The sequence below is a fragment of the Seriola lalandi genome, unplaced genomic scaffold (assembly GCF_002814215.2).
Source record: "Seriola lalandi dorsalis isolate HSWRI2012SDOR001 ecotype SW California unplaced genomic scaffold, Sedor1 jcf7180002054976, whole genome shotgun sequence".
NCBI lineage: Eukaryota > Metazoa > Chordata > Actinopteri > Carangiformes > Carangidae > Seriola > Seriola lalandi.
In genome coordinates, this window is record NW_019525526.1 from 5,160 (window position 1) to 76,770 (window position 71,611).

At 41.2% G+C, this 71,611-nt stretch overlaps 3 protein-coding genes across 6 annotated transcripts; 2 read left to right on the plus strand and 1 right to left on the minus strand.

Moving 5' to 3' along the window:
• The first annotated feature begins 647 nt into the window (after positions 1-647).
• On the plus strand, positions 648-13,650 carry jade1 (jade family PHD finger 1). The gene is made up of 11 exons (XM_023396368.2): positions 648-776; positions 2,974-3,056; positions 4,436-4,503; positions 5,625-5,782; positions 6,346-6,530; positions 7,262-7,473; positions 7,919-8,086; positions 8,867-8,983; positions 9,516-10,118; positions 11,169-11,286; positions 11,703-13,650. Exons 2-11 carry the CDS (start codon positions 3,008-3,010, stop codon positions 12,788-12,790), a joined length of 2,766 nt encoding a protein of 921 aa, XP_023252136.1. The 5' UTR covers positions 648-776; positions 2,974-3,007; the 3' UTR covers positions 12,791-13,650.
• Positions 13,651-14,926: 1,276 nt separating this feature from the next.
• On the minus strand, positions 14,927-30,890 carry nsd2 (nuclear receptor binding SET domain protein 2). The gene is made up of 21 exons (XM_087171095.1): positions 30,269-30,890; positions 29,720-29,888; positions 29,338-29,504; positions 28,724-28,957; positions 27,062-27,281; positions 25,981-26,090; positions 25,623-25,728; positions 25,359-25,474; positions 25,026-25,115; positions 24,649-24,775; positions 24,335-24,535; positions 23,072-23,251; positions 21,990-22,146; positions 21,704-21,906; positions 21,378-21,481; positions 20,995-21,264; positions 20,475-20,591; positions 19,804-19,945; positions 19,572-19,678; positions 19,131-19,329; positions 14,927-18,977 (listed from the first exon to the last, which is right to left on the minus strand). Exons 1-21 carry the CDS (start codon positions 30,884-30,886, stop codon positions 18,661-18,663), a joined length of 3,954 nt encoding a protein of 1,317 aa, XP_087027221.1. The 5' UTR covers positions 30,887-30,890; the 3' UTR covers positions 14,927-18,660.
• A 4,029-nt stretch (positions 30,891-34,919) lies between these two features.
• letm1 (leucine zipper-EF-hand containing transmembrane protein 1) lies at positions 34,920-57,992 on the plus strand. 4 transcript variants are annotated; one of them, XM_023396381.2, is made up of 15 exons: positions 34,920-35,260; positions 40,108-40,165; positions 40,546-41,035; positions 44,819-44,962; positions 45,828-45,965; positions 46,342-46,545; positions 46,750-46,869; positions 47,102-47,233; positions 47,379-47,537; positions 47,791-47,910; positions 49,305-49,439; positions 49,626-49,819; positions 50,685-50,717; positions 51,354-51,510; positions 52,201-57,992. In XM_023396381.2, the coding sequence occupies exons 1-15, from the start codon at positions 35,176-35,178 to the stop codon at positions 52,351-52,353; spliced, it is 2,322 nt and encodes a 773-aa protein (XP_023252149.1). In that variant the 5' UTR covers positions 34,920-35,175; the 3' UTR covers positions 52,354-57,992. The 4 variants fall into 4 exon arrangements, with proteins under 4 accessions (XP_023252149.1, XP_023252150.1, XP_023252151.1 ...); XM_023396382.2 differs by having other exon boundaries at positions 51,372-51,510; XM_023396383.2 differs by lacking the exon at positions 50,685-50,717.
• The last annotated feature ends 13,619 nt before the right edge of the window (positions 57,993-71,611 follow it).

The window sequence follows — 71,611 nt, forward strand, 5'->3', positions numbered from 1 at the left end:
TTAAAAAATAATGGAAAATCACTTTTTTAAATTATACAATCAAAATTTAATTTAAGACAAACAGGGTAAAAACTGCTGTAATTTGAACTTCTCTTGTGAGATGTTTAAGAATATGAAAATTAGATGACTGTCTCTTTGAGAATCTGTGAATGACAATCTCTTTGAACTAAATAAATAATTTCGAAAATATTAATATCATGAATAAAATTGAGTTTCTTAAAACAGGCAGATTTTTTTGGTCTAGTAAACTCTTATTGGAGGAGGAAAGTTAATCTATTCTGTATTTTTTAAATTTCTTAACTGACTTGTATTTTTTTTTTTCCATAATCGTAGCTGTAGTGTTATATTGGCGGTCTGTCCCTTTAACAGATGAAGCTTTTACTTGCCAAAAAAGGAGTGAGTGTCAGTCAATGGGACTGCTACGTCATGCCCACTTAGGAAAGAATTATGTTCACGTTATTATGTTTGTTGACACTTAAAACTAGCAACTGGGCAACGGCTGGTTATATTGCGACGCTGGAAACATAATGATGATGCATTTTTTCCAGTATTAGTCCCCGGATCTGTTGGATCATTGGCTCCGGGGGCCGGTTCAGGGGTTTCTGCTGCCCTCCAGCGGCCTACATGCGCAGCTGCAGTCCGGGCTGGGTAACCTCCTCCCCGGCCGCCGCCGCTCCGTGTTTGTGTATGTGGAATGCGGGTCAAGCGGAACTCACGGCAAAAACTGCGCTTCACATCAAACTCAAACACCGGCTTGCATCGGCCTGACGTGCTCTGTATGTACTGTCCACTTTATTTTCAACTCTACACGGTTTTAATTCATGTGCATATGTGCCAGAGTGTTCTTAACGGGCTATTTGAGCGAGTTTAGGTCTGTAGTATGGTCGCACTAGCAGCCCGCTAGGAAAACGCGACATCGTCATTTAAAATGGCGCCAAAGATTAACCTCATCCAGTGGATCGCTGGTAAACCTGCCACACTGTGTCCCGCTGGCTAGCAAATGCATCATTAACGTATTAATCAACACCTTCCATTTGTGTGTTCACGTTGATTTCAGGTAGTTTGTTTGAATCAATAATTGACCCTTAACCTTTGGCAGATCGCTGGTTGTGACTGGGATTTAATGAGCGGCACCGCAGGAGAAACCCCTATGTTAGCGGCATTGGATAATGCTAAATACAACTACGGTAATTTACGTGTAGCTTAGCCTCCAGCTAACTAGCTTACCGACGCTAGTAACCACCAACGTCATCTAAATGTAACGTGCAGGCTGTTACTGCTGCTGTTGAGAAAAACACAATATTAACCGGTTTCTTGGGGGGCAGTTTTCTAGAATGACCTATTTTTAATCTAACGTGGCGGAGTATTTTGAAAAAAAATCGTATCATAAACATTTCCACTTGAGGCGCCGGGTGTGGGCCCGCATGTTGCATAACGGTAGGGGGAGATTAGCAATCTGGCTAACGTTAGCCAGCTAGAGTCTGCAGTCGGGTAAAACAAATACAACGCTAGGTTGTGTTGTTGCTTTGAAGCAAATTATGATCAAATCGTAAACATACTATCTCGCCTTGTGTGTGTCACCGTGACGCTGGGGTAACGCCAATTAAAGAGGGTTTGGTTTAGTCAGCTGTTAGCTAAAGTTAGCCGCTAGTTAGCCTGCTTTCTGCTGTCTGTTGGTTGGAAGAAGGGGCGTCACACAAACCGTGGCTAGCCCGCTGTTAGCCTAGCCAGCTAAACCAGGGTTAGCATCTTCCCCCTTGTGCACGCTGGCAGCAGCAGACCCTGAGATATTTCCACCTGTCGGGAGTATAGAGTCCATGCTGTTGTGTTTTTTGCACGGCGCACACGAAGCTCATAGCGCTGCAAGGCGTTGTTTCCTGTCTGTGTTGCATGTGGTAACTTCTTGTTGTCATCGTTGGGACTGTGACTGTGGTGTGTGTGTGTCTGCACATCCCCGCAGGGCTGGTATGCTGTCAGATCAGGAGGAAACAGGTGGAATAGTGACAAGCGTTATAGTTCTGTCTTACTGTGGTGCTTTGCCTCGCGCTGCGTTGTTTCTAAGAACTGATATTTTAGTAATACATTTACAATTAGGGTGAGTTCACTTTCCTAGCATTCCTAAATGATCCTGGTTGTTCGAGTAGAAACTTGTCATTCAAGTTGTCATTTTTAATCATGTTAGTTGAGGATCACATCACATTGGTATCTTAAATAAACATATTAATTATTTTCAGCAGTGGTAATGTTTCGTACATTAACATGCTTTTATTTGTGGTGTAATTGTGCATCATTTCTGTGTGTTTTCTAAAGTTGGGGTTGTAGTAACTTGCTCATTGATTATGCCAGGATTTGATTCAATTCAACCTATCAACATATGGCACTAATGGTTATTATCATTGTCAATTTATCTAATGATTATTTTATTGATATTTTCTGTTTCTAGCTTCTCAGTTGTGAGGATTTGATGCTTTTCTTTGTCACACCTGACTGATTTAGAATTGTTGGGTGAAAAAAAAAAACATTTGAAGATGTCACCTAGCACTGTGGGACGCCATTTTTTACTATTTTCTATTTCATAGACAAAACGATCCATCAGTTCATTGAAAAAATAATCCTCAGATTGTTAGATAATGAAAATAATAATTAGATTAAACATTCAGTCTATGAAACATCACAAAACTGTGAAAAATGAGTACATGGTTATGTCATTAAATATCTTTTTTTTTTCTGATTAACAGTCCTTAATCCAAAAAATATTACATTTCTATCATGTAAAACAAGGAAAAGCAGCAAAGTCTCACATTTGAGGACCTGGAACCATAAAATGATTGATTGATTATTAAAATTATTGCTTCAATTGATTAATTAACTAATCTTTGAAAGTTATTTGCGCCAGTTTTGAGTCTGAATTCTTATCAGTTTCTCAAGTGTTGGAGTTTTACTTTATCTTAACCCCCTGCCTTGTCTGTGAAGTGTCCCCACGCCGGAGCTCCGCAGACAGACAACGATGAAGAGAAGCAGGCACCCCAGCAGCAGTGATGACTCCGACAATGGAAGTAAGCAAAATATTGTCTCTGCTGACTCATTCACACCAGGCCCAAATATAGACCTGAATTAGGTCAGTACAACCCTGCCACTTTCCTCAAATTCACAAGTGAAAGTGCAGTAATGTAAAGTCAGCAGGATCAGAGGAAACGCTAACTTTAATTCTTACATAACTCATTTTGGCTTATATTTAATCATTACATACAAGTTAAGTTTGATTTGTAGTTGTTGTCATCTGTTTCTTGCCATTACTAAATAACAATTTCATTTTCAAATAACATTTTCTTTGTCAGAGGAGTTGTTTTGTCCTGAAAATGTACCTTCCATCTTGTTAATGTCAGTGTCAGTAAATCTACACTTCATGTTCAGGAAGGAAACAAAGAGAAAGAAAAAGAAAGAAGGGCGGCAGATGGATAAAGAATAAGGAAAAGGAAAAGAAGCTCCACAGTCTGAGAGACAGGAGACAGAGTAGGGACAGGAGGCGCATTTGGACCTTAAAAGACATCCCGGCAGGTCAGGCAGACAGGCTGAACTCAGTGCCGTTTGTTTCATCGTCCATAAATTCTCGGATGGGTTAGCTTTTTATCACATAATACAAAATGCTTGGGTAAGTTGCTAATCACAGAAAAAGCACACAAGTGTGTAGATGCTTCCCTGTGATTGTTTGGATTTTTCTTATCCAATTTATCTGATGTGCCATCTGGTATCAAAACAAACCCAAAGCTCTTATGGGAGATTGCTTTTAGCCAGCTCTCATTCAGGGGTTTGTGAGGTGAACAGTTCAGTGCTGCGTTTTATGATAAAGAATTAGAAAGACTGATATAACTCTGTCTGCTGATGAAGACTGTGTGTCTGACGGCTCTGAGAAAAACTAGAAAGTGGACGTGAAGTTAAGAATGTTTTATCAAGCTGTTTGAAATGAGATTCAGATATATTTCTGACAAGTTCGGGAAACGTTTTAAAAATTTGCCCTGCATACATGAACCATATGTACACAGATTGATTCTATAATATGTAAAACGCATAAAAGTAAAAAAATACAGTGTTTTTAGATTTGACGTAAAAATTCTTCAGGCTTTCAAGGTGCCACACTTAGTGCAGATGAAGGCTTGGATTAGTTTTCTCCTGGTCTCAGTGCGGCAAAGTGTCTGTAATATATAATAAGACAAAAGTCAAACTAGTAACAACTAATGAAATGAAACTGAAAACTGAAAAAAATCTGTTGCACCATTTTGACTATACAAACTAACCAAGTTTCCCCAATGGGGGAAATCCATACAGTTCTTGAGGATGTGAGGTTGTTCAATGTTCATTAGAGCAGCAGCTGCAGAAACAGACGAAGAAGACATGCTGAGACCTTTGCTCACTCTCTGTGGTGTTTCTCCTCCAGGTAACTCTACCTGCTGGTCCCAGCATTCATCGCAGCCGAGGAGGGGCACCGGACAGAAACCCTCCGAGGTACGTCCCTCCATCCAACTCAACCATGATGCTGTAGGATGATTAGATAAACACATAAACACGTGTGTAGTTCATGTCATCAACAGTCTTCCTATATTCTGTATATCTTGTTATAATTTGATTATAGTTTTATATCTTATTTTAAAAAATATGAAAACAATAGTTATATTAATCAAAAAAGGGACTTTGATAAACTTTTTAAATAATTTAAGGAACATTTTGAGGTCTGACATTAAACCATGTCAAAATATCTTTGAAATAAAATTTTATATGATGCGTTAACCTATGTATTTTGGCACGAGACAGCGAGTCCTTGAGAGTGGAAACGTCTCTCTTGTTATCTGCTGCACAGTCTGTGGACTTGGTCCCTGCAGGCCACTGTACACTCCCTTTGACCGAGGGCCAGTCAAATTAAAGCAAAACAATGACTCCGGCCCGAGCAGGATCCTGATTGGCCGGTTCCCATTCAGCTGGCTGCACTCGGCCCGGTAGTTTTTTTTTAACCTGTGTAAACACTGATAAACGATATCGCTGTGCAAAAAAGGCAAATGTTATTTTCATTTGTCATTATCAATTTATCCAGCAGTTATTTTATTCATTAGTTGATTAATCATTCAGCCAGTGAAGCAAAACAATTTTCTTCAATTGTGATGTTATGAAATGTTTTTTTTTAACAGTCTAGTAGATAAAAATATTTAAATACTAAAAGGTTAAAAAGTTAAAGCAGCTAATTCTCACATGTGAGGACCTGGAATCAGCACATTTTGGGCATTTTGGCTTTAAAAATTACTTAAATTATTAATTAATTATTAAAGTAGTTGCTGATCAGTTGTCGACTAATCATTGCAGCTTGAAATTCGAGGTTGTAAAGACAATTATTACCAAAAATTTGCACTTTTGCAACTTTGGGTCCGTTTTCAACTTTATTCCAGATGAAATAATTGATCGTGAGTCATTGATTGTGTGGTGTTTTAATATTTTCACATCTGCTTTCCAGGCAGCTCCTCCTTTTCTCTGACAGCTGAAAGTATTCCTCCGTACAGTCAGAGCAACACTGTAGTTATTAATGCAGTGAAATGTTTAAGTGCTGTGCCGACTGTTGTTGTTGTTGTGTGCTGCAGGTGTTCAGGACGGACCTGATCACCGCCATGAAGGTGCACGACTCGTACCAGCTAAACCCAGAGGACTACTACGTCCTCGCCGACCCGTGGAGGCAGGAGTGGGAGAAGGGCGTCCAGGTCCCCGTCAGCCCCCAGTCCATCCCACAGCCCGTGGCCAGGTAGGACAACAGACAGATCGCTGTAACACCTGAAAGTCACAGCTGTGATCCTGAGAGTTTCCACCACTGCAGGAGAGGCTCGTGAAGTTAAAGTCTGTGTAGACAGCGACTTTAACAGCCTCTCTTTTACAGTCAGTTTTACAGGCGTGCAGTCAGAAAGTTAAGTAACAAAACCTGAGTCGTTCAAATAGAGACTGAAAACGTTGTGTTACGGGTGTTGTTGTTTTTAATCTACCAAAAAGAAACTTAAACAGGCGTTTGCACCAGAGCTGGACAGATGTGTTGAAGATTTATTGGTATTGGATTATATGTCAGCCTCCCACTCTGTGTGTATCTTGAATGTATATATAAATCTAAACAGTTCCTTATCAAGATTGTTTATTTATTTTATGTGATTATGTTAAAACAATGATTATCAGCTTATATATTGTTATAAAATCTCTCAAGTACCGACAGCAGCATCAGCCTTAACCTGCACACAGGATAGGTTGTACATAGAACTATACTGTATGTGCAAGACAGTAAATGTAAGTGTGTGTGTGTGTCCCGGCTGTGTTGTGCAGGGTGCTGGCAGAGAAAGGGAAGGAGGTCATGTTTGTGAGGCCAAAGAAGCTGATCCGGACGTCGGGCACCGAGGCGCTGGGCTACGTCGACATCCGGACGCTGGCGGAGGGGATGTGCCGCTACGACCTGAACGAGGAGGACGTGACCTGGCTGCAGATCATCAACCAGGAGTTCGCTGAGATGGGTGAGTCGCCAGACATATGGAAGTCTAATGTTTTTTGTTTTAAGAGGTAACACGTCACAAATGTTGGGTACCGCTGTTTCACTGGATCAGTGTGGCGCTGGTTTAGAAGCTGATTCTGTACAATGTGAAGCTGCAGAAAAGAAACTGGATACTCAGCAGTGTCGGTTTTGGTTTTATCATCCCATAGTTGTACTGACAAAACTGACACAGGGGCCTGCGAGTCAAGTTATCTTTAACTCCCTCTCAGCTTCACTCCATCCAAGCTATAATCTCTGTTTATATCAGGACGTCTGAGGTTTTGTTTCCAGTAGAGACTCCCGTTGTTATTTTTCTGGCTGATTTCAGGCTGCGTTTGTTGCTTTGACCACATCTTTGTTTGGATACATATAATTATCTAAAGTTATCAACAGCTCGTTTTATCGAGTCATTGTGGTCAGATGACTTCGTAGTAATTAAATGTTTTGTGGCTGTTGGGTAAAAGACGTTATCGCCAACTGACAGCTGTTAGAAGAAAAAGGAAACGAGTGGTTAGTTTTAAACGTTGTTCATAATTTCAATGACTGTGTCATTTTGTCAACTAATCAAAATGATGAAAACTGGATTTCACTAGAGGAGGTTTTTATTAGAGTAAGAAAAAATGTCTGATCATTATCAAGTACAACATCAACAAAAGGATTAAAATAAACCTGGTGACAAACAAGTTGTGCAACATTACCTCCGTCTGTTTGCAGCCATGCCGCCGCTGGACGAGATCACCATGGAGCGGGTGATGGAGGAGCTCGAGCGGCGCTGCCACGACAACATGACGCACGCCATGGAGACGGAGGAGGGCTTGGGCATCGAGTACGACGAGGACGTGGTGTGTGACGTGTGCCAGTCGCCCGACGGGGAGGACAACAACGAGATGGTGTTCTGCGACAAGTGCAACATCTGCGTCCACCAGGTCAGAGGTCGTCACACAGACTCACTTTGATGCACTTAACATGAAGAAAAAAAACTGTTAATTAAAGTTGCATAATTGCTTTTTGTCATTAATATTAATAGATGAGTTTGAGCAACTTCCACTGTCTGTCTCACTTTCATAACTTTATTTATAAGAGTACACAAATTATGACAAAATATGGTAATTTAGAGATAATGCCGGCTTTATGCTCAGTAACATGTAACACAATAAGTCACAGTGAGATGTGATTCTGAAGCTTCACTGTGGATGAAAAGTACAATGAAAACGACTCGTCTAACATGTCAGATCAGCTGTTTCTGTGACTTCATCACACACACACACACACACACACACACACTTGTCTTGATTTGCTGCTGCTGTATTGATCCTTGTTCTGCTGTCTGGAAGCTGAGTATCTGTCTGGTCTGTTTGCGTTTCTCACCAGGCGTGTTACGGCATCCAGAAAGTCCCCAAGGGCAGCTGGCTGTGTCGGATCTGCGCCCTCGGCATCCTGCCAAAGTGCCAGCTGTGTCCCAAGAAGGGCGGAGCCATGAAGCCGACCCGAAGTGGAACCAAGTGGGTCCACGTCAGCTGTGCCTTGTGGATTCCAGAGGTAAAGACAATTTCTACCTGCAGACAGTCACAGTCGTGTATATATATTTAAACTTTTTGTGTGTTTTCACAGTTTTAGATACTTGTCACACTTGCTGCAACATTGTTAAAGGAGCTATTCGTAAGTTTTGCTATTGCTACATAGCTAACGTTAGCAGTAACAGCTGTTTACTCACCAGTCTAGAAGAAACGATGAGTTCAGCATCAAACTTCATTCCTTTACTCACCAACAGCTGTCTCCAGAGGTGGAAAACAACATGTTAACTCTTTAGTGTCTTGAGGTTTTTAATGTCTGTCACACTGCTACTGACCTTGATTCAGATTATTTTCAAACTGCTAAACAACTCACGCTTCAGTTAGAAAAGATGATCCATCACAGCAAATGAGAAGCCGACAATCACGTTTTACAAATTTGCGTCAGGTGCTAATATCAACATGAACATTGTTTCACACAAGTGCTTGTTAGAGAAACTGTTTGTGTCTCTGCTTGTAAAAAAAAAAATCAGTTTTAATCTTTGAAGTACAATTTTTAACCCGAAGTCTGTTTGCGAACCAAAACCTACTGTGACCGTTAACAGCGTGAGGGAGTTTAAACACTGACTGTTGTTAGTGTTGCGAAAACAGCACAAGCACTACAGGAGGTTTTATTCCCACCGGAGCAACAGTGGCTGAACATTTCTGCACACGTGGTGGTGATTAATACAAACATGTCGATGTCAGGGTCACCTGCGCCGACGTTGGAACAACACGAGTCTCATTATGTGTTAATTGTGCCGTGCAGGTGAGCATCGGGAATCCAGAGAAGATGGAGCCGATCACCAACGTGTCCCACATCCCCAGCAACAGATGGGCGCTGATCTGCTGCCTGTGCAAAGAGAAGACCGGAGCGTGTATACAGGTAGAGACGCCGCTCGCGTTTCACTCCCAACAAACACTGAGACTTTTAATGTAATGAGACGCGAAAAGCGAAGCGAGACCCCGCCCGCCCGGTAGTAAGTGATATCCTCTGTGTTTGTTAGCGCTGCGGAGCGTTCACGGCGAGCGTGATGCTGCATCTGTTCCCTCTGCTGTTCACAGTCGAACACATGGGAAATGAAATTGTAATGACTTCACAGCTCAGCAGGGGGGAGGAGGGAGGAGGCCGCTCATCAGAAAACACATTTTTTCTGCTGTCACTTTCCTTAGAGTGACAGCAGAAAACTTTATCAATGTAACTGATTAGTATAAATGGATTTCCAGATATAATCCGGGTATAAAATGATGATTTTATGGATCTATTATTGGATGTTCAAGGATTATAGTGCTACCAGAACGTTTACATTTATTCTAGTTGGAGTCAGAGTTAAACCTCATCTTGTGTCTTTAGGAAACATTTGAAGTGTTTTTTTAATGTTTCTAAATCTGACTTATTGTTATTGCTGCTGCTTTAGTGCTCAGCGAAAAACTGCCGGACTGCCTTCCACGTGACGTGCGGCCTCCACGCCAGCCTTGAAATGAACACCATCCTCACAGAGGACGACGAGGTCAAGTTCAAGTCCTACTGCCCCAAACACTCGGGGCTCGAGGGCGCCGAGTCCAGAGACGGAGAATCGGGGGGCGAGGAGGAGAAGGAGGGCGTCAGAGACAAGAAGGGCAGGAGGAGAGGCAGGGTGAGAGTGGAGGAAGACGCCGCCTCCTCCTCTTCTTCTTCCTATGTGGTCCCTCAGCTCATCGACAGAGCGCCCGGCGACCCGGAGGCCCTCAGCAGCCGCCAGCAGGACAAGAGAGTCAGCTTCCGCAAGCTGAAGCTGCAGGAGATGGAGGAGGAGTTCTACCAGTTTGTGGAGGTGGAGGAGGTGGCGAGTCACCTGAAGCTGCCGCCGGAGGTGGTGGACTTCCTCTACCAGTACTGGAAGCTGAAACGCAAAGCCAACTTCAACCAGCCCCTCCTCACGCCCAAGAAGGACGAGGAGGAGAGCCTGGCGCGCCGCGAGCAGGAGGTGCTGCTGCGGCGGCTGCAGCTCTTCACACACCTGCGCCAGGACCTGGAGAGGGTAGGTTTCCACTTCAGCAGCAGCAGCAAGGCTCAGAGGAGCACAGGGAGAAGCAGAGGCCAGAAGGAAAACATCTTGAAGAGGAGGGAGTGACGGCCTGTTGGCCAAAGAAATGTTTCAAATAAATTTAAATTAAGTCAGAGTTCAGAGTTTTTATTGATCCATAGAGCAGAAGTTCATATTATAGAATCAGATGTAGGAATGACTGAGCTGTTTAAAATGAAATAATTAGAGTGAGAGCGTCACACATGAGGTGGAAACAGGAGGCTAGTGTCGTGCTGTGTATGTACTGTACATAATATAACAACATGTTACATACAAGAGAATATTATATAATAGGGCTGCGACTAACGACTAATTAATGTTTTGATCAATAGATTAAGTTATTTAGATTTAAACAATTCATTGAAGGAGTAAACAGGGTTGTGCTGGTGAGATTTAAAACTGTAATTAGCACAACAAGCAGAAGAAAAAGAATAAAAAAATAAGAATAACTAATAATTATATGTGCCAACAGGAAACTACTCATACACTATACAAGGAGAAAGATGATCACCACATACAAAATATATACAAGTATCTTGACTCCTGAAATAAGCCTTCAAAGTTTTGTGATGATGATGATGATGATGTTGCATTTTCCTCAATTTAGCTCTCCTGTGTCTGATTCAGTTGTTCAGTCTGTAAAATGTCAAATGTCTCAGCATCGTCTCGTCCAAGACACAATCACAATCAATTTAAATTCATGAAGCAGCAAGTTGTTAAATGTAATGAACTGGACCTGGAAGCTCCAGAGGTGGAGGATGTTAATCTGATATGATCTTAATCTGCATCAAGTTCTAGTTACAGTTTCACAGACATATGAATATGTATATGATAATTAAACTGACAGCTCTAACACGCAGGCTGAGTTTTTACAAGGCACCTTAGCCACCGTTTGCTGACAGGAAAGTTGTATCAAAGGTCACAAGTATTTGTGGGTATGTGGAATGTTTTTTTAAGCTCTCGGTCTATATTAATGTCCGTGTGCTCTGACCTGCTGCTCTTTAGGTTCGTAACCTGACCTACATGGTGACTCGGAGGGAGAAGATGAAGCGTTCGCTGTGGAGGGTCCAGGAGCAGATCTTCCAGCACCAAGTCAGGCTGCTGGACCACGAGCTGCTCACAGGTCAGTGGACGGGACGACAGAACGAAAGACACATTCAATTCAACATGGAAAATACACTTATGTCCATTTGCATTTTAAATAAAATGTTGTTTTTAATGAATAAGAATCTGTTATTTAAAGTTAAAATTTTTGCCCTTGTGATTTAGATTCACAAGTTTTAAGTTGACTTTTTCATTTGTAAAACCTCATCTGATCTCTAATGATTTGATAAAGGCTGGGTAATTATTGATGAAGTCACTAATTAATTATTCCTATAGAAAGGAAATAATCAGAGAACTGTTCTTCTGATCGGCATCAAAACAAAATCTTCACGTGTAAAAAGACAAACTTTGCAGAAATTAAGGATAATATTATTGGATCATATCACAAAATGTTGAACATGAGTGTAAAGGTGGACTGTATTCTGTCTGTTTCAGGGGATCCCTCAGCGAAGGATCTGGAGAAGCTCTTCTCTCTGGGCTGGTTATCCTCTCAGGGCTCCCAGTCTCGCTCGTCCTGGAGCCACTCGGGACTGAAAACCAAACGAGGCTCTGTAAAGCAGGAAAAGAGGAAAAGCAGCGACAGAAAGAGCTTCTCCGACTCACCGCACACGCACAAGAAGGACAATCTGAGCAAACCACTGGAGACAAAGGACAGTAAAAGCTCTCGAATCAAAGAGGCGGGGCCCGCTGAGGCTGCGAGCGACGCCGAAATCCAAAACTCTGACATCAATCAGGAGATCCAGTTCCCAAAGCTCCAGAAGCTGGAGGTCGTTCAGGAAACAGTCGCTGTCAAGCTGCACAAACCCGAGAGCAGGAAAGGTCCTCGGAGGGACGCCCCGGCACCCGAGCACGAGGCGCTGACCAGAGGGAAACGAGACATCGACCACGAGCAGGAGGAGAGGAGGAGGAAGAGGAGGAGCGAGGTGACGGAGAGCTTCTCCAGCCAGGTGAAGAACAAGTTCGGGTCAAAGCATCTGGAGAAAACGGTGTCCATCAGGCTGGTGGATATCAGAAACTCTGACACCGATGATTACTTCTTAGACGAAGGAATGACCAAAAGAAGCCCCGTCTCTCTGGATGTGACGACCAACACTAAATTTAACAAAGCCAGCGTGGCATTGGACGCCGCCACTGCCACTAAAGCCAACGGCTGGCTGAGGAAAAGCCAGGCCAGCGGCTCCCACACATCCAATGGATCTGTGGGCGGACACCTAAAAGGCTGGGGCAAGTTCAGGATCCCTAAAAGGAGCGAGAGGCCTCTGACAATGAGGGAACAGGAGGAGGAGGCGGAGCAACGCAAGCCGCTGCTGAGGCCGCTGACCAACACGCCGGAGCCGTCGTACCCCAGAACGCGACTCCGCACGGGGACGGAGAACGACGGCTACGCCTCCGACTCCAAGCCGGGCGACGGCGACGTGGAGCCCTGCTTGAAACGATGCCACTCCCACCAGCTGCGGGGCGACTCGTCTCTCGGCCGCCGCTACGGGTCTGACATCATCCGCCGAGGCGTGCTGGCCTCCTGATGGCGGAGCAACACTTTGAGAATAAGCTGCACTGTGTTAGTGGGACAAGAACGACGGTCGCTATTTGTACCTTTATTTTTCTGGATGAATCATGAAATGCCTAGATTAAAAACAGAGCTGATATTTATTTTTTATTTGTAACATATGTAAAAGTGGGAAATATTTTACTTTTTACTTTATTTTGAGCTAGTTTAAAATTTTTTTTCCTCAAAGTAGAAAGATGTCAAGTTGCCACTTAAACGCTTGCTCAGATATTTACAAGCAAAAGCATCAACTAGGGAGAAGTTGTGATTGTTGCTTGGGACCATAAGCTTGCAATGTAATTTGTTTTTGGCATAGTATTAAACTCGACCACGAGTCGGTTGCACTTAGTCGAAAAAGCTGAAACAGATAATCCTCCCCTTGTCAGCGACATAGGACTCTATAGGTCTGTTTTTTTGTTTTTTTTTTAATTTTAATATCAAGCTTCGACAGCCACAAACAGGGAGTCAAACTGCCCTTTTATCGATATTTAAACTCATCGTTTCTTCAGTCTGTGTCCGGAGCTCAAAGCGATGAAGTGAGAAACCACAAACCGACAAAAAGAGAAAAGGAATCCAGACTGATGTTTTACCCGTCATCAGCACTTAAGTGTAATTGAACTGCGATCGTATCGTATCCATCATGTGCCTAACTTTTATTTGAAGCGTTTGCACTACGAGAGGACGGCACAGGTGTGAGGTATGAGTAGAGTTATTTTTACACTGAAAAATTACAAAAGCGTTTTGTACCCTCGGCCGCTGCTGTACTACTACTGTTATGCAAAATGAACCTTGTTTTGTCTTTTGTCTTAAAGAGGAATAAACACTCTGGAGGACTTAGTCTGGGATCTGTGTCTGATTAATCTTCTTCTTGCTTTTGCATGATGCAGATTCAAACTGGAAAATGTTATTCTGAATTTTCAGTCTTTGTGTTGATGTTTTTTTTTGGTATAAATACCAGTTGAATGACGAGTTGATTTAATCGATCAACAGTTTTAAGTAAAATTTTTTAGCAAAAATACAAAATCGACTCATTCCAGCTTCTCATGAGATATTTGCTGCTTTTCTGTTTTATAATCATCAATCAACTGAATCTCTGGATTCTGGACAAAACATTTGTAATTTCTTAAATTGACAAAATAAAAAGTTAAATCCATAATGAAAATAATTATTAGTTGCAGCTGTGCACATTTTCTGACATCTGTGAATAATATGAATGTTTTGCCTGTTTTTTAATTCAGTAAAGTTCTTGAAGTTAAATTTTTTCAATAAGCCTCGAAACTTTTCCTGAATAAAATGATTTGAAATTGGAAAAGAAAATTGATAAAAGTTAGTTAATATCTAATGAAACAAAGAACCGAGGTTACAGTGTGATTACACATTTTGGAGCATTGATTGATTATTGTTCTGATCATCATTCGGTCCATCTTTATGAACTTTCAAAATAAATTATTTTAAACTCTGCACAACTTTGTTTTAAATTCCAATCAAGAGCCAAAAGTTTCCAAAGACATCGTAAGTGTCAGATTGATTTTTGGGGTAATTTTGAAATATTGGGACATAATTAAGTCCTGCAGATCATGTCAGTTTCAGGTTAGTGACCCCGCCCTAATACAGTGGAGGTAAACTTATAACTGCCATTCAAAGACTAATATTAATGATTTAAATCTCCTTCACTGTATTGAGGTGGGGGCAGAAATCTCCAGAAGAACCAGTGGGCTGCAACTACATCATTTTTATATTATATTTAATATTTTACATTTATGGCAAAATACTCAGTTTCCTAAAACTTAAGTTAAATGTCTCGTTTTGTCCAACCTGTAGTTTTAAACAAAAAAAGAAGCAAATATTCTTACCTCAAAAATAGATTTTCAAAATAGTTGCTGATTAACTGTTGACCGACTTGATTGTTTCAGCTCTATTCAGTGGAATTAAACAGAGACTACCTGTGAAAATGAAAAGTTAAAGCAACATGTTTAAAACTTAATTTAAATGAATGTAAAAAGGAACGAAAGCTGCTTTGAAGCCCCTAAAAAAATGAAAAGTCGTCACAAGTGATAAATATAAAAATGAACACTGGATAATAACAGAGGCTCAGTGGAGCGCAGAGTGGATGCATGTTCGACCACTTTTTATTGCACGATTCAACAGATGTGAGATCCTGCACAAAAGTGTTTCAGCACTGCATCAAGAAAAAAAAAAAAAAAAAAAAAAAAAAAAAAGAAAAAAAAAAAAAAGAAATGTACATACAATATCAGAACTTGTATATTTACAATATCACTATAACCACTTATACATTATGTACATATTAGTAGTAGTTACAGAATGAAACCCCTACGCACACATTACACTTCAGCTCTACAGGGAATTACAGTGCTTACAAACAAAAACAAAAACAAAACAAAATAAAAAATAAAACTGGCTGGACTACATTCACTCAACACAAATCAAGGTTAGGATGAAGATCGTTACGTAGAAAGTCGCACAATACTCATACATGCTGCACCTCTGGACATGTCCCATTCACATGCCCAGGAAAAAAAGAAAAAGAAAAAGAAGAAGGTGCAGTTATTTTAAAACAGCCTCCTGTTGTGTCTGTACAAGTTTAATCTGTTTTTAGATGTTTGAGATCCCAGAAGTCGACGAGAAAAATAAAATAAAAAAATAGCACTGATAGTGGCTTTGAAATAAAAACATGCCTGTTTGGACAGATTCAAGGTGAAATAGTCCCATGGTTTTTTTTTGTCCATGTCAAATATGAAATAAAAAGGCACAGGAAAAATGTCTGTAGCCTCAGTGATACTGGAAAACTCGTAACATAACTCATAACTGACCTCGTGATGTGAACTTTTCAGTATGTTTCTGTTTGTTTGACACAGAACAAACTTCAATGTGAAACTTGCATCAAATCACTGCTGGAGCAAGAATGTATTAACTTGTGTTAGAAATTAAATTAGCTTTTGTTTGAGCAACACAAAACGTTTCGCCTGAGCCAACTGAGATTTAAGATCGGTGGCCATTTTAGGAAGTTTTCAGATTCATCTTAGCGTTTCTGTAACAGCTCCTGTTTCATCTCTAACTGGCTTTAGGCTCATCATTTTCATGTAAAGGGGGAAGGTAAATCTGTAAGATTATGATGCAACTTTCAAGACTGAAAAGTTGGAAACTCCACAAGGAATCATGAGGCGAAACTAAGAGGTCACTAGACAATAACTGGACCAGAGGATGGTGAAGAACTAAACTTAAATGTGTCACATTCAGGGAGTTGGTGCCTTTTTCTTACTCTCCTTGTGACCCGTGCTACACAGCGACTTCATCGACAGCCTGGTGGTGGTGCGTTCACTGTCTGTGAGATGAGGCTAAACTCAATCTGACTGGATCTGTTTACATAGTAGGTTATCACTGGTTTCACGTCACCAGAAAACCTCAAGTTTTACAGAAAAACAATACAGCACCGTTTCCATTCGCACTGAAGCTGACGGTTATTTTTTCCATTCAATGACACGTCTGTAAAAATGTCAGAATACAGTGGAAAAAAAAAGCCCAAAGAAAGTTTAGAAAAGTGCTTGTTCTGTCTGATTAACAGTCCAAAACATGAAGATATTCACTTTATATTCACGACAAAACGTCACAACTATTCCAGCCATTTGACATTTTTCCTTGAAAAACAAAACAAATATTCAATAATCAGTGTTTGCAGATGTTTCCTGATTGATGGACTAACCCTGCTTTAATAACCATTAAGCTTTAGGCTTATAACGGACTTGTCTTATGGACTTTAGGGTTTTAACTTTAAAGTATATGTGCTGTCTGCATATATAGTAAATGTACAGCTGTTATGATGCAAATCAATATTAACTCAAAAACTGACTTTCAAAAACCAGTCATTCATATTGGGCCTTTAGCAGAAATCAAGAGTTCCCCTGTTGAAATTATGACTTGGTTTTGATGTGACAGTATTTACCAGTCAGGACCTGGTGATTACAGTAACCTGAACACCACATGAACGTAGAATTAGCACGACGGGCTGCACAGACTTTAAAACTACTATGAGCTTCTGCAAACACGATGTGGATCCCACATTTGTCTCAGTGTAAATTCTGGCCTGCGGACACAGTGACGCTGGCAGATGTTTGCCTTCACATCAGGCTGATCCTCGCGCCAAACAGATGTGTAAACATGGCTTCACTTCACGGTAAATGTACAGCTGAGAATTAAGTGCAGCTGGAGCTCTCGGAAAAAAAAAAAAAAAAAACAGAGTCTGATAAATGTTGAAGAGCCAAGTCTGGTTCTAAACTGGCCACAGTTCTTTCCTTGACCTCGTAAAGCTTCGTCAAGTGACAACATGAAGACCTTTGAGTTACAGGTGTCAGCCAGTGTGCTGGCAGCTCACGTTAGAGTATTACACAGTGAGCAGGATGCAGTTCTGAGACTAAAAACCTCCTGAGGATTAAAAAAAAAAAAGGTGAGGTCTCCCTTTCAAAACCTCAGTTACAGATGAACTACTCGATGACTTTATCACCATTAAAAAGCCCGGTCAGTGACACCGAGAGGCCTTCAGATTCCAAACAGCATGATGTGTATTTATACATACAAAATCTTTGTACCTCAAGATTTCAGATACTTCAGTGGAAAAACAAACAGCACCTTAAGGTTAGGACTCAAAACTCCACTTATATATACATATATATATATATGTGTATATATATATATATATATATTAAAAAAAAAAGGTTCAAGAGAATCGCTGTCATTCCTTCATTTATCTGGTTTACCCATAGAGCAGAGAGCGTCAAAGACCTTTAAACCTCCCAGTAGTGTTTTTACGTCAGACGGCAGTTTCAGAGCGCTCTCGCTTTAATACTTTCTGTAATCCCTCGTTCATTGGACAGGCAGGTAGATAAACGGTTTGTAGCGCCATTGTTCAGCATCCTGATACAAAAACAAAAGAAAAAAAAGAAGATTCAAATCTAAAATATAAAACTGAACTAAAACAAAAATAACAGGTTGTAAAATAGCAAACACATGTCTACAGTTAAATGTAACCTATGGCTACCAAATAAAAGTAAAGAGGCCATCTGAGGCCCGTCCATAGTGTCTTGGTGTTTGATATTACATCTGGCATATATATACTATATATAAAAATAAAAACAATCCATTTGGCAACCTGTTTGATGTCTTACACTATTCCAGTAATCATAATTTTGGTCTTTGATATACACATATATAGATATAGCTATAAAACTCTGCTGTTCAAAATGATCTGTGTTGAGTGAGGGGGGAGATTCAAGTGAGTAGACGGTGACGCTGGATGCTTGGCATCACGGCTGACTGCTTCAGTTTGTTTTCTGCAGAAACCAACTGGTTTCTTTTGTTATTTAAAAAAAAAAAAAAAAAAAAAAAAAACAAAGACAAAACAAAAAACAAAAAATAAAAAAAAAGTCAAATGATCAAAACAAAGACAAAACAAAAAACAAAAAATAAAAAAGGCAGTCTGGTTGGTGGAAGAGTGAGTTAGAATCCACTAGCTGAAGTTTCCTGACCTGCGCTCGCTCTGCTGCTTTGTGCTTTACCACAGATGGTTCGCCTCAGTGCAGACAAGTAGAAATAAACCTGAAAATGTTTTTTTTTAAAAAACATAAAAACAGAAGAGTTTGAGCGGCGAGCTCGAGGTCGTTGCCGAGCATGTGAGAGATCAGCGGCATTCCCTGATGACGAAGATGTACAGTGCCTTGGTTTTTGTGATCTTGAAGACAATATAACGTGGGGTTCATATTTGTTCATGAACGGGGAAGGAGGTTGTCAGAGTCTAGTTTGGTCTATTGGCTCTCTGAGGGGTCAAAGGTCACTTCAGGCCTCTGCTGCTTTCCTCTTAGAGCCCTTTGTTTTTGCTTCGGCTCCTTCCGCCTTCCTGGAGCCTTTAGGACGACTGACGATGGCGGCAGTAGTGGCGGTTGATGCAGTCGTCTCCAAGTTGACGTTCTGATCCTGGTTGTCTGTTCCGTCCAGCTCGTCGTGCTCCAGGCAGCACAGCTGTCCTGTGGGAGGCCAGGGGCGTAGCGCCCCCTCCTGGTGAGCCTTGCAGAAGGAGTTGGGGCAGAGCTGGCAGAAAGCCTCAGAGTTCTTCCCACAGACGTCACAGTGGTGCCAGGGGCAGTCCCAGCGGCCTGCAGGGGGTGAGGATGAATGATTTAGACAATAAGTTAGAATACAAGCCAATGATTTTCATTATTGATTAACCTGCTAATCATCGGTCAATGATAAATGTCAGAAAATAGTGAAAAATGCCCGTCGGCAGCTGCGTTTGTTGCGTTTCTTACCAAAGGGTCTCTTGGTGAGGTTCAGGCAGGACAGGTGATAAGCTTTGGTGCAGGTCTTCTTGTCACAGAGCACCAGCTGCCCTCCGTCTCCACAGCGGAAACACTCGTCCTCTGACTTCTTCTTTCCCTCACTTTTCCTCCTTTTATACTTTCTCTTCAACCTCTTCCCTTTTGGCTCAGCTGTTTGGCCGTTTGAGTTCTGCGGATAAGACGACACGTTGGAATCAATCTGAGCAACATGGGGAGCATTTCTCATACGATATACAACTGAACTGGTATTTTGACACGTATAAATTCTTTACATTTAAAGTAAAGTTCCATTTTCTTATGAAAGAAAGACAAAGGGAAACACTCCTGAATCCACTTACACTGTATGAAACACATACCAAGTTATTCTATAATTAAGAGTGTAATTATTCTGCGATGAGACTAAAAACTCACCTTCGGGCGATCACCAAGGAAACCGCTGCAGTTTGGGGCGCCGCAGCGGCAGACTGTCTTCTCATTGCCGAGGCAGTCCAGGTTGTAGTTGAAAGTCAACTCAGTCCCTGCGATCCAAACAGAAAAATAATAAATAAAAATAAATTGCTCTGGAGTAAGTGTCCATCTTATCTCTGTGATTCTGTCGTAAAAAAAAAAAAGAATCTGCAACCTCGTTTGAAACTCGTCTCACCTGCGGGGATGTCGCAGACGGCGAACAGGCCGACCCGTGTGTCGCCGTTCACCGTCCACTTCTGCGTCTCACAGTTGGGCTGACAGCTGTGGTTCATGAAGCGAGAGTAGTTTCCCTTTGGACCAGCGTCGATGATCCGGTCCTTGGAAAAACAAAAAGATGGAGGCGTTCTGAGTCAGTCACTTGTTGCAGTTTAGTTTATAATAAACTTGTGATATTAGAAGCAGGAGACTGTGGAAATATGAATGAATTACTCCTGTTAAACTCCTGTTTTACTTAAACTACTTTTATAGTGATATCAACGTTTGTATTTATATCATTAGCATTAAGGATTCCACTGGTACTTGTAGTATTGACTACTGTAATGTCACAGTTGTCTGTCATGCAACATTCCCAATGCAATACCATTTTGTTGCTCTGGCTCCCAGTAGAAGTGGCACTGCTGCTGAGAAAGCAGCACCCTGACACACTGAGGAGCAACGACAACCAGTCCCCCTGCGAGCGGACTGGGATTTCATGTGTCGCTAAATGACATTTAAAGCAGCAGATACTGGAGTACAAGTGTACTACTGCCGACACACACACACACACACTCACACACACACACACACACACACACACACACACACACACACACAAAGACACACAATCTAGACGTGGCTTTTACCGACCTTGTCAATGGTGAGCATGTAGAAGTCTGTGATGTTGTTTTCTTGGGCGTACTTGATCCTCGCCCTGCACTCCTCCTCGTCGATCAGCTCTCCGATATATTCGTTCACAAACTCACCCTGTTTGAGAAACGCTACCATCAGACCAGAGACCAGCGGCGTGTTGACACTACGGAGTGTCCCGAGACGGAGACGAGCCACAGGATTGACAACGATGCAAGAACGCGAGATACTGGCTACAACATTCGTAAAGAAGTATTCACACCCCTTGGAAGTTTTTAAATAAAAAGGGGATGTAGAATTATTACTAATATTGTAATCTCTGCTTGTGTCTATCTTTGTGTCCTTCAGACAAAAACATAAGCAGCACAGTCTTCATATGTCTAGTATTCAGTTCCAACAACATAACAGACATATTGACCTTTAATAAAGAGGAATCTTGCTTTTTGGACACGTATTATTATTATATTATATGGTTCAACTAGAAGACTGTTTTATGTTCGGACAGCCTCTCCCTTCTCACCTTCTTGATGTCCCGCAAGGAGATCAGGCCCCAGCCTTTGCCGGGCGTCTTGATGATCTTGGTCTCTGGGTAAAGACGTTTGGTGAAGTCCTGGTTGCAGCAGCGCTCCCCGCTGGGACACACCTGAGGGTGGCACTCGTACTGCAGCATACGGTTCAGACACTCGGACTCAAACCCACACGGCCTCTCGTCCGTCAGCTTGCAGTTACACTTGGGGATCTCAGAAATGTCTGCGGTGTAGACCTGAACCTTGCCGAAGGGTTTGTTGACCTGAAGAGGAGGAAACATCAATGTAATGAAACATCATCAGAGCTTAAAGATAAAAAACAATATTATAAAACTTAGAGATAAAAAGCAAAGATTCACAGGATGAGATTTCACACCTTGATGAATTTGTATGGAGGTGGTTTTCGGCTGTTCTCTTGTGCTTCTTTGGCCTCTCGTTTCATTTTGATCACCTTGAATCGAGCTTCAGCCTCCAACAGAGCTGCGGAAACAAAACAATGTAAAGCTCATTTCATTTACTCTGTGCAAACATTAACCTGAACATTTAGGTAAAAAAAACCTGAAGAGAAACATTTTCTGCATTAATGTGGCAGCTGTGCTTTGATGCAACTTTGGTTTCGCTTCTATCCTTCACGTCTTTCATGAGTTTCAATGAAAAAACAAGTGATTTAGGGATTGATGTGCATTCAGCCTAGAGCGTTACCATTTTTAAAAACTTTGCCGATGCCGGTCCTCTGGTGCTTGCTGCCCCTGTCTCCCTCCATGTAGGGAAACACTCGGCCCTGGTGAGTCCAGAAGTAATCCTTGGAGCCGAAGAAGAAGACGGGAAACTCTCCGATCTCGTGGCGAAGGTGCTGGATGTTGGTGGGTATGTTTCGCGGGTGGTGGATCTCAGCAGGCCACCATCTGAGGAGAAGCGGCAGCGGCATGAGTTACAGTGTGAATAACAAGAAGGTTCACTAACAAATCACAACTTCAGTGTCTCTCACCTGTATGTTCCTAGTTTGACCCAGATGATGTCTCTGTATCTGGGTTTCTTTCCGGCTCTGCAGTCGTTGCAGAACCAGCTCCCATCAGGCATAGCGATGTTGAGGCAGTCGGGGTGAAACGCTGCTGGACAGGATTCGCAGCACAGCAGCTGTCCTCCTGCAACACAAAGACAAACCCAATTAAACCTGACATTATAGATGGGTGGGGAATAATTCAGACATTTAGTTATGAGTCAGCAGCAGTGAAGCCGAAGTTTGAGCTCTAATTCACAGTTGAGTCATCTGTAGAAGGGTGATAAAAAACATGCGCAATAAGAGCAAATGTTTAGTCTGCCACGCACCCACTCGTTAATCCACACATTGTTGTTCTGTGTGTTTTGGTTGGAAGGAAACTGAACCAGTGGCTCAGATGCATTTACACAAGATTTTACACTGAAGGCAAAATTATTAGCAGGTAAAGATTAAACCAAGCAAACCGCTCTCTCTGTGTTTCAGTATCATTTCTCACACACTAAAAAAAAAAAAATTACACCCACATGAAATTACCACCGTCTCCTGGATGTAGGAGCTGGCTGTGATTTCAACTGAAAATTGATTCTCAGGAAATGCTGCAGTTCAGCGTTTCCTCAGTGATTTTCAGCAGCAGCAGCCGCATGTGTGATTAATGGCTCCTCACCCACTCCAGAGCAGCTTTAGTGCAGGTGGCTGTGCCAAAATAATTTCACTACTACACTTTAAAGAGAATAAGTAAGACGACACTTTGCTGCTCCGAGCTGAGATTCGTGTTGGCCGAAAACAACTGCATAAAAAGAATTAAACAAGTGCAGAAGATGTTTACCCAAAATGAGAAACAGTTTCATTTCCAACCACAGTCAAATATGAAAACTACTCATGTTTATCAGTGTTATTAAAACTTCCTGTTTTATGAATGAAATCTGGTTCAACAGCACAATACAGCTTTAAAACGACTGTGCGGTGGTTACACTGCTCATTCATTAAGTAGAAAACAATCTATTATTATTATTATTGTATGGCTTCTGGTGACCGCGCTCTGTGTTGGTGACAAAGGGGAGGAGACGAACCTTTGGAGCAGACGAAACACCAGCTGACGTTGACGTGACTGTGGTGGCTGTAGCCCTTCTTGGCGTTGAAGTGGTTGGTGCAGATGATGGCGGTGTTGGTGATCATCTCGCTGCCTGCGGCCACGCACTGGTCACCGATGTGGTACGCTACCGGGCAGCGTAGGCAACGCATTAACCTACCTGCAACGAGGAGAGTGAGACAAACACCGGATTACACAGATATACAAACTCTGAGTGGATCCTTTGTAAAGATGGTAAACTGGTTCCTCTCCAACATTAGTGGTGAGCAAATTTTTTGGCATTGATTGGTTCATTTGAAATTCTAACTGCAGCCGTTGAATATTTTTCCACTATAATGACATGAACTTGCGTCATTAGTCTGGAACTTGGTTTATTCCTGTTGGGGATTATTACAGATGAGTCACAAACTGGCAATGAAGAATGACTGCATTATGTTTCATTAGTGCCGTGTTTTCATTGTCACTAGATCCAGTGTTGTAATCTGATCCTGCCACAAGCTAAGCAGATAAAAGAGGAGAAACTGTATTCACTGAGTTCAAGAGGAAGAGCAGCAGCAGCAGCAGCATGAAAGGAACAAAACAGCACTTCCTACAAACAAATTCTATTATTCTAGCTCGCCTCTCTTTTACATTTCATGAGTGTAACTCCAGCTGCACTTGTAACATGAAGAACAATTTTACCGTCAGACCAACGCCCAGAACCAAGAACCATCTTTATACCACAAGCGTTGCTGGAGTTTTGACCTCTTTACACTTTTCTCCTTCTCCATGCACCTTGGAAGAAAGTGAAACTTTGCCAAAAATCTCTATTCTGCATCTACTCTAACTGGTATGTTCAAAGGGGTTTTCAAGTAATATTATACAAACTTCATGTTTGAATTTTCTGGCCATTGAACCGTTAATAGTGTCTTTCTTTATGTACACATATCTGTTATGAAACTCTGAAAATGTTAATAGGTTTCAAACAGATATGGGCGATGATGATAATGATGTTTCCTTTACAGTTATCACAATGGACATCTGACTCAAATTATTCCTGCCCACACAGCTTTAAAGAAGCCTCAATAAAAGTCCCATCCTCTGATCTGACGTTCAGCAAGAGAAAGAAATGAAGAAAACTGTATGTGCAACACCCTGATATAACTGATAAAAACAAACCGATAAGAATGTCTCAAAAGGACCGAACATGTCTCAGAATCAAAAGTCAAGGAATCCAAACAGTATAAAGTCATATGCTCCTCACCCTTGGTGGACTTTTGCTTGGTGCGGCAGCCGTAGTGGCAGCTCAGGCAGGTGTGGAGTGGACAGCGGAAGCCCTTGTTGTCGAACGAGGTGAGAGGGTTGAGGCGGACACACGCCTCGTGGTAAAACTTGCCGCAGTGTAGGACGTGGCAGCGACGCACCTCGCCCTCTGACTGCTTACAGGTGAAACACGAGTGAATTCCTGGGAAGAGAAAATGGCAAAATGTCGGTCAAGAACTGAATGCAGTGCAGCAAGAGGTTGCAACATAAAATAACTGCTCAATGGCTGCTTCTTGAACAACATGAACGTCTCACCTGTGCTGCACTCTTGACACAGCAGCTTGTCTTCAGGTTTGAAAGACGGACCCAGACAGTGGAGGTGAAACATCCCACAGCACTGGCCCTCACAGGGCACCAGGTCCTCACCAGCCTGTTCACACCTCTGCAGGAACGAATACACACAGATCAAAAACATACGCAGAGATTCAGACATTTCAGTGGATGTAAAAATGTGATTTTTGATCAAATTTGCTCTATTCCACACACGATTATAAAAAGGATGGAGACTTGTTAAAACCCACTGTGTTTGTTTAAATAAAACACTTGATCCTGATATTTTTGTATTTTGAAACAAACGAACCGAAAGTTTGTTGTCTCAACTCAAGTTAAGTCAAAAATAAAGGCAGACCTACCTGACAGACAAACTCTTTCTTCCGCTCGCCCTTCTTCGTCCCGTCTAAGCTGTCACTCGGAGAATCAGGACGTCCTTCACTCCCAGAACCCTGCAGCAAACAAAGTGAAGACAACGGCAATCCATCAAATAACACGTCTACAGTCAGATTGGTACAAAATGATGTACAATCAACTGAAGACTATTTATTCCCTTCACACTTGAGCCAGTGTGGCTTAGTGTGCTTGATACTACTTTAAAAATGTCTCAAACATTATGCTTGAGGTTTTGTAACATTTATAACCAGTGTGTGTGTAAATTAAGTTAATACCATACTGAGGTCACACCGTCTCACCTCAGGGTCAGGACAAGGGGAGGACCTCCTCTTCTTTGCTTTAGCAGGCGTGGTCTGGTTCTCTCCATCCTGTTTCCTTTTCCTCCTATACTTTGGTTTCTCTGCATCTTGGTCATCTATGCACAGTTAAAATGTTTGAACTATAGTTACCAAGTACAACAGGGCTACAATAAAAGCAGTTGATATGAACAGACACAGAGGCGTGAATTTAGAAGAGAAGCCCAGCAGTGGAGCTCGTCAATACAGAACAGTGCGGTTGTTTACCAGTAAGAGGATCTTTTGACTTTTTCTGTCGTCTCTTGGTTTCTTTCACGTCATCAGTTTTCTTCCTCCTCTTCCATTTTTTCTCTGTTCCTTCTGAAGCTGAGGCCTGGGGAGGTAAAAGCTCTTTCAGTGGATGTGATAAACATGTAAATCAAGATCCTACTCCAAAAAGGGCTTCATGCTCATTTTGGGTTAGTGTTTGACGTTCCATATTCAAAATCATTCTTGTTGATTCAAACATCTATTTTGTCAGGCATTTACTGTAAAAGTGAATGATTTAAAGTCTCCGCAGTCCGTTCTTCTTCTATTACTATTCAAGAACATGCAGTTATGTGTCTCACACCAGATGGAAACTCACCTGTTTTTCAACATCTTTGCTCATTTTGCGTCTCTTTTTAGGCTGCTGGTCCTTTTCTTCTGCAGCGTCCGTCACTGGCCTTTTGGAGGTTTTCTTCCGCTCCCTCTTGACTGAAATGTTAAAATGTGGTTTAGAATTAGACATTTTTATCTGCCATTATTAGTTACAACAAGAAATTCTGACATTTCCAGGCAGCTTTCAGAGCGGCTTGAGGATTGATTTAAAAGCTCAGTCCCACCTTGTGCCAAGACCATAAATCAGCTAAAGAAAATACAAAAAGGGCCAAAAATAAACATCAGACTCACAATGAGGAAGAAAAATCTCATTCTCCTGAGATTTTGTTCAATTACAAGGGACAATCTCAACCTTTCTGTGTTTAGGCAACGCTACGTTAAAGTTAACTGACAACTGACTCACCTGAGGAATCAGTCATATCTTCATGAGTCCCTTTCTTTTGCCTTTTCTTCACTTTGTCAACTACGACAACAAAAGGTTTTTCTTTTAATTAAATTCATTTAACAAATCTACATGGATGCCTTAACACCATTTTCTCCAAATTAAGTCCAGATGAGGATCAAATTATGAGTCTCACTTGTGGAAAAGTAATGATTCAAGTACTTTTATCACCTCTTATTTTAAATGTTCACTGCTTTATAAATAGAGACGAAATAAGCACCAAATCGCCATTAAAATTTAGTTTTCTACATGATTAACTGTGGAAAAGGGATGCTGGTGTAATGCGACAACAAAACAAAAACTATACACAACCATCAAATAGCATTTTGGATAAATTCTGTGCATTTCTAAGCTTCGGTGCTATTGAGGAAAAGCAGTCTCAACAGAAATTTACCCTCTCGACAATCAGGAATGGAAATTCTTAAATACAAATGCCACATTAAGTGATAAAAACCACAATAATCCACCCACTGCACTATTTTACTAGCCACATATGGCAATTTAAAGCAGGAGATTCCACAGCTCTGCTTTGGTATGTTTACCAGAGCTGCTGCAACCAGATTAACCCAACACTTTACTGATGGCTAACAGTGATCTGGTGCACAGGTTTCAACCTTCAACCGACCTGGAACTGAAACTGGAAGAGAGTCAGGATCGTAAACATCGTCTGTCGAAGAAACCAGCTTTGATTTCCTTTTCTTCACAGGGTCAGAGGAGTTGTCGGTTGCTGATTTTTTCCTTCTCCTCTGCGTCTTGGCGGGAGACTGAGCCTGTTTGGGTCGCCTCTTTTTCTTCTGAGGTGCAGCTGATTCAGCTTGTATATCTGCTTCTGAAGTGGTGGGATCCTGCAGAGAAAACAACCGAATGTGTTTAAAGAGGACCTATTATGCGTTTCTTTATTTTCTGGCATATGAATAATGTTACAAGGTCAGATGTTTAACGTGGTCAACGTTTCAAATAAGGTAAACGTATGTAAAATTAATCCCTGACACAAAAGCTCAGGCATCAGTCGGCTCTGAACGAGAGGTTTACAATGGTCTTTTCTACTTCTTTCTACGGTGGTCAACTCCAAACACGGCTTGTTCTCCCAAAACTTGAGTAGTATTACAGGCATTTAATGTACTCAGTTCTCCAGTGTACAAATAGCTGATCCTCGACAGCACACAGTTGTTTGAGAACGGTAGAATAACATTTTACAAGCATCGTTAGCTATGGTATTTCCTGACAGCAGATGTCTTCCATTTCCCACATGTACAACTATTCACAGGGGTACGTATAAAAAAAAAAAAAAAATGTATGTACAGATTGTGATCGAAAGACTAAATCCACACAATAATCAGGTGATGGCTGTAACATTTACAGAAAGATTTCTTGCTGTAATGTTTGTTGTTCATGCTTCACACTTATATTCAGGATCAGATTGTGGATCAAACAAGAAAAGTTGGATGTGAGAAGTTTCCACTTCCAATCAGTTATGTTCTGTCACGGAGTTTTACAGTTTGCTTTCAGGACATCCACACTGATTAGAAGATGAGGCGGTGCTCACAAGCGCTGGGTGCTGCCCCTCAACAGGCTTCTAGATGTTCAGCCAATCAGGAGAAAGTGAGCTTTTAAGGAGGCCTCTTAAGGAGGCCCAAGCTAACATTGCCTGTTTCAGTCAGAGGCTCAACTGAGGGGCTGAATAGCAGGCACTTTTATTGAACTGTGAATGCAAATCTATTCTAGTGGAGTCCCAGAATAAAAATACAGAGCTGGAAATGAGCATTATTCATCCCCCTTTAATGATGCTGACCATAGTTAAAGGTTTTTCCCAGGATGTTTAAGTACGATCATTGTATTATCTTATTAAGGTTTTAAAAATATTTCCACTCCAAAACATTCTCTGTATTTTCAAACCTTGATTTTCTTGCAGAACTTACAAATATTAGATTATATTTAAAGTTAAACTATGGACTTAGTTGCGGGTCCACATCATTCAGATCTTTGGGGTTTGATCTGCAGGTTGAACAAAACAGGACTTCTGAAGACATCACCCTGAGCTCTGGGAAACTCAAGACTGAGATTTAGTATTTTTCTGAAATTTAACAGGCCAATTAATTAATCAAGAATGTAATCATCAGATAAACTGTGTTTCCCAACAGGACATTATTTACATGGCCTTAGCCTCTCTTCTGTCATTCTTCCGTTTTGAGTTTTGTTATGGGAGCTTGTTTCTTTTTCCCTGTTGTGTGTCCCAAGTGCTGTCTTGGGACTGGGGTGTGGCTGTGGGGTCATTGGGAAGGCCTACCAGCATGGAGGGAAGATCTGGGCTGAGCCGTGACTCTGTTTCCTGGTTCATCTCATCGCTCTGTTTTGGCTTCAACTTCTCCAGGATGTGGGGGTTTAGATGAGGCCCCTCTTCATCATACTGAAACACAAAGTTTGCCATGCGTTCATCCAGTGACATGTCGAGGGCCTCCTTGGCCTGAATGATGCCCATGTTCCACTGTGCCTGGAGTTTACGGGGCACGGAGGGACCCGTCTGCATGATGGAGAAAATGACAAGTTTATACAACAAGTTACAAAAACAGAATGCAGAAGTAATGTTTAATCATTGTGCTGCATGTTGCCATCGAGAAGACGCAACAAAAAAATCATTGTTTTTACTATGGGCATCAACAAGATTACATCATTGGTTAGCATCAAGTGGCAGTTGCTTAACAACTTGTGAGCCAAGTTGCAAAATATATTCTGTTGTTTACCTAAATCAACCATTTGGCTTTTCTTTCTTGTGCAAAACATTTTAAGGAAGTGCAATATTTTAATGTTGCAAGGTTTCCAAGTAGAGTCTTTCTATATGGGCCTTAGCAGCCTATAGAGCCAATATACAAGGGCCTCACAAAAGAAATGAAATTGATATACCTTTTTGTGGATGATGCGAGAGGCTGCCTGTTTGTTGCCCTGGCTAAGCTCCTGGTATTGATCCTCCCCAGAGAAGGACACCATGTTCTTCTCAAATATGTAGCCTCTCTCTGGGGCGTCTCCAAAATACTGTACATGGTAAAGGAGGCCTGACCTGCTATTGGCTGCTAAAAATAACACAATAAACCAACAAAAAAACAGTTTTTAAAATCAAAGGTGGTATAAGAAATGATGGATATATGTTGCATACACTAGCACAGATATAACAATAGTCATTCCTACTTAATATACTTAATAAATGGTGATTCTTCAACATTGAAATGCACTATATATCACTTAAAGCCAAGTTAGAATGAAGCAGGTGGTTGTGCTAGTTTCTCACCCTTCTGTTTCTGTTTGAAGTGACTACTGATTTCTGGATCTGTGGTCACCATGCAAGGCCACCAGGGGTATCCCGACACCTTTGTCCAAACCAAATCACCAACAGAGAAACGGATCAGCAAAGGAGACTCTTCTGCAGCCTCCTCTGTCAACTCTGGGATGAGATCAGGCTGGAGAAGAGACAAAAGAATCAGTTAATCAATAGACAAAAATAGAAACGAATCAAGGTTCCAAACACTTTCTTTCCCTAAAATCCTTTATATAACACACACACACACACACACACACACACACACACACACACACACAATCTATTTCAGACACATACACATCACTGCCAGTATTTATATATTGGTCACATTTGTATGTGTGGTCCTTAATGCCACCTCTCAGCATAATTGTAGTAAATTATTGCACTAATGTTTAAAACCAGTACTAGCTGGCCATATTGCAGTGTATTGTTATGTACTATATTGCTACAGCCAAGCAGAAGATCTAGCTTAAAAAATATTCATGCTTTGTTACTTAAAAGTTGGAATAAATGCAAAACCTCTTCAGCTGCTCCAGTTCCATCTACAGCATTTGTGTGGTCAAGTTCCTCCAAAGGGATGACAGAGGAACTGAGGTTTGGTTGAGGTTTTGGTTTGTGAGGTCTCCCCCTCCTTTTCTTTGCGTCTTCTCTCTTGTCAGGTCCAGATATAGTACCTTCAGCCGCCGTAGCCAAACTGGTCCCATTGGCACAGCATGGTTCAAACAGCGGCTGCTTGACCACCTGAGGTATTGTCACCTTCAGTTCAGGTTCTGTGTGGGGAGTGCAATTGTGCTGATGGGTGCCAGTCGTAGTAGGGGCTTCAGCACCCTTAAGCATAGGTGGCTCTGGAGCACAAAGCTTGGGCAGTGTGTCTTGGTCCCCATTCAGCACACGGGAGGTGAGGTCTTTGAGCCTCTCGTGGCTGTGGTTGTTATGACTGTGGCCAGCCATCTTCTGAAGGACGCCGTCTTGTAGTGTGGCGGCCAGCTGGGCAGCAGCTTTGTCCATTAGCAGAGCAGGGTCACTGCTCATGTCCCCCCGACCTTTCCGTACACTGAGGGACTCTGGCGGCTGCTTCATGCTGATCGGGTTGGCTGGTTCGGGCATCGAAGGCAGAGAGCTACCTTTAGTGTCCATCCCATCTAACCCCCTCCAGGCTCACTGAGCTACAGGGAGAGGGAACACACAGAAACTTCTCATTCCACAGGTTCAGTAAGAAATCATTAACAATATCATGCAGTCCATTTTTGATGCTCTTCTTTCTGGCAATCTGTAAAATGGCATTCTGGGATATGAATCCTATGAGCATAACGTTACACATTTTACAAAATGGCACTCACTTGCTCCAGCGAAGCATGAACACAGAGACTGGGAAACAGAGAGAGCTGCACCTGTCACATAATGTTCTAGCCGCGTAGTTTTGGATGTTCTTGTAAGATAGGAGAGCGACTTATTTGACCACAAGTCTGAAGCAACAATACCTCAGAACAGTAAAAGAATACCTATGCCTCACTGAAATCCAAATCTAAATGTTAATCACAACTAATGTGCAAGAGGTCAAGTCAAACCTATTCCCGATTATTCCCATGCATACGAACAAAAACCACTGGGCGGGTGGAAAACCCTCTTACCGCGACAATTTCAAGTTGGCTTTCTCCTGGAAAAGGACTAGCTAGCTGCTAGCTGCAGTCTGTGGCAAAGCGGTAAGGAGAAGGCTGGCTGCAGGCTCCAGGCTCTACCGCATGCAGCGAATGCCCAATGAGTGGGTGGCTAACCGTGCCGCGTAACCACCACATCACCGGCTAGAAAAGCCGCGGAAATGGAAGCAGCTGACAAGTCGGTGTAATGCTACTGGAGTGCGAATAATTGCTGGAATCGAATGTATCCCGCTTTGGTTAAAAGCTAACATATTACATTGTGGGTTGTGTTAGGTTAGTTGGCTTTAGTTGCAACATAACGACATGCCGGCTGAACATATTTTGTTAACGCAAACGTTGCAACAACCCGGTCAATCGTTTTAAAGTTAACTTCAGCCTTAAAGTGTTCTGATGGAGAACCTAAAATACCCACTTAAACCAGCGGTTGCCCTATAATGTCATGCAGGAAACGGGCTGCGACTATAATCTGATGTGGAAGCCACGATGTGGGAATCTCATGGAGTCCAACTATGGACAAGCATTTTCCCATTGAGTACAACTGCATCTCTGTCAGTGCTACAGTCAGCCATTACATTCCAGCAAATAGACAAAGCCGCCACCCAAAAGCTAAATGCAATTAACTTACCAACTAGCTATCGTACCCGATTAAAGCAAATACGTGAATAAATAAACGAGTGCATGACTGGGCGATTGCAGTAGCGTCTTTTAAATGTTTTTCCATTGTTTCACTAGTATACTCAATTTCTAGGCGCCATGACAGCTCGTTTCAAAAAGGCTAACGGTGCTAGCCAAAGCTAACAAGGGTACAATTGAAGCCAAGCCAAATTGCACATTTAACGTTAGCACTGCTAGCTAGCTTGCTAGCTAGCGGATCCTCTTGCTAAAATGGATGGTCGGCCTGAACAAGTGTACTTGCAAAAACTCAGACCGGCAAATACCCCCGGGGCTGACAATAACATGAAAGGCCGTTTGTTTGTAGTTACCTGTTGAATCTCCTGTCGGTGGTTAAAGGGAGAAAATGTCCGTACTCATCCTGTAAAACGAAGGCTTTCATTCAAGTCGAATCAAAAGCTTGCGGGAAACTCAAACTCTCCGGCCAACCAGCGCGAAAAATACTCACTTCCGATTGGTCGGGAGCGGAGAGAGGATCCAACCGGTCCTTTCAAAAAACCAACCGTAGGAAGTGCTGACCCGGTGTCTCCCGTCTGTTTTCATGCCGTTTCACCTCATTTCTAGATCATAATTTTATCCGCAGCCACGGTATGTGTGTGTGTGTATTTGTTTCTTACCAACAGTAATGTAAACGGGCTGTAATTACTAAGTCTGCTAACGTTTAAATGTACTTTTTGTGTAGCCGTTATAACGGTTTCTCCTATACTAAACCATTATAACGGTTGAAATGTGAAAAATAAAAATATGGTATTTACCTACAAAAAAGTATCTCCACTAAATTAATCTTTGAAACGAAGGGGGGATACGAAAGATGACACAACCAATTCAGTGCATAAAGTCATTATAATATAATATAAGATAAGATAAGATAAGATAAGATAAGATAATAGTGCTGTTTGTACCATGGGCTGCTTTCTGTTAAAGGATATGGTCGCCCTAGACCTCCCAAAATCAGTAGGGGCCTAACGTTTAGAGAGGCTGAGGCCTATAATCTAGTCTAATGTCCGTGGTCAAATTTGAAATTTCAAACAAAATAAAATTTTGTTGTAGGGCCCCACAGATCCCCCATCTGCCATCCTCTGAAAGTGGAACCTGCTACCTTCATATAGCCAAATGAAACTTCTGGTCCAACATATGCTGGGGTCCTCTGCCGAATCCAGCTGTTATCCTCTGGTGTTGTCTGACAGCCAGAAGATTTTCTGTGTATGTGCCAGAGAGATGCAACCAGGCCTCCATTGCTGAAACATACCTTCATGTCTTATTTTGTGGTAATTTCATTAAACACAACCTAATTATTTGCACTGCCTCAGTATAATGTGGTGCATAATGTAATCAGCCCCTCTGTGGAGCATCTGGTTATGCTGTCTCCTCTAGCTTTATATATTTACACTCAGTAGACAGTTTATTAGGCACACCTAGCTAAAAAAAAAAGATGTACTTTGTGGTGCCTTTGAACTGTATTGCATTATACAGACAAGTGTTTCTATTATTTTGTCCACCCCCTGTTTATTATCATTGAGGATAGGTTAAATAACAGAAACACCTCTTTGTATAATGCACTACAGCACTACAATATACAGTATATACCCTCCAAAATTACCATAATATTGAAACAAAACCTCTCTAAAACTGTTTCAACACAAACTGAGCATTATAACTGTCATGAAGGTAAGATTTATTGCAGAACTGTTGTATTAGGCTGCATTAGTTTTAGCTAGGTGTGTTTAATAAATTGTCAACTGGTGTATATATTTATTGTGCAGAAATCTGTACATTGCTGTTCTTGATTTTCTAACTCTTCTTAAGGTTTAGAATTACTACACTACATTTCTCACTAAAGTCCAGGGAAACATGATTCCATATCAAAAGGGCCAGATAATTAGCTAATAATGCAGGACTTACCTTAGCTAATATTGTACTTTAATGGTACAAATACACAGTTGTAACTAATCAAATTCATAGAGTGGATGAAAATGGGGCTTTTGGGGCCTCTCAGTGTTTGGGGCCCCTGGGCAGTTTCCCTCTTTGCCTGGTTGACATTCCAGCCTTGCTAATGTCAGTATCAGCCTTGATGCACAGTTAGCCAATGTATATAACCACAGCTCTAAATCTATAACACACAGGTAGAGATGGGGAAACACTGAAACCAAATGCTGGATGATGAAACAGCAGCATGATAATGGCAGCTGAGGCACAGGCCCCATGTTGCCTCGTTCTACATGAATACTGTGCAAATTCAAGCATAAACCTGCAGTACCAACAAAGGAAGCTAAGGGGCGTGAAACTTACTGGAAAACTACAATCCGCTTCCGGTAAAAGTGTGCCTTTCAAAATAAAAGACAATGAGGTTTGAAAATTTGATTGTGAAAGCTGCATAGGTTACTTTTCTATTTATATTATTTACAGTACTGTGCACCTGATTATTTACAGTCAGGGAAGTGTCTGATCAGTCCCAAATCTATTATATTAATGTATATGTATATAAGTACAGTATATGAATTTAAACACTGCCAAGGGTAGCTACACATCCAAAAGATAACAAAGATATATATCCAAACATTCCTTGGGGTAGACACAAAATTGCTATGGGTAAAAATGATGGGTTACAAAGAAAATAAATACAACATACAGATTATTTACAGACAACAGGAAATAACTGATAACGAGGATAGACAGGCAGCAGAATTTCATTACACTGATAGCTTACTGCATATTACAATAAAGCCTTTGAATATAATGTAATTGACTTTTATGTTATAAACTCACCGGAAGTTTTCCCTCCCCACACATCACGGGTCGCTTAACACAAACACCATCACTCAGATTGACGTCACTCGGGAGTCTGGGCCGGCTAGCTGTCATCCGTGAAGCAGGGAAGGGCATGCTATGACATGGAGCTACATTTTCACATGTACAGTTGTATATGCGTTGTATAGACTGTTAAAAGAAGACGAGGATTTCGGGATTTCTTTGTATCTGTAGAGGTCCTCTCTCGTTTCGACGTCTTGAACAAACAGACGCTAGCTAACGGGCTAGCTAGCTTGTAAGTTTACTGTAACTGTTAAAGGCTGCGAGTTGAGACAGAAAGATCTCCGCATGGCGTTAATCCTGTTTACGAGGTCCCGGGCACCTTTAATGAAAACATCCCGATCTTTAAAGAACGAATTCCGGAAAGGAAAAGGTAACTTTTCTGTGTTTGTTTGTTACTGTGTAGATTTAATGTTTATTTTGACGAAAAGAAGCTAACTTAGCTTGGGTTACATTAGCATCTATAGACGAGTAATGTATTCACGGTATGTGGTCCTTGTTTGGCCCTGTTTGGGTTTCAGGGGAGATGGTTGATGGCTCAAGGTGACAGGGTACCAGCAGTTAACTGGGTATAACATGGTAAATAGTCTGTCATTCATTCCTGTAAGCTATAAATCAATAACCACCTTGTATCAATGTTGGGATTGCATGTAAAGGTTTATGTATCGCATCTCTCAAGAATCAGCATCAAGGCACCACACCTTGGTGATGAGAATTAAATAAGAAGCAAAACATGATGTGGGTTATCTGAGGACAACCTGGATTATGTTCTGGTTGGAGAGCGCCCCCTCTTTCCACTGCAGTCTGACAGGATGCTCGTTGCTATGGCAGAATGGTTTATTCCCATCTGTTTATTCTACATCCACAAGATAGCCATAGCTAAGCAAGATCTGCAGTGGGGAAAAAATAAGAAGAAATGGGATTTAAACACGAATGAAGCTATATTTGGATCTATGATGTGCTGATTTCCTTAAGTTAATCCAAATGCCTTGTTGTACAGTTTATCTTGATCGTTTGTTAGGACAAGGTTGTGAAATAAGGAACCATGGGAATGATGATGTCGCAAATGCAGAGCAGTGTGGGAATTTTCTGCTTTTCCTAAACAACTTCCTAAAAGGGCTGCTGCTAGCATTTGACTTATAGTTCTGGTTCATATGCAGTACATGTCTCACTTTTACTAGAGCTGCAATGATAATTACGTTGATCGTTCAAAAAAATAATCAACTATTTTCATAATTGACTAATTGTTTCATTCATCTAGTGAAAAATCCTATTTTTTAAGTTTTTCTGACATTTTGCAAACCAAACAATTAACCGATTCATCAGTAATGACAATAATTTTTAGTTACAGCCCTAAATTGAGTAATAGATAATCAGTGCAATTTTTCACATACTTATTTTATTATATATATTCACTATAGAGTGACATCATGATATAAAATTAGACAATGACAGAGGTTTTTATATATAGTGCTCATCTCAATGACTGATGTCGTAGTAGAGTAATCAGAGAGTAGAGTTCATCCATTTTATTCATGTCCACCCTCTTTTTAGAGGAGCACTCTTATGTTTTGTTCAAATCTGTCTCTTCACTGACTGGTCTTGAACTGGGAATTGGTTAAACTGCATGTGGCTCCAGACCAACTCAGTAACTTCATATCCCTGCACGTTTCTGATAAGGCTTGTTGGTTACCTGTTGTGTAACCGGCGTAGATATTAAGTCGTAGATATTGCACTTTCACTGTTTGATTTGTAGGTGTGTCACAGACTGTCAGTGAATGGGGTTTATGAATTAGACAACAATGCTACAGACTGAATGATAAATGTTTGTAGTTGAGTTGGTGCATTAAAGCTGTGCTTATAAATAGATGAGAGGGTCGTGATGGGGATTTGTCTGTCTGCAGTGGACAGTCCGAGACTGTGCTCTTGGCTTTAGGCCCAGATTATCAGACAATTTGCAGTGCTTCCATGAAGAAAGGTCAGCGCCTCTTATAACTACACCTGAGACAGACTGGACTTCATTTTCCCATTATGTATTCATGTCTGTGCTGACTTGAGCACTATTAAATTCCTATAATATGGTGGACATTAGTTAATTTCCTGGTAGTGATCATAATATGAGCATCTCATAAATACAGATACAGTAACTTGATCATGAATCTCCCTTTGGACAAAGCTGACAGTGTCAATATTTAGATAATAATCAATTGATAATAAATCCCAGCTCTAAATGACTCTGAATAAACAAGGAAAAAAAAAAAATCTTTGACTCAAGTTTTATAGTTGTGACCAAGAACACCCTGATTAGCCTTCAGTGCTGCTGAACATTGACCACTGTGCTGTCTCTGCAGAGTGGATTTTTAGCAGTCATCAACGAAAAGCTGTAAGGTCAGACATAGTAAAGATTAGAGCATTATCTAACACAGCGTCAAGAAAGTGTGAGAGAAACAGTAAAGTTTCAGTTGCGATAAGGTGATGGTACACATGCATGCATTGGTGTAGGTGCAGTGTTGGTGTGTGTGAAGGGGCGTCTACAACAACATATGGAGCAATGTGTTCAACCATTGGAGTGTTTACTCATTTTATGTGGTTTGTCCAGCTGCGACCACTGTGATTTAGACTCATTTCACACTGAGGTGCCTGATGTGAGTCTCTGTTGTCTCTGCACTGATGTTCAGTATGACTGAGAGTGTTCTTCCAGGGGAAATGACCCAAAAATGTCATATTTTATGAGTACTGTGAAAGGAGGTGCCTGACACCAGATCTACATACTCAGAAGGCAAGGCATAACAAAGTGAACAGTCTGGATTTAAACTTACTATAATTGATCCTGATAAACAAGCTTGTTTGTTTACATGTGGACTCTGTAGATCTAAACAAATAGATAAAAGGATATATATGCAGTGACGTAACAAGTCTCACAGTGGCTGTGGATCCAGGGCAGACGTTTGTACTGTTTGCTGTTCTGTATTTAATGTAAAGAAACATCTGTGATGGGAGGTGTCCAGTAGGTAAACCAATTATAAAGCCCTACCAGCTGTCCTCTTCTTTTCTTCCCTCCATTTCAGTTGAATTTAAACATGTGAACTCACACTTTTGATAAAACAAGGATATTTTACATAAGATCCAGTATATCGTTAGATAACAAAATGTATGGCTTGTTTGTGTGCAAACCAGTTGCACCTATATTGACATAGATGAAACTAAAAGTAAGAACTGATGTGTGTTTATTCAACCTGATCACAGGAACATGTCAGGAAACTGACCCGAGGCTCACAGAGTGCATAAGGAAGTGTTATTAGACTGTTGTTTCAGTGCTTTACAGCCAAACCCCTGCAGGCTGTGAGCCACACATGAGTTAACTGTTGAAAAAAAAGTCAAGCAGGCAGGGCAGGGCATGACCTAGTCATGACCTTCCAGAATCAGACCGAGTTTATTTTGAGTCAAGACCAAATCAAGGCCATTGCCGCTGTAAAATAAGTCTTATCTGATACCTAAATGTCAATAAACACTGTACATTACTTTACAAATGCAACAGTAATACTTCAGGAGTCTGCAGAGATTCACATGGTTCTTTAGAGGAACTTTGCTGGAGATGTCAACATTTAGATCAGAAGTAGGTTCAGTAGGTTCAGTGGACACGCTTCATAAGAAAACAAGATGTGGTTTCAAACTTTAGCTAATGCTAATCATTGACCAGGTATTCTGAGGTGGAAAATTTCCCAAGTACATAAAAACATAAAATCAAACTGGTATGGCAACATCTGTAGGTCACCAAACCTGAAACTAAATGTTTTATCTCATCGTCAGTTGCTGAAAGCTTTTGGTTCTCTGAAAACAAGTTTAGTTTTGCTTGAACGAGGTTTAATGTGTGTCAATCCACGGCCACATTACCATAGAAACAGTAACGAAAGTGAATGCGGTAAATTTACCTGCTATAGCCAGTATCTATACATGTTATACGTGTTTTGTATTGCCATCATGTTACACTACACATTATGTAAGACAGAAGTATTTCATCACATAGGGAGTGTCTGTGTGTAAAGGAAAACACATGCATAGACCACAGGTTATATATCTTATATATTTAATATATCCTTGTGTTATTTGAAAACAAACATGTTCATGAACAAATGTAGCGTAGTAATAAATAATAGTTGTACAGCCAGAATTAGAAAATGATCTTCCTAATGGAACATATCTTGGACTGAATGAAGTGTAGATGTGAAACCCAAACTGTTAAAACCCGCTGAGGGATAAACCCACAGAGAAAACACTGTTGCAGAATGTAGATGTGTGTGAAGCCCAGGCCAACCGTATAGGGTTAGGTAATCTACTGTATTTCCAGGGTTTTCTTTCTGTGCTGCAGCAGCCGGCCACTCAGCCACAAAGGTGACTCTGTTCCAGTAAACTCTGTGTCCTCCTGGCTGGCAGCCACAGCCTGTCATGTTCAACCAGGCCTTGCTGGATTCACTCCAGCCGGCCATGTGAGAACCAGAGGGAGGGCGTGGTTAAGCCATCTGCTCTCATGTGATTGGTTTGAAGTGTCTCGCCACTCCGCCCTCTCTCTGACGCACTTCGCCTCTGAGAGCGGCCTCTGGGGGTTAGGAAACCCCATGTGGGCCTCACTGAGGGTGTGAACATTACGGCCACCAAGGCAGGCTAGTGTGAAGATATTTACACAGGAACAATACACTCGAATTGTCTCGGAGTCACTTTAACACAGAATATTTAAAAACATTAGTAAGCAGTTAAATAATCTCTGAACTTGGTTGTAGAACAACAGAGATTAATTTTACTATGAGACCTGTCTTTAAAGTGAGTCTTTGTATATTTTGGTGAACTGAATTCAGGCTGTCTTGATCAAACTAGTATTAGCAAACCGTGAAAAACAGTGCAAAGGCCTGCTCGAGATCCCTTGCATTTCAAGATAGACTGTTACATAAGAACCGAGAGTGACTTCCCTTTATATCATTATTGCATAACCACTGTGCGTTTTTGATGGTGTCATAGCTCGGCCAGTGAGTTCAGAAATAAAATTGCACTCAGACCAGACAACCCCTGCAGATAGCTGCTGATGTTTGATCTGCTCATTCACTCATCAGCAGCAGTTCATGAAAGCCCTGTGTGTGCTCTGTATGGGTGTGTATGTGTCCCTGTCTGAGTAATGGCTTATCACCAGAACTCAGCTGCTCATCTTATTTTTTTCTGTCCTTTCAGGGAAACTACAAGATGGTGCCTGTTTCAACTGCACAGCCCTCAGACTCTCCACTCAAAAGTAAGCTGAATAAATGTGGGGGTTACACAGTGACTGCAGCTCCTGTGAACATCTGAAAGTAACTTGTAAAATAAAAATAGTCCTTTAAAGACCCAGTACGTAGTATAATATAACACTTTTAGAAGCATTTAAAGCTTTGTGATTCCTGCTTTTATGTTAGAAACCAACCTAATTCATACACACACACACACACACACACACACACACACACACACACACACACACACACACACACACACACACGTTCTGAAAGCTCTGTACTGTTTTTTCATTCCTGTAAAAGACTTCACTTAATGGTGGTGTTATAGTTTCACTATAGGTCTTATAGCATTTATATATTGTATTGTGTTCTGAAGCTCCTCCTCCTCTTGTTTTCTCAGACTTGATGGACTCCAACTTGGCAGTTTGGCCCAGTTCGCTTCACTCGGTCCTTCCCTCCCCCTGTCAGATGGATACGTGGGCCCCTGCCAGAGCACGGACTCACAGCGACTCTATTGCGCTTTTGTGCCGGGGGCCTCCTCTTCACCGTACCCTGCGATCACGTCAGGGGCCCAGTGGACAATAGCACGACCACAGGACATCTCCGGCGTCAGGTGGATACACACTTCGAGGAGGAGGTGGGACGACTCAAAGGTGGAGAAGTCGCTACGTTCGATAAAGGACAAGAAGAAGCTGGAGGAAGGAGGGCCGGTGTACAGTCCGACGCTCGATGCAGAACCTGTGAGACGGACGCTCCGACAGCGGGTTATAGATGAAATCAAGCACTACTACCACGGCTTCAGGCTGCTGTGGATCGATACCACTATTGCTGGGCGAATGCTGTGGAGGGTGCTGAACGGACACACCCTGTCCCGACGTGAGAGGAGACAGGTGAGGCCTGCAGGGAGCAACTATACACTATACGTTCAGATGATGTTTTACCAAGGAACATGTTTTTTTCCTGTATTACACTGTCGAGCAGCCATCACTGCGACTTACATTTACACATTGTTCAGACTGTGATGTGCCAATGTTCATTTGAAGTAAATCAATGTGTTAAATTTGAGTTTTCTGGCTTCAAGTAAAAGTTGTTCTTAAAAGTTAAGGTCCTAAGCTTGACACATCAAATATTTGGCATATTTGAAAAATTATTTAAACGACTTAACTGTTTATCAGAATAGTTGCACATTAATTCTACTTTGATCAGATAATCAATTAATCAGCATATCATTGCAGCACTATTTTCAAGCATGTCATGTAGCTGATGTTAGCCTGATCAGCTAGTTAGCAACAGTGGGTAAAATCTGCCAGCAACAGTTGTCAATGTGAACTGCATGTGCTGTGTGGGGATGGAAAATTTTACAGGTCTAGCAACAGTAACTAAGGGGTGTGGCTTAGGAAACTGTGAATTACTGGTATATTTTGACCAGATCTGGTATGGTATGTGTATTCTGTCAGCCGTTTTATAAAAAAAATAAATATTGAAAGGTCTGCTCAATTACAGAACATTATGTTTGAACAGAAACAGTAATGGGAGAACTGATCCGTCAGCCACTGTTTCCAGTCTAACGAGGCCATTTCTCCTCTTTGACTCAGTGGTTTACACAGCAGAAAGCCAGTATGAGTTTAGAGATCAGGGATGACTGAGCAAGGATTCAAGTCGGGCAGCCCAGACATCTTGTTCTGTAAATGTTTAATCCACAGCTTCTCAAACCTAATGGGATCAATTATAGAAATTGGCTGCACGCTGTGTGTTTACTCACCAGGCGCTCAGCAGATCCGGCTGCTTGATTAAAGCTCTTTAGGTAGAAGCTTTAACACTTTGCGGCCTTAATTAGAAAACTCCTCATTTAACTTCAGCTTCTTCCAACGTTTACATCAAATGTTTACACTTCTCGAAAGTTTCATAAATGCTTTTTTGTAAAAAAACAAAAAAACAATGATAACCTTAGTTACTTTTCCTGAAAGTTAAATTGAAGTTTTATGATGATACTGCAGCCATGTGATGAAAAACCTTGTTAGAATGTATAAAATTTCGCTTCGCTGAGATGTGTTGAAATAGTAAAACACCTCTTGATTATAGTTTTTAACTGATGATGTCACCATATCATTCACTCATATGTGGAAAAAGTCTTACAATCACTAATTTATACCAGATGCAGAATAAACACAGCTGTGAAGAAAAACAAGAAACAAGCAGTGAAGCAATAGAAACTGTTTAAACAACAGGTTCTTCTCATATTCTGACAAAATCAGCTACTTGTTCTGAATTCATGGCACCCGGGCCTCTGACATCCAGAGAAGCTTCCTGGGTTCATGCCCGCTGCTCACTGCAGTAATCTGATGCAGGAACTGGTACTCGGGTGCCATTTCAGGGAAGGTGAGCAGGTCAGTTCAGGTCTCACTTAGTTTCGCCACCCTCCCCCCTCCTGTAGTACAGGACGGTACAGACTTAGTCCACATGACTGGCGAGTTGTGAATGCTCCACTTGAGGGTGTGAAGTATCGAGTGACTGGATGACCGGGCCACTGCTGCCCTTGTCTGGGAACCTTGCACTGTGGCTGAGACACTCTGCCAAGTTCAAAACTCCCCCGCTCATTTTGATAAATAGCTAAATTTAAAAGATTAAAAATATAAATAAAAACCTGAAAATTATGGTTCTTCATCTGCCACAGTGACTATTAGAAATGATTGTTGAAAACGCACATTATATGCTTTATCTGACATTGGCTAGAGCATTTTAGCCAAGTTGACTCCATGTTCATCTTCATTCCTTTGAACTTGCCAAAACCGACGAACTCCTGAGGTTGACAAGAGCATGAATACCCATCTTTACATCTTCTACAACATTAAAAATACAGGATTATAATAACATGTCTCTGATTGTAATCATCAGGTGCTGTTTGGGAACTTTAGAGGATGTACAGGCATCAGTGCAGAGGCATGTTTAAAAAGTGGAGTTTCACAATTCAGATTGACACACGAGGACAAAGGGACCTGCCGTGTTTGTAAAAGGCTGGAGCTCCAAACCAGTGAAATGAAGATCTGTAATGAGACTGGGGTTGCAACTAATGATTATTTCCATTATTGATTAATCTGCTGATTATATCTCAAATAATTTACTGTTCTAAAAACTCCATCCTATTTTGCAAGAGTCCAAGGTGACGTCTTCAGATGTTGTTTTTTCTGACCAACTGTTCAGTTTACAGGGATATAAAACAGAACATGCTCACAATTTAGAAGCTTTCACTTGGGATTTGTAAAATTACTTGATTACATCACAATAATAGAAGATTATTTTTCTGTCTGTTGACAAGATTATCTAAAATGGAAAAAATGTTATAAAGAGTAATTATGGGAAAATTTAGGGGAAATCGACTCACACCATTAATGTTTATCTGTTATCTTCTAGTAATTTGGAATGACAATGTCAACCCCCCCTCTCTGACAAATGCATTAAATGAAATTATTCTCAGTTTAATAGATGCAGTTGTGCATCACAATATGATTCCAGTGAAAGACAGTAAACAATATAATTTAGTTATTTCGATTTCCAATACATCCAACATGTTCTGTGTGATTAGGCTAAAGACACAGGGGAAATGAAGCCTCACTGCAGTGCTAATAGCTGCTGGTCAGTGCTGATGATGACCACCATGTCCCCCCACCCCACCCCTCCCCTCCATTAAACCCACACCACCATCCCATCTGCACCTTTTCAAATGCAGCTGACTCCCTCGGAGCGCATGTCCCGAACCCATCTACATCCCATTCATCCAACCTGGACTGGCTTTGCCTCCCTAATCTCCTCCTTTCATATTCACTTACAATACTCAGGCCTCCGTTTAAGGCTCCTTCTATTTTAATCTGTCACCCCCTCCACCCTCCTTTTGATGTGGAACTCTGGGAGATGATATACATGTCAATGGGCCCGTGGACAAAGGCCTTTTCACTCAGCCTAGCCTAAATCCTTCACCCTACTGGTCTACTGACATGCAGGTGGAAAGGGCGGAGAAAGAAGGACTCGTGTTTTGGCCTTCTCCCCTCAGGGCCATTTCTGTAGATGGCCGGTTGGGATTGTGTCCCAGGACAGTCAGTAAGCCACAGTTGGACAGCTGTACAATGAAGTAGACTAGTGTCTGCCCGGTACTTCTATACCCTGAGGATTGTTCAGGTCTGTGCCGAACAAATGTGCTTCCTGTTGGCTCAAGTGGGCAGTTTTTGAGCCTTGTGAGGCAGAATGTTCACTTTGGTCCACGGCTCCATGCAAATAATGCACCAGTGAATTAGGAGGTTTCTGTTGCTCTAGGGATGTATGGGCACAGGGTTAAAAGTGCTGACTGTTGGAACTGTTATTAGAGGGATTGAGCAGGGTGATTGTACCAAGAGACAAAGGAAGATGGGGTAAACAGTTTCACAGGTTTCCCCCGGTGGCTTTTTCTCTCGATGCTGCTCTCTGCTGGAGGCTCACAAGAACTACAGCCTGGTGCAAATGAATGGCACTTGTAGGATGTTGTCGTACTTATTCTGATCACCCATATTCATTGTTGAGAATCCAAACAGATGCAGACACTGACATAGACGGTCACAAGTGGACGTTGGCCTCAAACCCTCAGGATACTCAAAGATGACTTCACATCGTCTTCATGCCACTTTCTTGAATTTTCTCCCCAGTTTCTTAGAACGTGTGCTGACGTCTTCAGACTTCTCCCCTTCCTGGTGTTCATCATCGTCCCCTTCATGGAGTTCCTGCTTCCTGTAGCTCTGAAACTCTTCCCCAACATGCTGCCGTCTACCTTCGAGACACAGTCAAAGAAGGTAAGGAAATCTGTGCTTCCTATTTAAACTAAAGCTGCATCAAAAGATGCGTAAATCAAATTTAGAGATGATTTTGCCAGCTGTTGTAGTTGCAATTGAATTGTGTAGTCTAGTTTCAGGTGGGTGTGGTTTTGAGAGTCTCAACTAGGCCTGCAGCTAATGATTATTTTCTAAATTAATTTATTAATTGGTTCAAAATGTCAGCTGTAATCTCCCACATTTTAACGTCACAGATTCAAATTGCTTGTTTTATTCAGTTCAAAACCCCAAATATATTCACTTCACTATAATATGACAAAGAAAAGCATCTTATATAAAAAAAAAATGTATTTCATTATTCTGAAGACTGATGTTTCTCAATAATAAATCTTGACAAAATGAATATCACAGTCACCCATGTTGCAGAGTCAGTGAGAATATACAGGTATCCAGAGTTTAATAATGAAATGAATGTTGATTTCTCATGTGTCGACATGAACTTTCACCCAGGATCCTAACGAGATGCTCAGAGTGCAGTCTCATCCTGACTGGAGTTAATCCAGATTATGGTCTAATCTGGATCGTAACAGGATCCCTGACCTGTTGTTCCACATTGCTTATGTTTGGCAACACTTATAATTATGCAATGTAAATATCTTTGTTTTAAAAAAAAGATGTAAGTTCTTTTCTTTCTTATTTTCCCTTTACGTTTTTTGTTTCCCTTTCACTTTATGTCATCCTAATCAGTGTCACTTTTACTAAATTGGATCTAATTTCATCACATAGCTGATATTGTTCTTTTATTCATCACAGTTATTATGTAGAATGTGGATTTTATTTATTTTTTATACCACATTGGATTTATGACCTGTTGTTGTTTTTTTAGGAGGAGAGGTTGAAAAAGGAGCTGAGGGTCAAACTGGAGATGGCCAAGTTCTTGCAGGACACCATCGAGGAGATCGCTCTGAGGAACAAGGTTGCCCAAGGCGACGTGACGGAGGAGTTCTCCACCTTCTTCCAGAAGGTTGGTGTCAGTGTTGCCGGAGAGAGATGGCAGCTCGAACATAGGGGAAAGGCTCAGTACTGCCCTCTGGTGGTGGAAACAGTGAATTGTCTGTGGTTGGTTGGTCTGGTGTTCTATATGTGTAAGAGTCAAAATGGCTGAAATCTGAAATATCAGGTCATTCATGTAACTGAAGTGCTTATGAATTTCACTTTGTTAGAAACGAGTTTATGACACCAACATTTGGACGAATATGAAATGTTTAGGTCTCAATTAGAGAATTCTGATGAAACTCCTTGATTTAGTGTCTGAAAACAGATATATTTTTGCCTGTCCCCCTCCCAGACCGCCATCATTCAAAAAACATCCACAAGTCTTAAAAACTTTGTCTTTGTAGATCCGGGACTCCGGGGAACGACCCAGCAATGAGCAGATCATCAAGTTCTCCAAACTGTTTGAGGATGAGCTGACTCTGGACAACCTGACTCGACCCCAGCTGGTGGCTCTCTGCCGCCTCCTGGAGCTCCAGTCCATCGGGACCAACAACTTCCTCCGCTTCCAGCTCATCATGAAGCTGAGGGCCATCCGCGCAGATGACAAGGTATATAAAGCTCTGTGGTGACAGTTTTCCTTTTTATCAAGTCTAGCAGTTTTCTTCCTCTTATCACTTTTCAAAACTGAGCAGACAGCTACACTTACAGAGAGAGGAAAATCAGAAATCTGTGGAACTGGTAGCCAGCTGTGGTGAAATGGAGGTGAATTGATTTAAGAGGCTCTGTGTGACCTCTGTGCTCTGTTCATCCAGCTGATAGCAGAGGAAGGAGTGGAGAGTCTGAACGTGAACGAGGTGCAGGCAGCCTGTCGCGTCAGAGGGATGAGGTCTCTGGGAGTCACAGAAGAACGACTGAGAGAGCAACTCAGCCAGGTAAAACAACAACAACAACAACAACGACAACAACAACAACAACAAAGTAAAAGCATTATTTAAACAAAGGGAAAAAAGTACATGCAAAATGAAATCTTATTACAGTATCTGCAGCCCCAACTGATGCATCGTTCCACTCACTGATTCATCTTAAAAATTAACGTAGTTGTTGAGACTCAAACAATTTTATTAATCTGTGGAAACATGTGTCGTCTCTCTGTTGTGCGTGTAGTGGCTGGAGCTGCATCTGAATCAACAGATCCCCACCTCTCTGCTGCTGCTGTCTCGGGCCATGTTCCTCCCCGACACCCTGTCCCCTGCCGACCAGCTGAAGACCACACTGCAGACGCTCCCCGAGATGGTGGTATGTGCACAGGCCAGAGCTTGGATATGTAATGAATGTGTTTTATTTAAGTATTAAAAAGACCAGAATCTGATAGAACGTATTTAAAGAAACACTCATTCTTCACTCGTCTGCTCTGCTCGGCTCCCTCATCCTCCCCCTCCAGACAAAGGAGGCCCAGTTGATGGCGGCAGAGATGGAGCTCTCCAAAGTGGACAATAAGACCAAACTGGAGACGACGCTGCAGGAGGAGGCCGCCATACGCCAGGACAACAAGGACCGTGAGATGGAGAGGTTGGCTGACGCTGCAGAGAAGGTTGCCAGGGTAAAGACTCTTCTCCTAATGTATTTAATTTGTTGGATAAAAATCTGGCTAAGCTGCGAATGGCAGCTTTTGGTACTAGACTAGTTTTTAATACCTGGTACCACAGACACAGTTCAGTCAGTAGTACTGTACTCGATTGTGTCGTGGAGCCCGAGAAGCTCGTGTGTGTTGTCGTACGGATTATAAAAAGGTGGGCTTCTTTCTCTTCTGTGACTTTGTTGAGCCCTGTTGTTGTTTGTGTGGCTGATCGCAGGAGGGGGAGTTGGAGCTTGAAGCAGAGAGGGCGAAGCACAACGAGGCGATTTCCATGGCGGACAAGGCTGCTCATTCAGAGACGCTGAGGGATACGGCGCCCGTCATCGAGGGAATCAAGGTAACATCTCTAAACACACAGCTGGTGGAATCACAAGATTATAAAAGGCTGCACAGGGTTTTTTTTATTGATATTTTACATTTAGCTGCTTATAATATCAGATATAAATTCTATATTTTTTTGATTATTAAATCATGTCACATACACTTTATTATCTTATTGTATCTTTGTAATTCCAAAATCCAAATTTAATAAAGGTAATATTTTAGTTATGGTGTTAAATTTGTGTTTTAATGAACAAAAAATTTATGTCACGGATCATTTTTCTGCCTCTTTACCCAAAGTTACTATGAACCCACAAAACATTAATATTTGACATTGTGATTAGACACATTTTCTGTTTATTACTAAGTCATTTATTTATCATTCACCTGTCGCCACCTTTGTCACCTCTGTGTCTTCTGGACTGCGCAGTTTGAACAGTGGCAAGCTTTCCTGCGCTACCAGGTTAGGTTTAACAATGTCTCCTCCCAAAACGACCCTCACATCCGCTCCAGTCCGTCCCTGCACGCACACTGTCCCGTCTTTCTCTGAGCAGACCCAGATGCGGGTTAATCAGTACTTGCACATAATTGTAGCATTTGTTCTTCCCTTTTTTGACTGCTGTTTGATCTCCCGTTCAGAGGGGGATGAAGACGTAATCTGAATTACAGGAAATGACCTCTAAACACAAGGTTTTATGGGTATATGATTAGGTGGATGTTGACATCAGGCGGCAGGAAAACAGAGCAGGAGAAAACGAAGCGAGGGCAGACCACAAACGCTCATATTCGGCTTTGTGTGTTCTTAAGTGGGATGAAAAGCAGACAAGATAAATTACCGTAAAGAGTTCAGACAAATCGCAGACAAGTTATAACAACAGGGAGCATGTAAGCCTGAAATACAGCCTCCTTCTTCCTAGAATGAAAAACAGTGTGGACAAACCAGGGTCATTATGGTGAAACAAATGCTAAATATGATTTGCAAATTCTGTTTGACCCACATCTGTACGGACTTTTCCTCCTGTACTCCCTGCCTATCCTCCCAGGCAGTGTCACTGACCGAGTTGAACCTTTTCTTCCCTTTGTAGCTGCACACAGTTCCCTCCATCTTGTGGTAACATGTTGTTGGGTTATGGGGAGTATCCCGACATCCTCTCTAGCTTCCCTCTTTTAACCATTTTGTGTGTTTGGGTTGGTCTCTTATGTGGGTTTATATTAAATGAACATGTGTTTCCTGTTAAGAGAACACACTTGACTCAATGTAACTGGGGTTTATAGTGACATACGAGCATTTTAGAGGGGAAAATGTGACCATAAGCTACATATTGGTGTGTTTTTAAAAATGTTTTTATCCAAGCAGTGATAATCAAATACTTTGGAGCAAATCTCTTCAATCGTATGTTCATGTTTCAGGGCGAGGAGATCACCAAGGAAGAGATTGACCTGTTGGGCGATGCCTGCTCAAAGCTGAAGGAGCAAAAGAGGCTGTTGACTCTGGAGAAAGAAGAGCTGGAGGAACTGAAAGATGACGTTCAAGAATACAACGAGGTGCCTGATTGTGACAGTAACTACTGTAGGGAGACGAGGGTCAAGCTCTATTTGCTGTTCAAATCAAAGGTTTCTGAGTAGCTTGTCTCAGAATGGACAATAACGAAAGCGTGCAGTGTGCTCTTGCGAGCCTGGGAATGATCTTTCTGTGTTTTAATTTGTGTCTCCGTGATGTGTGTTGTCCAGGATCTGGAGGAAATAAAGAAGGAGCTCTCTAAGAGCGGCCAGGAGAAGACGGTGGAAGAGTCAAAGGCGAGCAAGCGTCTGTCCAAGAGAGTGAACCGCATGATCGGTCGCATTGACAAAATCATCCTGGAGCTGGAGAAGGACAAGGTCATCCTGGACGGACAGATGGACAGTGGAACCACGCCACCTGTCGGGTAAGAGCCGAACATGTCGTACTCCCCACTGCGCTGCTGTCAGTTGAAGCTTAGAACAATACGCAAACAGCTGCTGTGCGACAGTGTAGTGATGCCAGAGCTCATGAAGCAAAGACCTGAGGCATTATGACGGTTTTACCCTTTAAAGGATTCACAAATTTAACACAGAATATTGAATAAGATCGTTATCACACCTGTCCAATCCTCTCACTTCTGGAGAGCAAGCAGACAAACCCCCCCCCCCCAAACTATTCCCCTTGAGATTGAAGCTTTTCCGTCTGTCATGGCTTCCGCACCATCTCTCAGGTCTGTGGTGTTTGTGTCTGTGAAGGTCGTGCAGCTTTTGAAAAGTGAATGATGCAAAGGCAACGTTTTGATGTCGAGGACAGTCACTGTTCGCGCGAATGAAGGAGCCAGCCAGTGCTGCTGTTTCATAATTCAGGTCTCTACTGTACAACTTCTGCAGGCAGTTCTGTCTGAGGAGGCGAAGCTCGCGCCTGTTTGACAGTGTTTTATGATCACTCTCAAAAAGTTTGGCCAAAATGTTGCCTATGAATTGTTTACCTCATCTCTCCATGACATAACATTTATAGCTTTAAGTTATTTCTTATTTAAAAATTTGATAATGTGCTTTAATTTGTTGTTATCCTAATTTTATTTATACGTGATGTTTGTTTTTTTTCTAACAATCATCCTCATCATCTCCATAATCTTCATCATCATCATTACTTTCACTGTAAAATGGTGGTGGAGATAAAACAAGGAACCAAAGGTTTCCCCAGAAAAAAACTAAAATTGATAAGAATTGTTTTAGTTCACATGTTTAAGACCAAATCCAGCTCCTAATTAATTTAAAATTTTACAGATTATTCTTTACAAAAGCTAGTGATGCCACAAGGTAAGACACATTGTGGTAAACCGCCATTTGCTTGCTTGCCCGATGCTAATACTGCATTATGGTTGTTGACCATCAGCTGCTGAGATTGTGCTGTAAAAAGGAATCAGTCATTGCTTTCACCTTATCCATAGCTTCCATTTCTCCTCCCCACTCCGAGGTGCTGCCCACTGAGTGCTGTGCTCCAATTTTACTAAACAGTTTTTATCCCTTAATGAATGAAATCACCTGAAATACAAAGATCTGACTTTGAGCTGCTTGATTTGAAAGGTTATTCAGACTGTGTGAGTCTGTGACCTTTAATGAAGCTAAATGAAGCTTTATTAAAAATTCTTGATTTATAAATCTACTAGAAAATATTTCTATGAATAAAAGCGCTCTTAATATAAGACTAATTTATTCCTCTTGCCACAATATATATCAGCTTTAAGAATAAATCAGTGAATCTGTTAGTGTGACGTGTGCTGCACTGCATTTAGGCATGATTGAACCTTTCTGTCCAAATTTAACCTGCTGTAAATTTAAAAAAGAAATGAAACTCTAAAATCAGTTTGATTGGTGTGATCTGGGCCTGACCTCTAGACTTTCTCCACCACATTTTACGTGCGGTCAAACCTGGTAACCGTTTCCTGTATACAGTCTGTTCTACACCTTCAGGGAGAACCTGATCAGCATCGACGAGCTGATCAACGTCATGCGGCAGATCCAGAACATTCCAGAGCACAAGCTGCAGAGCATCGCCGAGGCGCTCGACGACAACAAGGACGGGAAGATCGACATCGACGACGTCATCAAAGTGCGTCGACAGTGCGACTTTCCCGATTTATGTTGTAGTTTTCATTTTGTATTTTTTTAAGTTACTAGCTTAACTCTTTCTGAGTTTTGTGACAGACAAACAACATTAGAGTTAGTTAGTTAGTTAGCTGTGAACACATCGTCCATTTATTGTTGTCGTTTGTTAAATCTGTTTGATTATTTACAGTAATTAACATCAGGATTTAACATGTGGATTTGGGGTAATGCTGCTAGTGATTATTAGTAATTTAATTGGTTAATATGATTGATTTCATGCTTTAAACGACACATAATTATAACAATTTTAATGTTTTGGTTTATAAAAGGTTGTTTTATTAACAGAGTAAAGTTCAGGATTTTCTTCTAAATAGGCTTGTAATTTCAATTAAGAAGCAATACATTGATTTTCCATCCAATATAAAATATACCTTTAATTTATCAAGTCAAAAATTACTGGTTGGGCCATTAATCATAAGCTGTTATTGAAAGGAAAATATTTTTGTCCTACTAATCAAAATCAGAACTGTAACATTTAAGTGAGAATTTTTGACTGTTTATAAAAGTTAAAGATTAATTTTTGTTCCTTCTTTAGCCACGAGTTTTTAAAATGTCATATAGAAATGCTTCAGATTTAACGCCGAATTTTACGAAGCTTTTAATGAATTCCCCGTGTGTTGCTTTATCCCCTCAGGTGGTGGAACTGATCGACAAGGAGGACATCGACATCTCCACCACTCAGGTGGCTGACATCATGGTGATGCTGCAGAAGGAGGAGAAGCTGATGGAGAAGGAAAAGGCCAAAGAGAAGGCGGAGAAGGAGCAGGCAGCCACACTCAACAGCTAACTCATTTCTCCTAAAAGGACACACAGCATTTGTAAAAAAAAAAAAAAGAAAGAAAGATATATATATTGTTGAGAAGTTTGTGGCTAGTATGCGGTCACAGAAAACTGCGGACACCAGACGGATCTGGAGAGAAAAGTCAAAAAGGTAACAGCTCCCTTCTCAAAATGTAATTTCACCAGAAATCGAGCTCCGACTAAACAGTTAAAAAAAATGAAAATAGGAGGCTGATTGCCTTTTAAAATGCACAAAATCAAAAAGACACTGAAATTGCCATTATGTTAAACTCTTCTGGACTGATCATGTAACATATGTTGATATTTGGTTTTGTTTCATTTGACTCAAGCACTTATTATTAATACAGGGGGAACAGAATGACATGAAGACGTGGTTTAAGTTCTCCCGATATAAAAGTTGGCAAAAGGTTGAAAAATTCATCAAAAATTATGTTTGGAAAATATATTAGGAGATATATTATTTAAAGTTTGAGGTGAACCGTCTTGCCTTTCATTTCATTCATGTCATCATCTCAGAGAAATGATTGATCATTTCTGAACTTTGCACAGTAAAAAAAAAAATCATCGTCATCAATGTCATTCCACTCCTATCCTCTTTTATTTTGTTTCTCCATCAAACTCCCATGTTGTAAAGTCACTTGTTATGTTCTCTGAATTGTACCCGGACAGGAAGCTGATTGCTGGCTATAGGAATGTTTAAATGGTGAGTGCAACCAAAGACGTTGTTAGACACAACATAGAAATTCCTAAAAATGAATTAAAAAATATGAAATTATTAATTAACAAAATTAACAAATGCTATATATGCATTTTAACAAAAAAAAAAAAAAAAATCAGTGTTAGGGTCATCACACCCTCTAATTAAAAAAAAAGAAAAAGATTATTGCTGCAGAAGTGTTGCTGTTTTGCCTAGAAAAGCCAATGAGTGAAGTTAGCAACATCTAACATCAACGTTAAATAATGTCTGTACTGTAATTTTCTTTTCATTTTGTATTAGCCTTTTGTCTTAATGTCTATTCCCGTGTTCAGTGTAGCTCTCTGTAAAATACCAAAGTTGCACTGAGGCACATTTAATAACAGATTCTGATTATTCCCGAAAAATCAACAAACATCCCCATAAAAAATAAAGCCCGACTGATACTTTATGAACAGGGAGGTTCACAGTCAACGTAGGGACACGTAAACAAACGCACCAACCAGATATAAGTCAGCGGTCGCTGTGGGTCGTGGTAGAGTTTTCTTTTTCTTTTTTACTAGTTTCTGTTTCAGGAAACAGTCGTCGGCTGTTGGGAGGTCGTCTGGTCGGAGGGTGGGAGCAGCTTCTTGTGCACGAGTAGCACGATAACCTTCAGAGGTTAAATGCAAAGTGGCCTTCTCTTGACGCCCATGTTGTGGATTATACACTGTTGTGTATTTTTTAAGAAGACAGCAGAGCTCGGATATTCTTCACACTTGATGTAATATAGTTTTTTGGGATGAAGATGAATTCAGTCGTAGATCAGGTAGTTTGAATTTTAGGCACATACAACCTGAGTCCTCGTTTTTTTTGTTCTCTGCACTGTAGCAATGAATGTGTGTTGACTGGAAACAAGTTTTCCTCAGGAGGAGGTGATTAGAGATAATATTCGAGTCAGATACTCAGCTCTGTGTTCACACTGCAGGCAGCTTGGCCAGTCGTATTTTCGGCTACTTTGACACCATATTCCAGTTAACTAATGATTATTTTGATCATATTTGATTTGTTTATTTAATTATTCAAATTATAAAACGCCATAAAAGTAAGAAAAATGCCCAAAGTGTTGCCCACACATTATCTTTCGGAATAGAAATGCATTATTTTACAGATTAACTGACCTCATGTTTGGGGTTTTCCTCCTGTAATGGATCAAATAAGAGGCTTTTGTTGGAAAAACTGGGAGGCTTTGATCAATTTCACATTGATTAGAAGGCAGATGTTTGGTTAATGGTTTGGTTATGAAGAAAGCCAGGCTGCTCAGCTCTGAGGGAAATGTTTGTCGTGTTGCCTGCAGCGTGAACCCGCAGCAAACGTTTGATTCACCTCTATCTGCTGAACCGATCTGACTGTTAGTTTGTGGTCGTAGCCGGCCCTCTGTTATTCCTCCGCAGTAACCAGAGAAGGGCTCAGGTGTAAACAGAGATGACGGAGTGGTACTTGAGATAACGCTGAGTGGGCGACGCTTCGTTTTAATCCGTTCCCGGAATCCGCTGTCGTACGTGCGGATGATGAAGAGCTTGCCCGTCTTCCATCAGGCGCTGTCCCGGTTAGGACCCAGCGCTGCCTGACAGGGCGAGGGCTCTGCTTGGCCTGGGACCAGTCAGACTGATGGCTGCTGGGTAAACACTCGCCCCATACATGGGCCAAAGCCAGCGCCGCTGAAGGGTTGTGTTTAGGTTAGAGACGCTCCGGGCGGGACATGGCATGCTCGCCGCCGAATAAATCAGCAGCCAGTGTAAACATGTCGGAGGAACGTTGTGACAACTTCTCGATTACACTCGGCAGGAGAGGGTGCCGTTTGTGGCCCCCGTGTACACCAGCGGCACTGCCACTGTTTTTAGGCATTGAGGGGGTCAAAGGTCAAGAAGCCAATGTGCAATGTTATGCCGTTTTAACAACCTTAACATACACTTGTCTTCAGCTCGGTCTGGTGCAGATAAGTCGAATGATTGATTCGTTATTCGGCAGAAAGTGAATTGGAAACTATTTTGACAATCATTGTCTTTATTTTTCAAGCCAAATATTTCACCAGTTCCACCTTCAGCAGAGCGAGTTCCTTTTCTTTGTTTTACATCACAGTAAACTGAACAGCTTTGGGTCTGGACCGTTGGTTGCACAATAAAAAAAAAGCTATTTGAAGACGTTACCGCAGGTACCAGGAAACTCTTTTCTACATCAAGTGATTAATCAATGAATCATGAAAATAATCTTAAGATGAATTGATAATGGATATATTAGTTACAGCCCCACACTTTTATTTTCTCACTGGTCCCTCAAACAACCCAATCTTTGCACTCGTGTTTTTTGGTGTCAACGCCTGCAAGAAAGGAGATGTAGAAAATATGAAAAGCTGTTGTTGTTTAATGTGTGATTATTTTCACTCAGGCTCGTTTAGTTCAGTCATCCAAACCAATAATGTAAAATAGATAAAATCAGCAAATCCTCTTATTCCAGAAGCTGAAACGAGCTGATGTTTATAATTTTTTTTATGCTTAATCAAGATGTTTCATTGATTAAATTTCTATTATGGAAAAAAGCATTTATTTCAATTTTGCAGCTCCATTGTGACGTCTTAAAATAGACTCTGTTGTTCGGCCAGTGGTTTAAAACCCAAAAGATATTCAGTTCCACAGTGATGTGAAACAGAGAAAATCAGGAAGTCCCACCGTTTCTGGACGCAGAAGATATTTGGCATTTTCAGTAAACAACTTAAACAAGAAGAATTTTGGTATTTTAGCCATAAAGTCACTGATATGACGTGACAGTCATATTTCCCTCATGCAGCCAGGATGTGATTATGATATATGAAAACCTGTCAAATCTTCAAATACATTCAGGGAATCCTGGAAAAAAAATAATTACGTTTTGAAATAGAAAAACCTGTAGAAACCCTGATATGAAAATCAGAAGAACGCCACACGCCAGTCTCTGAAAGGACCGTTTGCACGTATCTCCCAAACACAGGCATCTCTCAGCCTCAAAAACAAAACGGAGGTCTCTGCCGCCGCGCACGGTACTTGATGATTGTGCGTCCTCGTCTTCGGCATCAGAGCGAGGAGTGGAGCAGAGCTCACGGCTCACCGCCGGCTGCAGTGTTGCTCTGTGCTGTTTAAGCTGCTGCTGTCGACCGAAGGCAGCGGAGAGATGCAGTTGGCAGGAGAAGCATTTTGTGACAGTGAACTTAAATCAGTCGTTTTTCATTGTCAGCCAGTTCAGGAACCAGGACGAGAGTTGTTTTCTGCCTTGCTTTATTCTTTCAGTGATTTTTTTTCTTTTTGACATTTTAGTCGAGTAGTAGGAAATAATGGCCGATCGTAGCTCACTGTCCTTCTCTTTGCCCGTTATCTGCCGAGTATTGCCACTCTGTAAATGCACTATTTCATTTTTGATACAGTAGGTGTGTGTTACTTGAAGGGACTCAGGGTGTGAATGTTCAGTCTGACGTGGCTTCAGCAGGGAAACTGAACTGTGTCGTGAACCACGACACAAACCGTCCTAAAAGATTCCTGTTGAGCTCGAGGAGTTTGTGAACTAGAAGAACAAATATTTAGAGCAATAAGTCATTTATGCATCATGTACTTTTTTTAAAATTTTATTTTGTTTTTCTCTCTTTTTGAGGTGTTTAATTTGTTAAAAAAAAAAAATATTGTAATATATGTTAATTAGAAAAAGGAAGTGGATGGTGAAACTGAAAAACCAAGAAAGTATCTTGTGGATTCTGCTTTTCTTCTTGATATCAAGCTGATGCTCTGCTTATTTTGGGGGGTGACGTGCTTGTAGTTGATTATATGGACTTTCTGAGGACAGATGTACCCACTTTTTTGCACCAGCTTACTTTTTGTAGAATATATGAAAAGCTTTCTCTTTCAGTGGAAGTAAAGAAGGAGAGTTTAGGCAGCTGGAGACTGAAAACAGGATCAGTAACATTTTTAATGCCAGGGAAACATGATGCGGAGTCAGAGCCTGTGTCTGCAGACACAGACCTCTCGGGTTCATACTAAGTCTTTGAAGCCTACACACATATTATAAACTATTTAACTGCTAATAATAATAGTTGAAATAACAGGTCAGCCACCACCATTTACACAGAAAACTTATACTTATGTTGTATTCAGGCAGAAAGTGAAGCCAAGTTTTGCCTCAAATTTGACCAACTACACAGACAGTAGCTATAAAGCTAGCTAGCAACCAGCACAGCGGCCATGTCTGTGGGAGTGAACAGTATCTGTGTGTGTGTTTGTGTGTGTTTGCGTTCAGCTCAGCCTCTGACTGAACTCACACACAAACACACGCAAATTTCTGGCTCATTGCAGACGCGTATTTTGGACTTATTTTGGACTTTGCGTCTTTCCATTGACAGAGTGTGTAATCGTAGACTGTTAATAAAGGTTTAGAAAAGCCTCAGTTCGGCAGCCGCGCTCAGTTTACGTGACATTAAACCCCAAACAAAGTTATCAAAACATATTCCAGATCAGATTCTTAAATCAGGAAAAATCTCTGCCCAGTTTGAAAGGTGAGACGACACGTTGCAGTTTAATCTCTTTATTAAAGTTTAAAAATGTAAAAAAAACAAACAAAAAAAACATTAGTCATTGACTCAGATATAAACTATAGCATATATTGGAGTTTTTGTTTTGAGATAATTGTCATGTTATTTATTTATTTATTTAATCAGATTTTCCAAAGTTTTTTTTTTTTTTTCATCCAAATGTTGCACAAGAAATGAGCAGATACTGGATTTGATTTCAGTTTTAACTTGAATCTCAAATGTATGAAAAACATCAGTTTTCTTTTTCTTTTTAAACACGAATCAAAGTGTTCATGTAAAAAACAAAACATCATTTACAAAATTAATCATAAGTTGTTGAATAAATAATGGTTGATCCTGAGTTTCTTTTTGTTTGATTTTGTTTCATTCTTTTCTTTTTCTCCATCTCACATTTCCCACCGTTCATCGTCTGTCTCTCATCACTTTCACACAGCCATTTTAGGTTGTGTGTGTGTCGTCTCCGAAACCTCCCACACCAGCCTTTTCTGTTACTTCTCATCCCAGAGCCTCATTCCTCAGTCGTTACCAGGCTCACCACACGCGCTGCCACTCCCCACACACGGCCTCCGTCCTCTGCCGCTGGAATGCAACCGGACTTATTTTTCCAGCGACAATTTTAAGGTCTGTGTGTAAAAGGGGGGTTATTTTAACAGACTAAAAGCGGGACACACACACAAACACGCAAAAAGACATAAAAGATCTGGTTTTTAACCCCCTGTGTGCACAGGAAGTGAACTTGTGTAGATGTTTCCAGCACGAAGCTGGAAAACGTCGTTGATGTTACGGATGATTTTGCTTCATAATCTTGAGGGTGTGAGGATTTTTAGATTCAACCAAAAGTAGTATCGTAGGCCCTGCAGTTGTTTTACACACCGTCAATATCTTGAGTCCAACTTTTAAGGCTGAACTGCAGTTCATGATGCCTTAAAGTGCATTTGTGTTTACAGCTGATATCTTAAGAGCCAGTGGAAGTTACTCGTTGTTGACCCTTTACTCGCTCCTCAAAACGACAGACGCATAATCATGAAATCGATGTCTGTTTTTTATTTGCAGTCACCATAGTCAGAAACGTTGTGCTCATCATTAACATACGTAGTGTTCTCAGTTTCCCATATTGATAATATGACCAGCAGTTGGAGGAAAAGACATAATGTACTGTAGCTTTCACCAGCCAAAATCTAAATGTTTATTTGTTCACAGATTTCCCAGCAGTTGGCTGCGTCTCACCCGTGATCTGGATGATGATTGCAGTCTTAAAGATGTTTACCAGGAGTGAAACTTGTGTTTAAATACAATTTTCCCAGTAACATAACGAACTGAAGTCGAGTGCAGGAGGCTCAACTTGTGCTGTGATTCGCGTGTCACAAACATTTTTGAGGTTGGAGTTGGAGAATCTGGACTCGTGCGTGTCACCACGGGTCGCACAGAGACAAGTCTCCATCTTGTCGAGAGCTGAGCCCAGATGCTACAAGTTTAATATACCATGCTGTTGTAGTTGCAGTATCTTTGAGACAAGTCAGAAACACGCGTTTAGCGGCATTCAATGACATTGCAAAAGGAAACTGGAGGCGGGAAAGCAGGGAGACAGCGAGCATGTGCAGCGCATTCAAGGCGGACCTCAGGAGGGAAATCAGGTTTCTCTAATTTGCTACTGCTCCCGCTATAACAGAGACCTGGTTTCTTGTTGTTCTGCATGTCCAACGTCCTGCAGAGTGAGATCACAGTGACCCTGAGGAACCTCCTGCAGAATGATCAGCAGGTTATTCTGTGTCACACACTGGATTTGTTTGTTAAAAGAATATCAGGGGAATATTTTGGAGCCTGTAGATTCTTGGACATTCGAACAAACTCAATTGGGATTGTCACATATGACGAAGTAAATCCCAAACTTTGTGTAGAACACCGTCCAGAGAAAGCTGGACTCACAAAAACTAGATCTTTGAATTTATTTTGGTGCAGCCTTAAGAATATAAAACACGGCCTGCCCTCTCAGTCTGATACATTCCTCCTGAAAATTAAACCCAGTCATGCAGAAGTTTTTTGTGACAAAATTTAAAACACCCTTCACCAGAGGTCTGAAAAAGAGTAAACCTGAACTCAGTGGCGCCGCAGACGCTCTGTAAGAGTCAGTTAAATGTTTCCCTGCTTTGTCCCTGCTCCCCGTTTCCATCCATCATCACGTCTCTGCAGAGAATCACAGATATTTACACCTCCGTCGGTTCGGCAGGTAGGTGTCAGGAGTTTGTCTGGCTGCCTGTCAGGATGGTGAAGTGTGTCTGTAACCAGCTCGCAGGCTCGTTGATCTCTGGGAGTGTGTGTGTGTGTGTGTGTGTGTGTGTGTGAACTTTCTGCTTCAGGGAGTCTCTGTTTTGCGAGGAGCGATGAGGAGGTGTTGATTACAGAGGAGGAAGATGAAAGCCCAGGGGCGAGTGGCTTCAACAGCACATGAGGATGATGCTGACAGCTGTGTGTGCAGCTTGTAGACGGATCCTGATATCAGAGTGTGATGTGGGAGGTCAGCTGTCTGCAGGTTAGCTCAGGATAGTCTTGTCTGTGTGAGACGAAATGTGAGTGGCACAGCTGTGACTGATTCAATTACAGTGATTTAGTTTGCGAGAGATTTCGAACGTGAGGGTTTGAAATGAACTGGAGATCAAAGGTTTTTACCCTGAAACTGAGTGAAACTGATTTATATTGATTAGATTTGTAGAGAGTTAGAGTCGAAGGCTCAGAGGTACTTGAAGAAACACTGGTCCTAGAGCAGCACATCACTGTCGGAGGCTGGTGGCTTCATGCGTTTGACATTGGATTTCAGAAATGTAAACAGCTTGTTCTGTAAATAGTAAGTGGAGAGGTATTATTTTATAAAACATCAAAAACCGGCATGTTTTTCAAACCATTCAGTGACCCCTCGTATCCATAGTCCTCCTAGAAGAGACCCCTCCCATCAGGATAGAAATATCTCATGGGATAAAAGTGATCACTCAGAAAAACTTTGTACTGATTTCCGATGACTAACTCTTCCCTCTAATGAAACAACGGGACCCAAACCATGTCAGTCCTTTCTCCATGGACGTCGGTGAAGCCTCTACTTCCCTCGTCTCTGTAGAGATGAGCCGATAGTTTTTACACCTCTTTTGTAATGACACAGTCTGATCACGTCCCCGCATTGACGTTCTCAGCCACCTGAGGAAGAGCTGCTCCTCTGTTTGTCCTCACATATCTCACTAATGCACTAAACGCTAATGCACAAGCATCACCGTCATCAAATGTGCGCCATCTGTTTACTGACGTCTTTCTCACAGATCTACATGCAGATGTCACTTTAGTCTCTGTTCCTATGGAAACACTTTTGTGCCCCCGCCATCTTTTTCTTCTTTCCATCTTGACACAAAATAAGACCTGAAAATTACGCCTGCCACAGAGCATGATGGGATGTTTCTGCCATAGAGAATATTTATTGGCCTTTTTATCATAAAAATGACGCAAACACAATTATCGAGGAAACTCATAAGATCATACTGTATAACGGAACAAGGACATCAGCGACAAGAAAGAGTAAAGCATGATGGGATATTAACTGTGTAATTGTACCATGCAGTGCAACTGTGTGGAAGCATCTACATCTGTTTCATTTTGTTTCTCCACTCATTTCTTTAATTTGTAACCAACCTGTATGTGTGTATATATATGTATATATATATATATATATATATATATATTATATATATATATACATATACACACACACATATATATTCTTGTTGATTTCTAACAGAGTTTCCACAAATTAAACTAAAATTTTCTAAAAAAATTGAAATAATAACAACAGGCTTTTGGAGTCTAAGTTGTCTTTTTAGGGCATGTGTGACTCATAGAAGTTTAATGAGATGTTTACAAGAGCCACACATAACTGGAGGCCTCCGAGACCTGAGCATTACTTGGGAAACTAGTGTGCACGTGAACACACTCCGGGGGCTTGATGAGACTAACCTGGTCAACAAACTGTTACAGTGATCTGAGGATGAAGGACATAAAGGGCGTTGAGGCTCTAACTACTGTACAAACTGTATGTACGTACTTCTTCTTCTAAAGTGCAGTTTTAATGTAAATATGTGAAGGAGCTCTCTGTGTGTCTCTGCAGCAGTAAGTGATGATCCTTCACTGAAGGGTAAACTGGGCACGCTCAGGATAACCACCTCAGCTGACTGCATGCAGTAGTGAAACAGTCGTTCGTAGAGTTGCATGCCAGTTCTCTCGGTGTAACCTTCACTATAATACTCGAATAATCTCCTGTGTTGATCCTGTAGCTGTAAAGTTTTCTCACATCTGTAAAGTGACTGGACGAGCCTGCTTCGTGTGTGTTGCACGCCACGGCTCTTCACGCTGTTAGAAAAAACACAAAAAGAAGAAGAGGAGGAAGTGATTTGCTCAGACACACAGATGAAGTCTTTTTCAGCTGAAATGTATATTTTAATGGTGCTTCATGATGATGTACTGTAGCGTTTTATTCTGAAAGTCCAGTTTATGATCAGTGCCTGGGGATTATTTTATCTTCAGTTCAACACATGTCCTTGTTTTTGTGGCCAGTTATAGTTACTGTGCTTAAAACAAGTTGTTCTTAGGATCTTTTATTGTTGTAAACACATTAATTGTTAACATATTATTTGGTTTTCCAAAAGGAGATTGTGGTTTCAGCAAACTATTATGATAATTTCTCATTTCCTCAGGAGCAGGACGGATGTTTTTTGTGTTTTAAAGGTGAAATGTCATTTTACAAGTTACAATTTCATATAAAAAAACAAAAACAAAAGGCATCTAATACCACAAAATAACTGATTTCCTGCTCAGTTTGTGCATCGACATTATTAAAGAATAACTTTGGAGTTATTTTATTGCTGTTTAAACCAAAACCATAAAAAAGAAAAAAAGAAAAAGTAGCTTCAAATACAAAGTTATGATTTCTTGAAATATGATTTCTTCCCACTCAGCTTTTGAATAAACATTTAATATTTAATTTTTAGACTTATTTTTGCACCAATTTCTTTGTATAGCAGCTTTTGTACACAGCATTACAACATTTAAACATTATCAAAAGAAAAATAAAGCAAATTAACATAGAATAATAATGAAACGAGATAATAAATAAATAAATAAATAAATAAAAGAGCTGAGTTATTAAATACATAATTCTAGATGCACAAAATCACAATTAACTAGTAGTTAAAAAAAGTAGTGGAGTCGAAACTTCAGCATCAAGACAAGTGTGACTGTAAAATACTGAACAAACAACCTTGTAAAAGAAACAGTGTCAGCCATTGTGCTGCCTTCAGGGGCCTCTGCTTGAAGGAAAACAATTATTTACAGTAATTATTTTCAGTTTTCAGAGAGTATTATATTATTTAAAGCTGCATTAGTCGTTATTGTGAATCAGACAGTTGGATATTTACACGTTCAGCAGCTTTGATTGAGTCTTTTGACTCCAGACAGAAACACAAACTAAATAAATTACGAATAACTGTGGTAATACTTAAAGAAAAAACCACCCCAACATTGAGAGTTGGAAATGGGAGAGGGACAAAGGTCTCCCTGGTTACAGTCTAATGTTTTATTGAGCAATTGTTCAATAAGATATTGATTAATGCAGCTTTAACACTTTTCAAACATGTGGAGGTTTAACTCCCATAATCCTCCTGCTGTGCAAACATCTGCAGACTGACTGTATTTAAAGAGACTGCACTCGGCAACAATCTGATTTACTTCAAACGATAACATGAAAACAAACACAAACTTGGCTGAGCAGCGCTACTGCTCAATGACAATGAAATACTTGCCAGATAATGAAATTAAAATGCCCCTGAAATGCAACAACATCTGTTAACTTAAGATATATCCCCTGTGAAACGACCCTTAATTAAACCAAAAGGGCTTTGGTATATTTTTAATAAATAATGCAATAATATTGACTAACAATGAAATAAGAATGTACATCTAATCACTAGTTACTGTTGAATCATGATTTACAAACCGTTTATGTTGTAATAAGTTATTGTAACGATGATGTTTTACCGTAATCTGAGGTTTTATTGCATTTTCAAATCATCCTGTAGTTATTATGTTGCTTTAAGCTTCATCGTTGCAGGTTTCCTGTGATTGTTTTTCGAAGCCTTAGAGGTCGAAACCATGTTAAAGATTTATGGTTACTACTGTTCCATCTATCAGTCACGACATCTTGAATGTTCAGTCACATGAAAGGCTCCATGCGCCACCACTTCAGATGTTTGGAAAAATGCACACAGCCTGAGAGACACACTGAAAGACGTGTTTTTAATCAAAGAAGAAGAAGAAAAAAATAGTAAGCAGAGTTTATGAAGAGGAGAAAGTGAGCCCTCTTTAAGGGTGAAAACTGTTTACCACTGATAGTGAAACCACACTGTTGTCTCCTACATTATGAACCACACAGTCTGTCTGCTCTGCTTACCACTGTGATGTATTGAAATGTGAAACGAAGACGAGCTGAACACATCTGAGACATCTGGCTTGTTCAGAAGCTGCTGTAATCACGCTGTTATTCACATCGCTTGAAACAAACTGCAATAAATCTGTGAAAACAGCTTCTCTCTGAGGCTCTGTCTTCTCTAGTAGCTGTCTCTTATTGCATATAACCCACTTTTAAATAGGCCTATACTGACGCTTTGGGCTAATGTTTATCTTTTATGAAACGTTCTGCTCCCTGCTAATTGCATTTTCCACAGTTATGTATTCATTTAGTCCTTCAAGAATGATTTTATGGAAATTAATTCCCTCATTTAGGGGCAGTAATAACATCTAGAGATCCACATTTTAAATACATGTAGGTTACTTTACTCTAAAGAACTGTTAACTTTGAAATAATGAGATAGCTCAAGTGTACATGCTTTTCCTAGGAGGTTTTTCCACCATGAAGAGAATAAAAAACGGTGGAAAACTCTTAATTTCTTAGATATTTTATTTCACAGAGGGAGAAAAGATCCATTGAAAGGCATCGTGAAAGAACCATTAAAGGTCCCTTGTTATATACAGTGAGATGTGCATGTGTTGTTTGATTATAGATCAGGTTTAGGTTCTATATTAATACTGTGAAAGTATCAAAGCCTCAGTCCACAGAGAAATGCACACAGCCTGTATTCAGAAACTGAGCCTTAAAACAAGCCGTTCAGGACTTCTGTAACTTTGTGATGTCACAACAAAGCAGTCACCGTGCTCAGCCATGCCCCAAGCCCCGCCCACCTGGACCCACTATCCAACCTTGCAGGATTTTGGAGTGTTAAACTAAAATCTACGATATTTTTCAATCACTCAGAAAACAGTCAGCCAATCACAAGTGACGATCAGAGCCTCCTCTCTTCTGATTGGCTCGCCATCCTGTTGCTACAAGATCTCCAGAGAGAAGCTTGAGAGAGGAGATGTAAAACTACTCTGAGAGGAGACACTAATATATCTTCTTATGGATCAACACTTCAAATAAAACACAGAAGAAGAAGAAGAAATATATGGGACCTTTAAAACAAGAGGGTAAAAACCCCAAATTCAGTGTCAGACCAAAACAAAACCAAAAAAATCACTTATCTGCATTAAAAAATAGAAACTGAATTAACTCGGTGGCTCCTCGGTGCCTTGCTCATGGGCCACTTGGAAGTTTCTGCTGTTGCATGAGCGCAGTTCATCTCGGTCTGTTTAGTGTTGTTTGCAGTCCGGCCACCAGATGGCAGTGTGTGACAGTGTTTCAGTAAATAAACTCTCACTGGCAAAACTGTGACTTCTTGATCTTGTAAGTGATGAATGAGCAGAGCAAAGTCAGACACACACACACACACACACACACACACACACACACACACACACACACACACACAGCAACAGAAAAAAATGAACATACAGGAAACTGTTTGTCTTGACTCCCGTTATAATAAAATGTTTTTACTGCGTCAGGTAAGTTGTTAATTACAGAAAAAAAAACCCCCAAAAAATCAAATTGACTTTCATCCACTTCCCTGTGATTGTGAAACCGTTCTGGTCTCATTACATTTCCTTGTATGGCAAACGCCACCTACATGGCATCTCGGTAAGGAAAACAAGCCATTAAAAGTGGTTTATGAAACTGAGCTGGATTCAAACTTGATCTCCTTAATGAGTCGTTAACCTGTCATTTATGCATAAACTGGCAAAACGCATGTTGTTTTTCTACTTTAAAAGTGTCACAGTGATTCAAGATATACAATGACTAACACCAGTCACAGAGCTGTGTGCAGGAAGTACTCGGATCCTTTATTTAAAAGGATAGATTCTCATTTTATTATTATATTAACATGTATGTTGGTGGCTTTAATGATTCCTTCTGACTCCAAATAGATAAAATCCTAGAGCTGTTTCCTTTGTAAGTGATACAGTGGGACGGTCTAGAGTCTTGGCTCTGTGTAAAAAATAAAAACACTCTGGAGTATAACTGGAGCTAAACCTTTCAAGGTTAGTCTCTTCAGTATGAAATTCCCTCTTTGTGCCTCCAGACAGAGGGAAAGAGGGCTGAGCCATGGCAGAGGAACGCTAACTAAAATAAATTGCTGTGAAAAAGGGTTGAAAAAATGTGGAAGATAGCCTCACTTAAATTGAAATTGCCTTCTGAAGGAATCACAATGGACAGTGAATGATTAACACGTAACTCTTTCAAAAGACATCGAAAGGATTGTTTAAAGAGAGACATGAATGAATTGTGAACCTATTCTATGAGCAAAATACCACAATGCTAAAAAGGGTCTCGAAGTCAAACCTCTCCAACCTTGTATTAAAAATTTAAATTACTAATTGTGGATAATGGTCTCTGTTAGCGTCAGTAATTAAAATCCAAACATTAAACATTATGAAATGGCAGAATAAAAACATCATCTTACGTCAACTCCCCTGGAGGTTCAGAAAATTCTCTGAAATGTCTCAAAGGCAAAACTGTTTTATAGATTTCCTGAGAAGTTGACATTTTGGAGATGTTTTTTATTTTTTTACTCTGTTTCCAAAAGTTTATGTCAAACTCAAATCTATAACCGGAACCTGTGAAGATAAAAGGCTTTGTCACTATTTGTTCCACCGCACACACATCATTGTCCATCACAATTCAGATCCAGAGGCAGGTTAGAAATGTAACTACAGTGGCGTCGTGTGGCGTAGTGGTCTAAGCAGGCGCCCCATGTGTAGAGGCTACAGTCCTCGCTGCAGTTGGCCCCGGTTCGAGTCCCGCATCGGACGGCCTTTACTGCATGTCTTTCCCCCCTCTCTCTGCCTCCTCATTTCCTGTCTCTCTCCACTATCCTGTCCAATAAAGGCACAAAAGCCCAAAAACATATCTTTGAAAAAAAAAGAAATGTAACTACATTGCCAAAAGTTTGTAGACAGGACACCTTTGTCCACCTACTTTTGTGCACGTTTGGTCTTGGGCTGCTTTTCAAGTGGCAACACGCAGTTATAGAGTATTTTTGACAATAGCAGCCCTCCAACTTTGAGGCAACAGTTTGCTGAAGATGTTTTTCCTGTTTCAATATGAGATGATTCCAGTTTGGTGTGGAGGAACTTGATCCTGTCCTGCACAGAGCCCTGACCTTAACCCCATCCGGCCTCTTTGGGACGCGCCGACTGTGAGTCAGACCTTATCACCCAACATCAGTGCTGGATCTCACTAATGCTCTAATGGCTGCTGCAAAGAAATGTGCAACAAAAGAGATATGTTCGTAATATTGGGGTGTCCATAAACTTTTGGCCATGTAGTGTATTGCTAAAACAAATGTTCCAGCCTGTTCAGCCCTGATGTGGAAGGTCTCAGCAAAAGGGAAATACCAGACAAGTAAAGTACCAGTATTACAAGCTGATTCCTATAGTACTTTACAGCTCTGGTCTTTGTGTAGGGCTCAGTTCAGTTTTCATATGTCAGCTAGTGGGCGAGCTACACTGAGCCCTCTCTGTCAGAGAGAGAGAGAGAGAGAGAGAGAGAGAGAGAGTCTCCAGGCCTGTCTCCCTTCCAGACCAAACACAAATCCATCTCCGTTTCCCTGGCTGCTGGTGACCTCTGCTATCTGGCGTCGAGCTAACCTTCACTCTGGCGTCCGCGAGCAGCCTGGCTCGTCACCGGAGGCCACCCAGCCTCTGTGGTCACTCACAGGAATCAGTATTAGTGGGAGATGATGATGATGAACGTCTTGGAGCGCTTCAGCAACAAGCCTCGCAGTCACCGAGAGTACATACAGGAGTTTTTTAAAGAGGTAATAAAACTTCCCCTAAACTTCTCACAGAGTTGGTGTTTCTTTGCTCTGATGGATGGACAGAGCGCAAGGTTTATTTCAAACTTTGTGGCGGATTTTGACTTGGAACTGTTCAAACCATCTCAGCTTTAGCCTTCAAACACAGGGCTGTGCTTTCAATCCACGTCCTTAATTCACTGCACATTGACCTGACAACTCGTCCAGCCTGAACAACCACACAAGTGATTTGTTTTTCAACCCTCTGATATGACCCATAGGAGTGTCTCCTGAAATAGCGTCCCTACGACGGCAAGCGTACCGGACCTTTGTTGTCATGGTGACAATAATAAACACACCAACTGTAGCTGAGCCTCGAGTCAGGAGGCGTGACTTTCGGAGGCTACATTTGAGGAATGAAGGTGGATCCTTCCTGGCCCAATATATCCCAAGATTCATTGCGCATGGGTCATGAAAGCAAACGACAGACAACCTGACAATTGCACTTTTAAATGTAAGTAATGGGTTTGAGCTCAGTTCAACATCTGACGGTACAACTGTAAAAATCTCGGGCCTTTTGCGGAAAAAAGTTAAGTGTTGTCAAGGTTGCTAGGCGACAGGAGCTGCGCTTTGCAAACACAACGGTAAGGGCGGGAACAGGCGGCGATGCACGCAAAGCAAAAACCCTCCGTAGACAGGACAGTCTCATTTTGGTTCGGCCAGTCGCGGCCTACGACGACTACGAAGGGCCACACCTTCCTACTTGAGACCATGGTTACCATAGCAACGCTCACGGCTTGGTTAGGTTTAGGAAAAGATCGTGTCACGGTTACAATAATAACAATGTGGTTAAACCTTGTCAAACTGTCATGGACAATAGAAGCAACGTAAACCGCTACTTCCAACTGGGAGTAGCTGTCATAATTACTACGACCACTAGATGTCGCCTAACAACAAAGCGTAACTAGGGGTCATACTAACCTGCTGCACAAACGACCCATGAGCTCGTTTTTTACAGTCGCCCATAGGAAATAGGTTTTCTGTTAGAATCAGCTGTAATTCTGATAGATACAAATATCATTTGATATAATTTGGGAAGCAGCGCTTACATCACTGTTTGTGGTTGGCTCAGACCGCTGTCAATCAGGGCAAACCTGTCTCTAAAAGACTAAATATCCTCCCAGTCGAACAATACATTTTCAACACATAAGAAATGAAACTATTTTAATGCAAACAAGTTAAAGTTTGGAAAAGAGCGACTTTCATTCAGAGAATCGGGGGAGTGTCTCGATTCTGCTCTATGTAGCCGAGCCTATATGGACCTGCTCTTATTGTTGTATTTCTGCACAATGTCTGCATCTATTCTCCGCATGCTGATATCTCTCTGCTGCCCATTTCTGCCTTTTAAGCCCATTCATCAATACCCAGCCAAGGACAACAACATGAAGAAAAAAAAGACTCTTCTTCTATTCATTGTGAGTCACGGTGGCTGCAAAATATTTACGGCGATTCCCCTGCCTGCAGATCTTCTTAATGAAACACACCGCACCTCTGCAGTGAAAATGAGTCACCAAAGTGAGTTTTTAATTTAAATGCAGATGATGTTTTCAGGTGACTGAAGGCCAAGCGTTTGGCCGGCTGTTCGGGTTCACAGTTTAGTGCAGAGAGAGAGAGAGAGAGAGAGAGATGGAGGGAGGGAGGGAGACTGCCGCATCGTCTGGCAGGTGGCGAGGCCTGATGCAGGTTGCAGCGTTGTCCTGTCTGGAAGGGAAGCGGGTAAGCAGCAGGGATGAAATGATAGTTTTTAAACGGGGTTTCCTGGCCGCTGCACAGCTGGGCATTCCTCAGAGACTCATTAAGAGTTCCTGCGGGTCCTGGTGTCTGGTGGCATCACCGACTTCAACTCAAACACCAGAGAAACAAAGGCAAAGCCCCGACTGCTGCTGCTGCTGCTGCTGCTGCGACGCCACTGGCAGGAAAACTGCTCTCTGTACATGTGAAGTGTTGTTTTCGACTCTTTGAGTATGAATGAATGTAGTAATTGAGACCTTAAGTTTTGGAGTTGTGTTCTTGCATTATCCACAAATGTTCCCCGCAATTTTCAAGCCAGGAGAAATATGTTATTTTAATCCCGGTGACGGTTTGTTTCAGTCAGTCGCCTCACAATGGCGTCATTTCGCCTTTGTGCACCGTCAAATCCCCCACATTTTTATATTTGTGTCTTTTTCTAACATCTGCACACGGTGGCTACGTAATGGCTAAAGACTGACAACTAAAAAAACCTGTGTTAGTTAATATTTTTGCTCACTTGAGAACAAGAGAACAAACTGAAAACACAATGCATGAGCTTATTATCATACAGTTGCCTGTTGCTAGGAGATACAGAGCTAAATGAACATTTATCTATTGTCTTGTGTCTCTGGCCAACTGATGAAAGTGAGTCCAATATTCACTCCTCTTTTATTTCTGTTTTGATCTTCAAAACAAATGTCTGTCTCTTCAGCTGCTCGGTGCTTCACTGTGTTCACCTGCTAGTTGCTAACTTTGTCTGTCTGCTGTTTTGCTGCTGAGAAAACAGGCGCCCGCTGAGGCTGAAAATGACTCTGTGAGGGTGGTGAGCGTAAACCAAAACATTAGAGTGAACCATAAAAACACGTCAATGAGCCGAGGAGAGCTGGTGATCATTTTTCTGCAGGTTGTTATTACGAGCGACCCCTTTCACATTACAGTCTTTTTATCCATCATTATAAAGATATTGAAAATGGTCACTTTGAGGCTAGAGGGCGATCAGGCTTATGGGTTAATATAAATTGGGGACTGTAGATTTAAGTAATTTGTAAGGACTCTGGGCTGTTTGAGGGTTAACACGTCAGGGTTGAGGCCTAGAAATGCATTATATAAATTAGGGTCCAACTGTAGTGTGATTGTGTGTGTGTATGTGCTGTAAATAAAAGCGCAGATTTGTGTGTGGGGGTGGAGGTATGTGCGTGTAAGTGATGCTCTTAAAAAGTGCATGTGTGTATATTAGTGTGAACAGGTGGCTGCGCTCAGACGAGTGTGTGTGCAGCCGAGCAGATAAAGCCGCATTGTTCCCATTTAATCACCATCCTCTCTCTAATTGTCAGCTCTCTCACCGAGGGCTTTTTAAGGGCCATCATCAGCATTTTATCACCATTATGGCGAATTCAAACCGCCGCTCAGAACGAGACGTTTTCTTCCCCCTTGTGCAGTTATACATCCTGAGTAAACAGAACAGAGAAAGTCTGGGTTTATAAATATCCCCTCTGCAGGCTGGTAGCCGCCGCCGCTGCCGCCACAGGTAGAGTGAGAGAATTAGTATCCTGTTCAGAAACTAACGTAATGTTTGTTCACCAAGCTAAATGAGAGTTAACACTGGCAACACCACACAGGAAAATGGCCTTTCAAGGACTTATGCAATGTCCATATAGATTATTTCATTGAGAATGTAAATATCTAAATAATCTTGCAAATAAATATGACAAATAAATATTTTAGAGTTAATATACTAGACATTTTTATGGCATATTATACTGTGACTTTTTTCTGCCTTACTTTACTATGACGTCATCACGCCTTACTATCGCAGTTATAACATCAGGATTTAAGTGATCATACTAATCAGTTTTTTTTAGCCCATTACCTGCAACATTTTAACCATTTTACAAACCACACACACATA

Bases quoted from the DNA above. Each gene is read 5' to 3' on its own strand.
- jade1 (XM_023396368.2), top strand. From the start codon at position 3,008: ATGAAGAGAAGCAGGCACCCCAGCAGCAGTGATGACTCCGACAATGGA. The intron at 8,087-8,866 runs GTAAAGACAATT...TGTGCCGTGCAG, and splicing joins GTGCCTTGTGGATTCCAGAG to GTGAGCATCGGGAATCCAGA. The intron at 11,287-11,702 runs GTCAGTGGACGG...TGTCTGTTTCAG, and splicing joins GGACCACGAGCTGCTCACAG to GGGATCCCTCAGCGAAGGAT.
- nsd2 (XM_087171095.1), bottom strand. From the start codon at position 30,886: ATGGACACTAAAGGTAGCTCTCTGCCTTCGATGCCCGAACCAGCCAAC. The intron at 24,536-24,648 runs GTGAGACGTTCA...TTCTCTTCCCAG, and splicing joins GTGTCAAGAGTGCAGCACAG to GAATTCACTCGTGTTTCACC. The intron at 21,907-21,989 runs GTGAGAGACACT...GCTTCTCCTCAG, and splicing joins GTCAAACTAGGAACATACAG to ATGGTGGCCTGCTGAGATCC.
- letm1 (XM_023396381.2), top strand. From the start codon at position 35,176: ATGGCGTTAATCCTGTTTACGAGGTCCCGGGCACCTTTAATGAAAACA. The intron at 49,820-50,684 runs GTAAGAGCCGAA...AAAATTTTACAG, and splicing joins GGAACCACGCCACCTGTCGG to ATTATTCTTTACAAAAGCTA. The intron at 50,718-51,353 runs GTAAGACACATT...TCCTGTATACAG, and splicing joins AAAGCTAGTGATGCCACAAG to TCTGTTCTACACCTTCAGGG.